Raw genomic sequence first — 70803 nt, 5'->3', positions numbered from 1 at the left:
AAAAACTCAGATGACAGCAGATGCTGGCGAGGATGCGGAGAAAGAGGAACACTCCTCCATTGTTGGTGGGATTGCAGATTGGTACAACCATTCTGGAAATTAGGCTGGGGGCTCCTCAGAAAATTGGACATTGAACTGCCTGAGGATCCAGCTATACCTCTCTTGGGCATATACCCAAAAGATGCCCCAACATATAAAAAAGACATGTGCTCCACTATGTTCATCGCAGCCTTATTTATAATAGCCAGAAGCTGGAAAGAACCCAGAGGCCCTTCAACAGAGGAATGGATACAGAAAATGTGGTACATCTACACAATGGAATATTACTCAGCTATCAAAAACAATGACTTTATGAAATTCCTAGGCAAATGGACGGAACTGGAAAATATCATCCTGAGTGAGGTAACCCAATCACAGAAAAACACACATGGTATGCACTCATTGATAAGTGGCTATTAGCCCAAATGCTTGAATTACCCTAGATGCCTAGAACAAATGAAACTCAAGACGGATGATCAAAATGTGAATGCTTCACTCCTTCTTTAAAAGGGGAACAAGAATACCCTTGGCAGGGAATAGAGAGGCAAAGATTAAAACAGACACAGAAGGAACACCCATTCAGAACCTGCCCCACATGTGGCCCATACATATACAGCCATCCAATTAGACAAGACGGATGAAGCAAAGAAGTGCAGGCCGACAGGAGCCGGATGTAGATTGCTCCTGGGAGACAGCCAGAATACAGCAAATACAGAGGCAAATGCCAGCAGCAAACCACTGAACTGAGAATAGGACCCCCGTTGAAGGAATCAGAGAAAGAACTGGAAGAGCTTGAAGGGGCTCGAGACCCCATATGTACAACAATGCCAAGCAACCAGAGCTTCCAGGGACTAAGCCACTACCTAAGGACTATACATGGACTGACCCTGGGCTCCGACCTCATAGGTAGCAATGAATATCCTAGTAAGAGCACCAGTGGAAGGGGAAGCCCTGGGTCCTGCTAAGACTGAACCCCCAGTGAACGTGATTGTTGAGGGGAGGGCGGTAATGGGGGGAGGATGGGGAGGGGAACACCCATAAGGAAGGGGAGGGGGAGGGGGATGTTTGCCCGGAAACCGGGAAAGGGAATAACACTCGAAATGTAAATAAGAAATACTCAAGTTAATAAAAAAAAAAAAAAGATTCCCATTCCTTTCAGACAGAAGGCTTCCAAAATTTCCAAACTTTTAAGAGCTATCTCACTGTTAGAATTTCCCCTTCCTTCCACATTTTCCTCTCTTATGGGTTTTCTTTCATTTGGACTGTAAATCCAGACGAAAACTTCAGGAAGCAGTTTGCCATTTGTTTTCCAGCTCTATGTTCTTATGAGAAGGCTGGGAGGCTAGAGAAACCTGGAAGTTTGAAACTGAAGAATGTGTGACACAGTTGGGTTCTACGGATTTCTATCAACCGTGTATAAAACTCGCAAAGCAAAACACAAAAAACAAAACAAAAAAACTCAAAACAAACAGCCAAAACAAAGAAGGAAAGAAGAAACAAAGAAAGAAAGAAAAGAAAAGAAAACAGTTTTCTGGTGGTTGTGTGGAGCCATTCTCTGAATTCTCAAGACCTAAGCCCCCTACACACTTGTAGCAGATGTGTAGGGGTCCCCTAACAACTGGAGTGGGACAGTCTCTGACTGTTGCCTGTCACTGGATTCCCTTCCTCTTGCTGGACTGACTGCTCAGTGGGAGGGATGTACTTATTTCTTTTTTGACTTGATGTCCCAGGGTGGGCAGACACCCAAGTGGGGAGGGGGATTCCCCTTCTTCTCAGAGAAGGGAGGAGTAATTTGGCGAAGGATGTGCAAGGTTGGGACATGGAGGAGAGGAAGTGGGGAGGGTGCAGCTAGGATGTAACGTGAATATAAAAATAGATGAATGGGAAAAAAAGAGGGAAAAGAAAACCATCAGATCTCTTTGGTGTTAGGGTGATGATGAGCAGAAGTGTCTTAGCCAGTGTTCTAATTGCTGTGAAGAAACACCATGACCAAGACAACTTTAATAAAAGAGAGCATTTAATTGGGAGCTGGCTTACAGTTCAGAGGTTTAGTTTATTATCATCATCATTGGCGGGGAGCACTGTGGTGCATAAGCAGACATGGTACTGAAGAAGTAGCTAAGAATTCTACATCCCGATCCACAGACATCAGGGATAGAAGAGAGCCTGAGCCCGATTGGCCACAGACATCAGGAAGAGAAGAGAGCCTGGGCCTGATTGGACTTTGAAACCTCAAGCCCACCCACAGTGATACAACTTCCAGTAGGGCCACACCTCTCAATCCTTCTAATCCTTTCAAATAGCTCCCCTCCCTTGTAACTAAACATTCAAATATGTGAGTCTATGGGGGCCATCCTAATTCAAACTATCACAGGAAGGAAGGGGACTAGAGACAGCTTCTTGTAAGAAATAAGTAAAATAGTTTTGGAGTGATTTCATTTAGAAATGAAAAAAAGCAAGGTATAACATGAAGTCATAGTCTCCAAACACCATGGCTGCTATTGAATACCCTACCCTTATTTGCATACTTCCTACCCATCCAGAAGGAGGTATGATTTCCTTTGAATATATGTTTGCTCTCATAATTTGCCTGACCAAAAAGAGTGGAAATGATTTTTAGGGACTTTGAAGGATAAGTATTAGTAGTTTTGTGACTTTTTGAAAGCCTCCCAACCAAGACTCAGCCTTGTATGTGTGTGTGTGTGTGTGTGTGTGAAGAGAGAGAGAGAGAGAGAGAGAGAGAGAGAGAGAGAGAGAGAGAGAGAGATTGATTTGGTTGACAGTAGACAACTTGTTTGTTGTCACTATGCCTTGTGAATGAACCTTCCTAGTTGGCCAGTGTGGCCCAAGCTTCTGCCTCTACCTACTTACTTATAATCCACAAGAGATTATAACAGAACAGAATGGGAGCAGACATGTAAGAGTTGATAACTCATTGGGTTTTGGTGTTGTTATTGTTGTTGTTGTTGTTGTTGTTGTTTTTTGTTTTGTGGTTGTTTTTGTTTTGTGTTTTTATTTTTTGTTTTGTTTTGTTTTTCGTTTGGAGACAGGGGTTTTCTTTTTGTGTAGTCTTGGGTGACCTGGAACTCATTCTGTAGACCAGGTTCATTTTGAAACCAGAGCTCTGCCTGCATCTGCCTACCAAGTGCTGGGATTAAAGGCGTGTGCCACTGTTACCAGGCACACGCTGCTGTTGTAAACTACCAGGTTCTAGCTGGGCTTCTTATACAACAATAGCCAATTAGGATAATGAGGATGATGGCTCCAAAATTCAGAAGAAAGAAGACTTTGTCAGGAGAGGGAGGAGAAACCGAGGCACAACAGTAGACTCAGCAAAAGACTAAAACAGCACCTGTTTCCCAGAAGGCAGGCCAAGTTGCTCAGCAGCCCAAATTGGAGTTGCAGCCTGGCTCTACACGCCTTGGAGTACTGGGGGAACATTGCCATCTTTGTGTCCTCTTTCCCAGAAGGATGACACCCCTCCTCAGGAGACCTGAAGGACCCAGCGTGCCCTCCTTTACAGAGGGAATGAGCAGACGTCAAATGGGAGCGAGCGGTTGGAAAGTCAACATGAAAGAAGTTCATCTCTGGAATCAGAAATCTCAGTGCCCCGTTGCTTGTGTGTCCCTGGGCTTTTAAGGCACCGGATAGGACACAGAGGTGATTGTAGAAGCAAGTCAGAAAAACGAAAGCCTGTTACCACGAAATGTCACCGTCTCGTCTCTGCTATTCTCTTGCATGGCACGCAATCCTATTTGTCATTTAATGTCCCCTTTGGGGGCCGTTGATTTCAGTCGTGTCCTTTTTCCTTTTTGAACCTCTTCTTTGGAACTCAGCTCCTGTTGGGATTTGCAGGTGAGAGGCTGGACTTTCCTGATCCCTGCCTGAGGAAGGAGGCTGAGAACAGCCTGCCTAATGCTCTCCCTTCTGAAGGAAGACTGAGAAGGGATGAACTTTCCTTGGGAGAGCCCAGCGTCACAGGATGGTCTTTAAAAGTCTAACAGTATCTTTAAATAGACTCTGACTTAAACAAATAACTAATGTAGCATTTCTGCAGTACTCACCTGGAAAGTCCTCACTTGGAAAGCCAGGGCTATTCACTCATCTTAGAAAGTACTGGGCAGAATGTGGCCTGTTCTCCTTGAGTGAGAATGAGTCCCGTTTTTTTCTTCCCGAGAAGGAGAAACAAATAGCAGAGGTGAACAAATCTGGGCCAACGTTTACATTGTTTAACATTCTTGGGGCTCATCCAGATCGAATCCAAATTCCCGAACAAAACACAAGTCGTCGACCACAAAAGCAAGAAAGCAGAGAAGGGGAAAACTATAGCGGAACAACGCCACGCTTAGAGCAGAGGAGCACACAATTTGGCTTTTGATTCAGCTCAAGTCTACTCAAGTCCATTCAATTCGGCGCGTAGTCATTCATTGAGGGTGTCTTAGGCGGTGTTAGAGGCCGAGCATGTGGAACTGAGTGAAATGGGGCCCCTGCTCCTCGGCGGCTACGTTCGTAGTATCTGCACAGGGTCAGCCATGCATGCACGCACAGGCAGAGAAAGGCTGAGCCAAGCACAGGACTTCCTGGCTTTCTGGGAATGCTTTGCCCTTTATGACCTGCCCCTGTGTGGCCAGGCTCTGAATTGTGCCCTCTCTGGTCTGCAGGAGGAGGTGCTCTGTGTGTGGGGGATGGGTAGAATGGGGGGGGGGGCTGGGCGGGTGGAACCATCTTGCCTTGACATCTTCAGGGGCTTGATTTTGATTATGGTCTTTTTACTCTTCCCACTGTCAGTCCAGCACAAATAATTATTAAAGCCCGTTCCCACTATGGAAATAAAAATACAGCCAGAGAGCTAGCTAAAGTACAGCTAGTCCATTGAGAGGCGGCCGAAAGTGGGTAAGACCAATAATTCGAAACAGATGAACAGCGTGGCAAATACTATGGGCTTACTATCCCAGGCTGACCCGACCTTTGAAACTTGCTGAAAGTCATCCTTGAAATTCACCAGAGCTCCTGGAATCACTCTTGTAAAAGGCTTATTTATCACAAAGTCATAAATAATATTTGCTAGCTCTTTGCTCCATCTATCTAGAAAACGAATTAGGCTGGACAACGTGAGCTCAGTGGCTGAGCTAGGGTGGGGGTGGGGCAGCCAGGGCTATGGGGAGGCTGCTTGTAGAGCCAGTAGTGAGGGGGATAGGCCTGCTTGGAGACTTTGGCGCAGTGCAACAGATTTTCATTCTGTTGTTCCACAAAGAGATGGCTGTAGGCTGCAGAGAAAGGTTCTTCCACCGGCCTAGCACGTGATGTGGGTTAGGTGGGCGGGACAGGAACCACCCACCAATCTCTGCCTCCCAGTGCTGGGATCTCAAGTGTGCTCCAACCAGCTGTTTTGTTTTGTTTTGTTGTTTTGTTTTTTGTATCTTATGTTTTGATCAATACCCTCCCCTACGATCACTCCCACTCCACCCTGCCCACGCCACCATTCTTGCCCCATTTCATGCACTTTTTTTTAAACCCACTGAGTGCAGTCAGTGCCTGAGACAAGGTAGAGCCCACTACTAGAAGGTGGGTCCTGGAAGAAGCTGACTCACTCTCAGCAGCCTTCGATCTCCAAGTGCTCCTCAGCTCTGGGTGGGGCTTGATGTGTTCTTGCCACCCCCACGCGGGACTTCCGTCTGCCTTGATCTCGGGCAAGTTTTGTGCGTGGCAGCACATAGCTGGAGTGAGTCTGGAAAACACTGTCTGGTTGTAGTCATTTACTGCCTCAGGCTCCTCCATCTTCCTACCCCATCTTCCATGGTGACCCCTGAGCCTTGAGAGGGTCATCATGGTGTGTGTGACGTATTGTAGGTGTCCCATTTAGGGCCAAGGGCGCTAAGCTTTCAGTTTGCGTGTTGATCAGTTGTGAGTATCTGTGTTAATCAAAAATTAATTATTCATTACTTTATTACTTTTATTTATTACTTTATTCATTACTTTATTGTTTTATGTATGTATTTAGTACTTTATTTATTACTTTATTCATTACTTTATTGTTTTATTACTTTATTTATTATTTATTTATTTATGTATTTATTTATTATGTGTGAGTTCCTGTGCATGTGTCATGGCATATGTGTGTAACCTGTGAGAGCTGGCTCTATCCTTCTCCATGTGGTTTCCGGGGTGTCAGGCTTGGCAGCAAATGCCTTCATCCTCTGGGCCTTCCTGGCCATTCATTTGCCTTCTTTTTCTCCTGTGGGTTCTGGAAATTGAACTTTGACCTCCTTGTGCTCTTGGAACAAGTACTTCACTGACTGATCTGTCTCCTCAGCCCGATTTTGTATCGGAAAAGCTTGTCTTTCTCGTATGTTTCAAATTCCCATAGTTCACAGGCTACTGAATATTAACATGTAGACTTACTCATTTACCCTTTCACCCCCATCTATCCATCAGATCAGCTATCCATCTGTCCATCTGTCCCTCCACCCCTGCGGGCTTCCTGGTCTTTTGCTCAGCGTTTACTTATTCATCTAGGGCATCCACTGAAACATTTGTGGAGCGTCTATTGTAAGTTGGGTAAAATAGGGACGAGTTGCTCTTGATTCTGCTAAGGGGAGTGTGCTAGATGTGAAGACCTGCGTGATGGTCAGCTAACAGCTGCTGTGGTTGCAAGGAAAGTCACAATTCATCCCCTCCTTGGGTTTCTGTCCTCCTCTGTGACGGGGCTCTGCCAGGTCCCTTGTTTTGGTGTTGTGACACAAATAGATTGACCACCACTTGTCCACTTTGTCTTTAGAATCCTTTAACTGTCACCAGATGAAATAGTCTGGGCTGCTTCTAGCAGTTAGAGATGTGAGGTACCATCCCGGTCACAGCCTGACGAGTGAGTGACGTCATTAAGTCTTGGAGTTTGTTGTTTGTTTTCACTTGTTTGTTTATTTATTTAGCGGTGTGGCCTATGGCATGTGTGTGGAAGTTAAAGGACAACCCAGAAGAACTGGTTCTTTGTTTGTAGCATGTGGATCCCGGGGTATTGAACTCAGCTCATCAGGCTTGGAGGCAGTCACCTTTATCCTCTGAGCCATTTCTCTGGCCCGAGCTGTTTATGTCAATGACTACCGACTGAGAGTTTCTCGCTATGCTGGATGGTCTATCTCATACCTGCCCAGCCAAGGGTCTTTCTAGCTCCAAGATGGTCCAAACTTAAAGTGTAGGTGTGAATCACCACAGCCACAATTTCCTGGGAGTCCTGCTCTCCTACAGTCTCTGACGTCAGATGAACCATGACCATATCCTGGATTCAGTCTCGTCAGATAAGAGAGGACTCCAGGATTCAGGTAATCATCACCGGATTGTGAGGATGAAGGGAATGGACCAGGTCACTTTACTAGAGGAATGAGAGGGTCACCTGAGGCTTACTTATGAGGCTCCTGTTGGGAACCCAGTGGAGAGTGATTCTGGCCAGGTGATTCGCTCACCTCCTTAATCCAGGAGAATCATGTAGTCTCGAAGGACCAAGGGTAACTATGCAGTGCGACAGCCAAAGAGCAACAGCTCTTCACCCATGCAGTCTCCTTCTAGAACGACAAGATCTCCATCTCCCACGGTTCTAAGGTTTCACCTCTGGACGAGGAGCTCTGTTCAGAGAGCGGGGCTGACTGCCAGGATGATCTACAGTCTCCATTGGAGCTCTCCGTGACTCAGTGTCCCTGAGGCACTGAAAGAGAATGGAGTTGGGATAGGGAGGAGTCAACCTGTGCTTTATACTGTGGGGAGACGGGATGAAAGAGGAATGCCACAGAGAAAGACTCCCTGGTAAGTTGGGCTTTTTTGACAATGGCCGCAGTCATGTGACAGAGGCTGCAGCTCTGGTTACTAGATGGTAGCTGCTTTGCAGTCACTAAAAGCCTTGCAGATATTTCGACCTCCCAGTTCTTACGTTCTTAACATAGTCTTGCTAGTGCCCAGCATGTGGGGCAGCTCTAAGCGCCACCTTGGAGTCAGCATTAGTAGCTCTCCAGGTGGAGAGGTGGAGCTCAGACTTCAGATCCAACCTCCAGCCCTCTAATTCCTGGGCTTCCTCTCCATCCTGCAGGGTTTTTCTACCCCACTGCTGACAGCCTCTCAATATCTCCTGCCCTAAATCATCGTCCTCAGCCTCTATGTAATCCTTGCAACCCCTGTTCTTTCCCAACAGACAGTTGAGCCTAGATAAAGGCAGCTCCACTTATCTGCCTGCCAGCTCATGTGGTGCTGTCGGAGAGAACACAGCACGGCTGAGCTCTACACGGACAGGGGAAGGTCATGTCGAGGTCCTTGAGTAGACGAGGTCTTAACGGAAGGTGGCAGATTTGACTACCCATGTGTGTCTGAGGCTGGTCTCGGGATGATAGTCATTCCCAGAGGGGGCTGCAGATGCAGAATTTTAGAATTCGTTGAGTCTGAATTTAACTCTAAGAAGCTTGATGAACTGATAGCATTACATAGTTTTCATCTGTAAAACAAAATGCATGAAAATGATCTTATGCACTGTATGGTATACCTACAGGCTTGCTGTTAGAAACAATATTACCACTGTAGACTCCTATATACTGTATAGTGTACATACAGGCTTGCTGTTAGAAACAATATTACCACTCTAGACTCCTATATACTGTATAGTATATGTAAAGGTTTGCTGTTAGCAACGGTCTTACCACTATAGTTTCCCTGCATCTCAGTGCCCAACAGGATGCTTCTCCTGCCTGCACTCTTGAGGGACACCAGTTCAGGAAAGGACCAGGCCTTGGTTTCAAAGCCCCTGGGCATAGGCAGTTCCTCCACTTCCTGAATGCATGACCTTGAGAACATTACTCTCCCAGGCTCCCGTCCCTTATCGTTAGGAAATAGTAATAGCCCCTGTAACACAGACTGGCTGTGAGGATTAAATAAGAAATTTCAGGCATGTGACAGAGCTGGCAGCATACCAGGGTAAACGGGTGATTAGAGGGGCCAGGCGTGTGGGATGGAGCGACGACCCCGTGCAGGCAGCTCTACCCATCCTGAGTACTTCTGAGGTGGCTGATCTCAACCAGAGGGCAAAGGAACATGTATGAATGTGCTGTAGGCCCAGAGTACAATGGCCGGACACACAGCTCACTGTAGTGGGGCAATATGGCTGCAGGAGGCCTGGGGGAGCTTGGGAGAGAAGCATTCAGGAGTATCGACCAAAGCCTGGGATAAGTAAGATGGTCTGGAAGACCGAAGGAAGGAAGGAAGGAAGACGCCTTCTTGTCCCACGTTTGTTTAGCCACACCGGTCTTCAGAGGATATGCTGTGTCAAAGACCCTCTGATATAGTTCCTATAGAAACCTGACCCTGGGTTACTATTATCCCCACTTTACGGATGCGCAGCCTGAGGGTCAAGCTATTCTGTGACTTGTCGAGGTCACAGAATGCCAAGGGGCTGGTACTGTGTTCAGGGTAGCACCAACTTGGGAGGCCTTAGTTGCTATGCCACCCACAGACTCTTTGACAAGGGAGGGTGACTTCGATCACTCGGATCCTTTGGTGTGGAGTTTTGCAAGTCTTGTAAACCAATGAGCAAGCACGGGAGATTTCCGGCTTGCAAGCCTAGGCTCAGAGCTGCTGTGAGGCGGGTAGTGTAGTGTCTGTTAACTTGGGGCACAAAGAGTGACTTGTGTTAAATTTTCTAAAATTGTCACCCAAATGCCAGGTGCTAGCTGCTCCTGCTCCTAATGTCAGTTTCTTGGTTCGTTTGTTGCTTCTCTTTTTAGTTCAGAGAGCTGTGAGATTAACAGAAGCAGTGAGACAAACAAACAAACAACAAGCGAACAAAACATAAATCCAGTAACTGCCCTTCAAGGGCCTGCTCCTGTAAGTTGGTTCTGTTCAGCCGAGTGGCTTTTCTTGCCTGGCCAAGCTTCAGTGACTCTCTGTGGCTTAGAGGATTTGTCACTGATGGTGACAACCACTGGTGCCCCGACTGAGGGGACTGTGTGTGGTCGCATCCAGCTTCCGGGGTGTTATGAAGGAAGGGGTGCAGTAGGTTGATTTTGCCCCTGACTCATTGCTGTAGGCCAGTGGCTCTCAAACAAGAGGATTTCTCTAGGCAACCTCAGTTGGCCTTTGCATATTGTTTCCTCAATAAGCCTGTGTGTTGAATACTCTGAAGGAGGCCAGGGTGGGAAGGAGGAGCAGGGGAAGCTACTCTTTTACCATCTTTAGGGGCCCAGCCCTCCCTAGTTACTAACTGGGACACTGGCAGAATCTCATGTTAGCCCTGCGCTTATCCCTTCCTTGATTACTCTCTAAGTCTTCCCATTTCCTCCTTCATGCACCTATGCCTCCACACGGTCCCGTGGGAGACTGTGGACAAATACTCTTTTCTTATTCTTTATGCATTTCAAGTCTAGGAAGGGGCTTACATTAAATGCTTGTATATACGCCAAAGCTGTAAGGCCACAAGACCACACAGCAGAGGCCATATGGTCATGTGGCAGTGGAGAAGTGATCCTTTCTAGGGGTCAGGAAGAGGGGGGCAGAGGATTTGAACCTGGAGATGTAGGTGTGGGGATTTCCATGGATGAATGACAGTGATCAGCTTTGTGGGTAGAAGCAATGGAGGGAGGGGCGTGAACCATACCACAGGGGACTCGGAGGTCAGGAGCAGCTACAGTAGTCAGGCCGGACCCACTTGAGTCTGGGCGGGTATGGAACGTGTAGGGTTAAGCTTGGAACTGCTATGCAAGCAGAGGTGGCAACTCCAGGTTGACACCTCAAGCTTTTCTTACATGTCCGTGGGTACACCCACACCATTCTCACCCCTTGACCCCGAGAAGCTGACAAGATGACACATAGTTGGGTGCTGCCCTTCCTGGTCAAGCACTTCGGACGGTGGCCACCCAGAATCACACACATTAAGGTTGGAGTGGACAGAAAAGCAACAGCAAAAACAGCTGGATGACTTGAAGGAAGGAAAGCATTGGCCAGAAGAACTTTATAAGCCCTCTCGAATTAAGATTCTGAGGTGATGAAAACTTTTTTTAAAAAATTCATTTACATAAACATCTATTCCTTCATTTTATTTACTCACGAGTACATTTATTCAAGGACATGCAATGTTGCTGTGTTACCCAGACTACTCTTGAACTCCTGGGCCTTCTTCCTCAGTCTTCCGGGTAGCAGAGACTATAGGTGTTTGCTACTGTGTCTGCCTTGAACCAATTAATTCTGTCAATGACACAAAGAGGCCACTGGTTGGTGAATGTGAATGTCCCAGTCATCTTGTGGTACCTTCATACATTTAAAGGGATTTTCCATGATTATAGCTCTCCCCATCCCAGTCATTGCCTGGCCATCTTAGTGGGTGTTTTTGTTGTTGTTTATGGGTCACAAGGCTGCCAATGTGCAAATGGTGACAACACTGAGATCTGCTGAACCTTTAGTATCTCTTTTTTCCCCCGCGTGGAAAGGTTTAATGAGAGGAGTAGAGGCCGGCCGTGAGCACGTGGAGGGAAGGGGAGAGGGGAATGGGGAGAGAAGGGACAAAGGAGAAGAGGGGAAAAGGGAAAGAACAAGGTGCAAGAGAGTCTTTAGTATCTCTTTACAAGCTAATTCCTGGGTTTACCAGAGCTTCCAACTCCTTAGAGATCAATACCTAGAACCGAATAGCCTTTGAGGAAGTTCAATAAACATTTAATCAACAGATATCTACTATGCGCTGGTGCCTGTGCTGATGCTAAACTGGGGCAGGATACCAAAGATGGACGCCCCTGAGTTGAGCTGCAGAAACTCCAAGGGCCCTTCCAACCAGCCTTGCGAGTAGGCAATCTGAACACAGCTGGGTGGAGAGTCCTGCGTGGCATACCACTTTTAGACTATCATCTCATTTAAATCTGTTAATAGCACCCCTTATAAAAGAGCTCCAAGAATTTCCGTCTACAGAAATGTGATTGGGAGCACGTATAAATGTTTTAGGGATCTGATGAGAGGCTGGGTGGGGACTGAGTGTAGACAAAGGTAGCTTCTACCTCTTCTGTAGCTTTGGGGGTAAGAAGGAAAAGTCCCTATAAAAAACCACCCGAGTAGGGAGGAAAGCTAGTCAGGGTGGGAAAGCAAAGTCTTGGGAGGCCAGACAAGCCCCAAGTAGGTGTGGAAGCCTGGCTGGCTGCAGGAGGGTCAAGTCTCAAGCACCTTGGCATTCTTACGGGGTGCATGTGCTGCCCTTAGCAGATGCCTACCAAATTCATTTTGCTTTGTCACCAGTAAATTTCAAAATAAGTACCAAGAGGAGCAGTTGTGCAGAGGCTCACTAAATTTGTGGGAATAACTCTATTAGACTGAACTTAGGTCTCTCCCTACCGCTGGCAGCCCCCCAACATAGCAGCCGATAAAACTGATTCTTTCACTTAGATCCTAGGATAAGTTTTAATGCAGTTATAAAACTGGGTTGAGAATAGAAGCCTCCCTTTGGCGGGTTCTGGGAAGTGTGTGTATGTGAGAGTGTGTGTGTGTGTGTGTGTGTGTGTGTGTGTGTGTGTGTGTACACACTTCTCCTCCACCCGGCTCTCTTGCTCCCATGCAAGCAAACATGAAACATTTTCCTTAGGTCAGTGGTAGCCCAGCCTCCCATTCACAGACTGGAAAAAAAACATTAATCTTCTTGACAGGGCAATGGTGGGGGAGGGAAATTTGGGCTGGAATCCCTTAAACTGGGGCAGAAGGAGTCTTGTCTGATTTGGCTGTGCCTTGGTTTATAAGTCCAGGGCATTAAAAAAAGAAAAGTAATTTGGGATTAAAGAAAACCAAGTAGCATAACAGCAAACAAATTTCATATTTTATTCCTCTGGGGGGCAGGGGCAGGTTGAAGGAATTCTGTGCCCACAAAGAAGCCCTGAAGTATTTTTTTTTTTGAGGACATCCATTTTCTTAGTAGGAGGCAGAGAGCAAGGGTGAGTGGGATGAAGGCAGCCAGCGCTACTGAGAAGGCAGGGCAGTCCTGGTGAAGCCCCGTCTGAGAGCAGGAGCACAGATGTAATACATCCAAAGGCATTTACAAACTGTAGGCTCACTCCTCCCTCCTTCCCTCCCTTCTTCCTTTTCTCTCTCCCTCTCTCCCTCTCTCCCTCTTCTCCCCAACCCCAACACAGAGACACATGCAGACACACAGATACACAGATAGAGATAGTGAAAGTGACATAGATGGACAGGCAGGCAGGCATGCACGTGCACACACACACACACACACACACACACACACACACACACACATTTTACAACTACAAACAGGCTGGCAGAGCTGCTGGTGGCCTTATGGCTACTTTTTTTTGGGTGCTCCCAGCTATGCTACTCTTCTCCCTTGGGGTTTGCAGCACCAGGGTTAATCCAGAAGCCAGAGAGCCCCATGGTCCCTTGCCCCAGGATGGGGGTGGGGTATATCCTTTCTCGACATCCTTGCCCCTGGTTTGATAACATCAGGATTGAAAGTGAAGAGCACCAAGGGGCAGCAGGTACACATTCAGCACAGAGGCGAACTGTTGTCACACACACAGTGCTGGGACCCACACAGCCCTATGAGTTGCCCTGTGCCCCAACTGGTCTCACTGGAAACACCAGCAGCCTCTCACTCCACTCCCCCCAAGATATCTCTTGTCAATTCCCCTGAGTGTCAGTCTCACAAACATAATACCTGTTTGTGCCTGGTTGTTCAAGGGCAGGGTATCCAGACCCTTGGAACTTAGACCGTCCCTGGGGAACTGATAGGTCCTCACTGGCCACTCAGATCTCAAGCTAAGTGTCACCATTTTGGGAAGCCCTTTTCCTCTGAAAGACTACCGGATGTAACCTAACCATCCTATAGCACTTCCTACTTTCTTATACATGCCTATATGTCTGGGCTCTCTTGATTTGCTCTGCCAGAGACGGAATGATCAAGAGAGGCAGCAAATCTGTCTGCCTTGCTCACTGTGGATGATGGGTGAAGCAGTGAAGTGGACACTTGCCCTGTGTCCTGACAGCGGGGGATGGAGAACTGGGCATCTTGTCCTCCAGCAGCAACCCCAGTACGTGGTTGCTAAATGGTCCGCCAAGTAGCGAGAGCTACTTGGAAGAAGCTGGAGGCAGTGTGTAGAGGGCAAGCCTGGGCCAGCACAGAGGGAGACAGCAGACCTTGGGCGACGGTTTGGGCTTGTTCCTTGTCTGGTACTCCAGTCCCTTTCTGTTTACATGATGCACTCTTTTGGTCACGCTTAGCCTTTCCCAGTGTGATAGCGTGATGCCCAGAACTAGAGGTGAGAAGGGAGAAGATCCTCAGGGTAGGGACTCTAGCTCAAGGGAGGCTGCTTTGGCAGGAGAGGGCCTTGGTAGCTGGATACTGTGAGGCTGTATATGGAGCCCCTCAGAGCGGCATGGCTAATGAAGAGCCAAAGAGGGAACAAAGAGAAACTTTCCCAATTATTAATAAGGCCATAGTCCCATCCATCTTAATGAGACGGGGTGAAAAAACCCAGTGACCAGGCCAACAGTGCACAATAGGATACAATGGAGACCTTGCTTTCCTTTTAAAAGCCAGGAATGAAAGACAGACAGAAGGGGAAAAAACCATGCAGATTGGGAAACAGTTCCAAGAGTCCACCTCCGATGCCCCCTATAAAGAGTCACCCTGCTGTGCAGCCACAGCTGTATACAAAGGGCAGAGGGCACTGTGGTCCTCTGCTGGCGAGGACAGGAGGAGGGTCAGATGTGTAACGGCCCCCACAAGTAGCGAGGACTTTGGCATCCAGGCAAAGCCTGTTTCCTGGGTATAACACAGCTCAGCATGCGTGAGGGATCTGGTCGGTGACATAGTACCTGACACGCTAAGTGGTTCTAAAAAAGATTTTCGTCCATTTTTGGACCTTTGAGCTCCTTGCCCGTGCAGCCATTACTGCCACGACTAGCAATGATTTTTCTGATAAAACTGGGCATGGTGGCTTATGATTATAATCTCCAACACTTGAGAGGTCTAGGCCTGCTTTGGCTGCATGGTAAGACAGGGAAGGAGGGAGGGAGGGAGAGAGGGAGGGAGGGAGGGAGAGGAAGCAAAGGAAAGGAGAATAAGTTTTCTGGGCTGGGGTCTCAGATCCTCTGTTACATATAGAGCTTTGATGTGTACGTCCTACAGTTTCTTCTAACTCACCCAGCTCCTTGACTTGCTAAGACGTCACACTGGGCTTACAAAACCAATCATGGAGTTATGTCCCACAAGGCAGGCTCCAGGGAATCTCAAGGCAGAATCTGAAGCTCACTGGGGTTGAGAGTAGACTACCTTGGAGAATGGACCTTTCTGGTGGACCCTGATTTATGGGTTCTGCACACTGTGGCTGAATCAACATCCGGTGATTGGACTTTTCTTCTTCTCAGAGAACATTTGCTGACACTGAAGCCCCAGCTAGGGTTTCCTGGGCCCCCTGCTTGCTCTTCTGCTTTGGGGATTTTCTCATCCTATAGGAGAGCTGGGGGTGGAGGAAGGAGGTACTATTTGTGGTCTGAGGTGTTGTAGCGAGCTTCAAGGAAGGTTACACAGCCATCGAGTCGGAGTCGCAGCACACAGGTAGTCTGTATGGAAAGAAACGATCTCTTTTCAGACCTCCAGGTTTCCTGAAGATGTTCTTGGTGGGACATGTTGACAGCATTTGATAGTGGTGGGGTGTAGAGGCAGAAGGGACAGATGTGCCTGGGGTGGCTGGGATGGGGCAAGTCTGCTTGGATAGAGAACAAGGCTAGATGCTCACATGGATTCCCTCTAGAGAAGCCAAGTTGGATCCCACGGACTAATGTGCTTCCTTCTGTTCGGGCTTTGGTAGCTTTGTGACAAATCCTCATAAACCTTCCTGGCTCCTGGCTCCTACCTAGACGTGCTTCAGATATTTGAGTCACCGAACTCTGTTCCCTCCTCTGTTCAAGGGACACATAGATCCCACAGTCTTTCCCCAGAGGGAGTGAATGCCTTTTGACTCTGCAGAAAACCCAGATATTCTTTGCAACACCCAAGGCAGGCTTTCCCCATCCTGCCCTCCCGGCACAGGATCCAGTCCAAACGGGAAAGGTGTTTGGTATGGCAAGTACTTACAAGAAGAATTCCTGTAGTCTGGAGAAACACATATTCCAGTATACTCTGGGGTATGGCAGGTATATGACCCTCAGGGTCTCCCTCTTAACATGGCCTCCCTACAGCAGGTTACCTCTGGTAGCACTTGTACCATGCAGAAGAGGGACAGGAGGGTGGAGGGGCCTGAGGTAAGCATGCCAGGAAGTAGATCAGAGGCCTGGTTACCTCAACAGCTTACTCTGTGACCTCAAGCAGGCTATATACATCTGTGAGCCAGCCTCTGCACTTTGGTGCTTCCCTGTCCCGATGTGGAGCAGGTGGAAGACATTTGGAGGCTTCTTCTCCTTCTCCTTCTCCTTCTCCTTCTCCTTCTCCTTCTCCTTCTCCTTCTCCTTCTCCTTCTTCCTCTTCCTCTTCCTCTTCCTCTTCTTCCTCTTCCTCTTCTTCTCCTTCTTCCTTCTCCTCCTTCTCCTCCTCCTCTCCTTCCTCCTCCCTTTTCTCCTGCTCCTCCTCCTCCTCTTCCTCCTTCTGCTCCTCCTCATCCTTCTTTGAGAGGGCATTAATAGTTCAATGACTTGATGCCCAAGAGGAGTGCAGGAAGTCCAAGAGAGCAGACTGTTGCGGGGAGGGGCAAAAGGCAAGAGGGAGGAAGAGTAGGCACAGGAGCAGGAAGTCGAGCCAGAGACCGTGAGGGAACATGCAAACTTGTACCAACCTTGCACATAGTAGGAGCTCATTAACTACCTGTTGATTGATTGTTGGCCTGAGAGTTTCCCCGTCTCTTCCTTGCTTCTGTGTGGTCTGGAAGGAAGATGGAGTACACGATTCCATCATGGAGCGGACAATGGGGGCACTTATCCAGAAAATGAGAAGCCTAGATCTTTTGCAATAACCACCCAATGCTTAAAATGAAGTAGGATTTTTAAGGAGCTGTGTAATCGAGACTAAGAGCCTCACATTGTTCTCTGTGCCCCGGGTTGATTCTGTGCCGTCAATCTGTCTCCTTTTCTCAAAAAAAAAAATAAATAAATAAAAATAAATAAATAAATAAAAATTTAAAAAATTAGGATTTCCTCTTTTCCTTTATTTACGAAAGTAGCCTAGACAGTCATTGCAGAGACTGTAGAACATGAAGAAGATTAAAGATGACCCCAGTGTCCAGTGTAGTAAACACTTTAGGGGACCCCTCCCCAAAACCTTAGGTGACTGTTTTTCTTCTTTTCGTGTTCTCTTCTCGGCTTTATTTCTGAAAACGTCTACATCACACGACACGGATGTCTACAGCACACTTTCTCCGAACAACATTTGTGAAACTATCTACTTCTTCCTTTGTTCTTTCCCGCCTGTTACTTACCAAGTGCCCTATTGGCCAGAGCACTGGTTTATGGGATAGAGAAATAGCTAACCGCTCTCTGGCTTTGGGAAGCATTTGTTTGGTGTTGACAGTGTCGGAAGGTGGACTGTGGCTAAAAGGGCAAACCCATGGTACCTAAGGGAATCAGAAAATGTGAGAAGGGAAATAAGAAAAATGGCGGGGGCGTGGTGGAGCTGGGAAAGGCCTCGCTGAGTGGGGATGTCTGAGGCAAGGCTGGGAGAGTTTCTTTTCAAAGATTCCTTGCTTTCCATGTCAGATCTTTAAGGGCTTGGGATGAATTTCTCAGGGTCACAGCAAACAAACAAACAAACAAACAAACAACAAAAACAAAAACAAAAACAAAAAACCCCAAAAAAACCCACAAAACAAAACAAAGCAACAACAAAAAAAGAAAACAAACCAGGGAGAAACTTTTAAAAGTAACGATGCTGATTAATGTCTGAGGACAAAAAAAAAATTGCAGGGCTGGAAGCAATGTGGTACTTCCTTAGCATATGTGCATGTGTGTGTGTGCATGTGTGTGTGTGTGTGTGTGTGTGTGTGTGTGTACCCTGTTTTCCCCAGTGTTGGGAGGTAGAAAAGAAGAGGAATAGAGAAGACTGAAAGGAGAAAGAGGGGAGAAAGGGAGGGAGGGAGAGGGAAAGGGAAGGAAGGTAGGTGCTAAAAGCCTAGAACTGTGAGTCCTGGTTTTGTTTATAAGGTGCTAATTGCATCCATGGCAGAAGAGAAAGTCAAGGGGCAGTGGGTTCTGTATGGGAAGACAGCAGCACAGCCTCTCCTCACAGCCTTGCCTACCTGGTAACACGCCTGTCTTCAGTTTTAACCTGTGAGCTATGGGCATTAATTTTTTTTTTCAAGTTCCGCCAGGATAACTGTCTCTGGCGTCGGTTCTCCTCCGTTCACAGCCATCCTTGCCAATGGCTATAGCAATCACTAAGATTTCGCTTTGCTTGGGGGCTTTCCGTTTTCAAACGGGTTCTTAGTTAGGACGGTAAAGGGAACGTAGAGCAAACGTTCTTTTAGTATCAGATGTCAAGGTGTGAAGGGTCGGAGCCTACCTAGCCAACTTTCCTCCCACGCAAAAAGGAACCCGGGACTAGAAAAGGGTGAAGAGATTGCCAGAGGGCATGCGCGTCCTCAAGGCTAGAAGCTGAACTCTTTACCCAGAACAGTGTTCTTCCGTGAGGCCTGACATGTGACAGCATGTTTCCTCTTAGCAGCCACATGGATTCTTTTTTTTTCCCCGTAAGTCCACTGGAGCCCACCACTGGTGCCAGATAGCTTGTGTTAAATATATGGCAGCTCCTTCCCACCTCTTCCCTGTCTCTGCCACGGGAAGCCTAATGGCTAGTGTCCACTTCAAGCGCAACGGCCCAGGAAGGAGCCTGTGCCCTGGTCCCCAGCAGCCAAGCACTGAGGATGGACTTTGTCTGGCCAGCCCCACTCTACTCGGAATGGGGGAAAGTCAGTCATTTGGCAAAAATCAGCTCAGTTGTCGCCATTGTTCTTAAAGAGGCAGAGCTGAATAGTGGGGCCTAATGTATTCTATTATGCATACAGCCCTCACTGGGTGCCGGGGTGGAGGCTGCATTCCTCCAGCTCCCTCCCCCAACTCCTGCTCCCGCCCCGCACAGACCCCCTCCAGCGCTAGAGAGGAGCCCTGAAAATGGCTATGGGGCATCGATGCTGGTAGGACCTTGGAGTGGGGACAAAATAGGGGAGTGACCAAAGGCCTGGCAAGAGAGACAGGGATGCCTGTGGGATGGAGACAAGTGGGTGTTGGAGTTAGCTGGTGGCTTCATTGCAATGGGACATATGACTCCTGCCTGTGCCCTGGCCTTTTTTATACCCCATTTTTCAGAGTGCAGTCACCAGATATACAGCTGGGCCACGAACCCCTTTTCTTCAGTCCCTACCCCCCAGACACACTGCTCTGTCAGGAGGCACGGGGGCATTGCGCATCTTTCTTCTAAGGCCAGTCATGCCCAGACCAGGAGAAACATGAAGGGTAGAAGACAAGGGTGAGAGGCTTCAGGGTGGGTGCCTGGCTGGTCACCTAGGGCCTTGAGGGTAATGGACAAGGCTGTGAGAGCCTTTGCCTCCACTGTCTGCTTTGCAAACCTAGGCCCTCATGCATAACCTTCCTTGGTGGGAAACTACGTTAAGGAGGAAAGGAAGCTGGAGGGCGAGGCTGGCTCCAGTGTCTTTGGTAACAGGACCCTGGGGTGGAAATGTGGCTTTCCAGGCTCCCCTGAGCTGGATGAGCTCATTCCTTAGAGCGCTCTCTCTTTTTATGGACATCAGCACTACCTAGTTACTTCTTGTCGCTCCTTCATAACCAGTGAACTTGCCCTTAGAGCTAACTGACTGGTCTTATAAAGAACCAATATGAAAAGATACTTTTTAGTATACTTTTTAAAGCAGTTTGGTGAGGAACGGACAAACAATGCAAGTGTGTGCATGTGGATTTGTGTGTGTGTGTGTGTGTGTGTGTGTATGTGTGTGCGTGCATGTACATGTGTGTATGTGCCTATGTGTGGATATGTGTGCACATGCATGTTCATGTGCGAGTGTGTATATCCATGTGCATATGTGTGCATGTACATGTGTGTGTATGTGCATGCGTGTATGTGCACGAATGTTTGTGTGTGTGTACACATGTGCATGTATGTTTGTGCCTATGTGTGTGGATATGTGTGTGTGTGTGTGTGTGCATATGCGTGTGTGCCTGGAGGCTTTCTGGGGTTAGGGATCAGGCAGTACATCTCCAGGTTTTCTCTTCTCTACAGGATCCAGCTCAAGCCCTGGGGCACTGTGTGTAGATGGTCCACAGGTGCTTGCCGACCACTGACTTCTGGAATCTGGGGAGCAGAGCTTAGAGAGTCTCCGCCACAAACTGAGCCGGAGAGACAGGGAAATTAGACTCCCATGTGAGATCCCCATCAATTGTGAGGAGACAATTTCCATGGGAGGAGGCTGGAAATGAAACCCCAAACTGGGTATTCCACTGAGTTGAGGCCATGCAGAAGGTGGAACATTTCATCCTCCACAGAGAACAGATTCTTCTTTCAGAGGACAAGACAATAGCAGTAAAAGCAGCCCTGCAGGATGAAGCACATGGAGACTTCACAGAAAGGAATAGCTGGTTATATATATTTGGAAGGACCCAAACTGTTGTAAACCCCTTCACACCAGAGGACTTAATGCAGAACTTGGAAAGCATTCACTAAGACCAAGGGACTCTATTGGGAAATGGTTATTTGTGTAGCTTTAGACTGTGCGTTAAACAATTCAGTGGTCTGACTACAATTACCATTAAAGAGCAAAGGGACTTGATGGACAAATTCTAGTTTTCTGCTGGGACACAGTGGCTTTTCCTGTAACATTGTAGCCATTAGAAGGATCTGATAAAAGGCTGTTCTGGTGTAGAGACAGATCCTGAATGTTCTAAGGTGAGAAAGTGCTAGGCGATCCCAGAAGTCTACAATCCCAGGTTCCCCTTCCCACCCAAGAGTGTAATTTCTTTTCTCTTCTTTTCTTTCTTTTCTTTTCTTTTCTTTCTTTTTTTTTTTTTTTTTTTTTTTTGGAGCCAGGGACCGAACCCAGGGCCTTGCGCTTGCTAGGCAAGTGCTAAGAGAGTAATTTCATACCATCCTCTGAATTCTCTGCAGAGGCTGATGGATCCCTCTGTGCTCAATCTCACCTTGGGAAAAGTGGCCTTCAAGGACTCCCTGGAGGGCTGCAAGATAGAGGGATACAGTGCAATGTGTGCTCACAGGCTGACGCGTCCAGCTCCACCAAATAGACTCACAGCATGTGGCGGAAGCAGGGGCCCATCACTGGGTGCAGGGGAGAGGCTCCCAAGGCAGAGCATCTCTGTCTTAAATACACATGGAATTTCCTTAGCTCACCACACTGCACATTCTGGTGGAGTGGTGCTGGTCTGGGGATGGTGTTTTGAGTAGAGCATTGCTAGGAAGTAGTGATAAATTGATTACGTTGTCCTAACTGCCCTGAAAATCCTTGCGTTAATGACCTGTGACATTTAGTTTGCTTTTAGTTGCCTAAAATAGTAAAGCCATCAAGTCTGGATGAAGTGCGATTGGGATAACCCAAATCTCACCTGGAAGCATTCGGGGTGGGCAGCTCTAGGTTCCTTCTGCCTTTCTGTTCCAGTACCCTGGTGTGTTGGAGTTCATAGTCAGGCTTTACCTCCTGGTATTGTGTCTGAATTTTAGACAGGAGAAAAAGGGAAGAGCCAAGGTACGTGGCCTCTAAGGCTGTCTGATTTACAGCACTTTTCCACATACCAACATCTATGTACTGGTCCACTGGTCAGAGTTGGGTCAGAAGACTGATTTCAAGAAGGTAGTCATCAAGATAGCTCACTGGGTACAGGCACTTGCCACCAAGTCTGATGACCCAGGACCAAATATGGTGGAAGGGGAGAGCCTATTCCTGAAAAGCGTCTTGTAACCTCCCAAGGAGTATTTTGACACACATGCAAGCAAGCAAGCATGCACATACATATACAAACACACACAAGCATGAATGCACACATGCCCACATACACATACATGCAAATACAGACATATACACACACATGCATATTCACAGGCATGCACACACATGCACGTACACAGCATATAATACAAATATAAGGTAAGTGAGTTTGGTTAAATACTGTGGGAACTGTGATCCTGGGGAGGTGCCAGTTTCTTGGTCCTGGTGGGGACCATAGCCCTGCTTATGGGGCAGCCTGAGCTCAGGCACGAGCATGAGTCCTGAATGTTTGCCTCTGACCTCTGTGGAGCTGCCCCAAGCACTGCTTTCTCTGTGTGCAGCCTTCTTGGCTAGCACCTCTTCAGGCTTAGATTCCCTTCACCATTGGCCTCAGAAGATTCAGGCAACTCCAGCAGACACCCGCCTCACACCATTCTTCTCCTCGTGGGCGTATCCTGAGCCTCCTCAGCCTTTTTATCCAGGAGATTTTCAGGGCCACCTCATGTCAGCACATTGTCTACGCTGTCTTCTTGGCAGCAGCCTGCTCACTAAGACGATGCTGGCTTAGCTCTTTCCTGTGACCACCGATTATCCACTCCGTGTTCTGTGGTGTTCACGGTTAATCCTACCCTCCTCCCATTCCAGACCTGGTGGCAAGGCCCCTCACAGGCTTGCTTCACCTAGGACCTCCCTTTTTCTTTCCCCTCCCAGACTCTTGAATAAGTTTGGTATATGAATTTACAGTAACAGGTCACTAAGTGCCCAAAGTGCTCAGGTCCCTTTCTCTCCAGGAATTAGCAAAAACAGTCAGACTTAGCACAAAGCCCAAAGGCTTGCGTTCCTGTCCTACTTTACAGTACTTTGGGGAGTGGGCTACTGGCAAGTGGGCCACCACTCCGAATCTGTGTATTTGCTTCTGTTAGATAGAAACACTGAATCCTCAGCCACTCAGAAGGTTTTATGGAGGCCTGCATAGGATAAAATACATCAAAGGAAGCTGGGGATACATATAAAAAGTCAGCCTGCTAGAAAAAAAAGGAGGGTTTTCTTACCCCAGGTTAGACCTGCCTCTCAGTCGTGGAGGACTGAGGCACCCATCAGCCAGGCGAGCTGGGGGTTACGAACAGTAGAGACAAGTGCTCTCACAGCGGACCGCAGAGGACTTTCCTGAGGGGAGAGGGTGCTCTTCTTCTCTCATACCTCATCTATATCCCAGGGGCCTCTGTGCAGGCCCTTCATGAGGGTGGCAGACATCGGCCAGCCTGTGAGGAAGGGTTATGTAAATTAGCACATGGCCCTGAGGCATAGGCTCTGGAGTTGGGCTGTCCCTGTGGTTTGCAGTGTGAGGAGATTTATAGGCCTCTGGGCCTCTTTACTTTCACTCCCTGCCAAGAGCAGGATGGTCAGCCCGGGTTCCTTAAGGCTAGTTTCTCCTGCTCTGTGACATCCCTTAGCCCTGAAGCTATGACCTGGAGCTAGGTGTCACACCAGGAAAACCCTTCTATTGGCTCCTTTTCCTGCTGCTAGAAGCTCCCAGGACACCCATCCCCCTTCCCCTCGGGCCCTCTGCGTACTAGCTCCTGTTGCTTGTGATGCTGCTTTGGGGGGCCTGTGTGCCAAGGGCTCGGGCAAGATTTCTGTCCTGGAAGTGCTTTCCTTTGCATAGAACCAGCTGCTCCATTCACGATCACCCCACCTCCCATCTTCTACCGAGCAACCTCTCTCTTGGGTCAGAAAGTGGTAATGGACACAGGGAGACTCTGGGGAGGGAAGACATCTGCACAGAAGGCTTCTATTCTATTCGCACGGTACCAACAGCCAGTCACTGTAGGATTCAGACCTGGGGGATATTTTGCTCTCCTGAAAACAGAGGGAGCCACGTGAGCTACTTACTCATTCTCACTTCCTCGGTTCTTAGAAACCAGTGCAAAGCCAGTGCTCAGGGGCTGTGCTCCACTGTGCCTTCTGCCACCTTTGACTGCTCTTACCAGGATGCAGGGCTGGGGACTCTCAGTGGATGTACCTGATACAGTGTTAAGGACTGGGATGCAGTGATTGCTGGCGAGACGTACCAAGGTCCTGCCCTCCATAAACTCAGAGACATGCAGCAAATCCTCAGAGGCTGGCAGCCATGCCATGTAGACATGAGAGCTGCTGTGAGATGAGTGGGTGCCTCGGGTATCTAGAAGAGAGGAGGGGGGAAGGAGGAGAGAAGGAGAGGGGGAGAGAAAGGGGGAGAGGGATGGGGGGAAACAGGGGGAGGGGGAGAGAGGGGGAGGGCTCGGAGAAGGGGAGGGAGAAAGAAAGAAAGGGATTAATCTGATTGGATTAGGATGCCCTGGAGGAGGGACTTGATCGAGAAAGGGTCAGGCAGAGCAGCCTATAGGAAGCACCACTGGGAAGAGGGATGGGCGGGGCTGTGAAGCAAGAGACAGGACACGCAGTAAAATCCAGATTTTAGATAAAGAAGAAGTGCATTTTTTTTTTAAAAAAAGTAATAAGAGTATGCCCCAAATATTATACGGGTCACACTTATACTGCAGATGACTTAGGGCCTACCTAACCTTCAAATCTGACTGGGCATCCTGTTTTTACTTGTTAAGTCTGTGGGCCATAGGGAAAAATGCAGATCTGAACAACAACCCGGAGAGGTGGGGAGGGGCAGAGGGTGGCAGGAAGTGAAGCCAGGGAAGCCCTTTGAAGGGCGTACACTGATGTCCTAATACAGCTGGACTCCATCCTGCAGAATTTGGACGAAGAGTCTCTGAGGATTTAAATCATAGAGATAGTTGACTATTTTTATTGCTATTCTTTTTTTTTTAAAACAAATTTGTGTCTAAATTGTGCTACTTAACTCTGGTTTCTTCCTTTCTTATTATTATACTTACATCTTTTTTTTTAAAGTCCAGCTGCTACCTGCCTCCCTGTCCACCCCAGGACCGCTTCCATCCCATACCTCCTCCCCTGTCTCCATGAGGATGTCCCCACCTCCCCACCCTCACCCCACCAGACCTCCCTAGTCTCTGGGGCCTCAAGTCTTTTGAGGATTAGGTACCGCTTCTCTCTCGTTGAGGCCAGACCCAGCAGTCCCCTGCTGTATATGTGTTGGGGGGGGCACATATCAGCTGGTGTATGCTGCCTGGTTGGTGTCTTAGTGTCTGACCAGAGGGGTCCCGGGCTTCTGTCCATTGGTTGGGTGTAAGTATCTGCATCTGACCCTTGTAACTGTTTGTTGGGCCGTTTGGAGGACAGCCATGCTAGGCCCCTGTCTGTAAGCACACCGTAGCATCGGTAATATCGTCAGGCCTTGGAGCCTCCTCTTGAGATGGATCCCAATTTGGGCCTGTCATTGGACTTCATTTCTCTCATGTTCTTCTCCACTTTTGTGCCTGCAGTTTTTTCAGACAGGAATAATTCTGGGTCAACCTCCTCTTGATGCCCCGTCTTTCTTCTGGAGGTGGGCTCTACAAGTTCCTTTTCCCTACTGTAGGGCATTTCATCTAAGGTGAGATGACTCCCTTGGGGTCCTAAGAGTCTCTCACCTTCCAGGTCCCTGGTACATTCTAGAGTACCCCCAGCCGCCCTTCCCAAGGTCGCCTGTTTCCATTCTTTCTGCTGTCCCTCAGGAAACTCTGATTCTTTCTGAAAGATAGTACTTTAGTTCACAGTTCATATACTTGTGAACAAATCATAATATTCAGGAATGAATAAAGGTGTTTGGGTTCAGTCAGACAAAGACCCTTCTGGAGAGTGGGGAGGTTTATCTTTGCTCAGAGAGACAGGGATAGTGACCATAGCCCTCTAACCACAGATGAATGGCTAATGTTGTCTTCCCAAGACCACTACTGGGGTGAAGGTAGGAGAAGTAATTGCTGGGAGTGAATGTTCCCCTACAGGGAAGGAAGAACAATCTAGAGGACTGCATTGACAGGGTGGCTGTGTCCCAATGATGCATGACGGTCTGATAGCAGCAGTGAGATTTGCGGCTTCTCCAGCTAAGAACGTTGCTGTGCCAAGGATGTATATGTTGGGATGGCTTTTGGTCCGGACTCCTTCCTCTCTCTAATCACCCACCCACTGAAACCCTTCTGTGCAATAAGTCCCCTTCCTACCTTCTTGCCTTTGTTTGTGTGTGACCCCCAGAATTCCATCAGAATTGCTCGCTTGCACATCCATGGGAAGTTATTTACCTGAGCACTTACACATGGCTACACCACCTCTACTTTAGCAAACTTTAGCTGCCCATAGAGCCTCTGGGAGGAGACAGACATCACAGGCCTCTCCTCCATCGTGATGAAATGTTGATGGGCCCAGTCTTGGGCAGTTAAGCACAGCTGCAGTGGGTGAGCTCACCAGTGCAGTGGATATGCCATGTCCAAAGGATGCTGGTGTTCGTTTGTTTGATGTGTGTCTGTCTCCCTCGTCCTAGCTGCTTGGAAGCCAGTCTTCTAGCTGCCTTCGGAATAAGAGGTGGAACTCTCAGTTCCTCTGGCCAACATGTTTGCCTGGGTGCTGCCATGTTCCTGTCCTCACGATAATGGACTGAACCCCAAAACCTGTAAGCCAGCTCCAATTAAATGTCCTTAGAAGAGTTGCCCTGGTCATGGTGCCTGTTCACAGCAGGGAAACCCTAACTAATATATGACTATGGGGCAGGAGCTATGGCTCAGTGGTTAAGAGCACTGACTGCTCTTCCAGAGGTGCTGAGTTCTATTCCCAGCACCCACATGGTGTCTCACAACCACCTGTAATGGGATCCACTGCCCTCTCCTGGTGTCTGAAGAGAGTGACAGTGTATTCACATATATAAAACAAACAAAGATAACATCATAAAAAAAAAAAAAAAGACAAGACCATTTAGCAAAATAACAGTAGTAGGTTCCCTTTTAGGACCTTTGAGCTCTCCATCATGGCCCTTTCATAGGTTCACAGAACCAGGCCGGACTCTAAGGTTTTAAGATTATTTCCAGACTTTCTTATACCCAATGAGGGACAAGTCAATTGGTAAAGGAGTCAGGAGATTCAAAGTTACTCATTTGAAAGTGGACTAGAGAAGTCTGTCTCAGGACACAGTCCCATGTTTCATGATGTCTCACGCTAAGTACTATGTTGAGGCATTCCTACGTGACTGGAAGTGTACCTGGACCCCGACAATTCAATAAGGTTTTTTTTCTTCTTCTTCTTTTTTTTTTTTTTTTTTTTTTTTTTTTTTTTGTGGTGGGCAGGGTTTCACTGTATCGTCCTGGCTGGCCTCAGCTTACAGAGATCTGTCTGTCTTTGCCTTCTGAGTGCTGGCACCACTAGGCCAGGCCGAGTGTTCACATAGATGCTCTATAAACAGCAGAGCAGGTCACAAGCAGCAGAAGAAGCACGTGTAGCTCTGCATGGCAAACAGGCTCTATCCAGAAATGCAGAGTGTACTTCCAGGGATCTGGAAGCATGTTGCGGGCATGACTGAGGCCAGACAGGGGGCTTCCCAACTCTGAGGCTCATACCACCCTTTCTGTCTCATGTTAGAGCCACCACTACCTGGCTGTGGGCAGGAGCCCTCTGTCTTCAGCAGCTCTGCCAACCAGTGATCTGATCTCACTCCTGGAGAGAACGAAAGTTACTGGTGAAGCCGTAAGGGAACAGAAGAGGAGCCACGGCCTAGGGAGCTTCCTCCTCTCTCAGTTTTAAGTTCTCTGTGTGGAAAGAGGCTACCAGCAAGGCACTGGGAGGCTTCTCTGTGACCTCGATCTCCTGTCAACTTGGAGACTAGTGGATGTCCCCATAAGCTGATGTGAAGCAACAGAAAAGCTCTTTCCAATTTTCATGTACAGGCACCTCGCCGTGCGAGAAACCCAGAGCTTTCCCAAGGTGAGAAAGGAAAGGCAGGGGACAGAGCTCCATTTTATCCCTGCTCGCTTAAACTAGTAGGACAGCGAGAGGCCATGGCCTTCTTCTGGTTCTCAGTTCTCAAACTCAGAAACCAAGGTTCTGGGAGCGGTGCTAGGACAATAGCATTTTAAGCGTCCTTTGTTCTCGAATCTTCTCTTGTGTATGCACTATCAGAGGAAGGGAGATTAGATTTTCAAGTGTGAGATGGGCTGATGTGAAAACTGGGGAGTAGTCGCCGACTGCCTTGGCTGACGCTGTCCTGGAGTGTGTCCTATAGGGACGTTTTTCAACTCAGGGACATCTATTAGTGGGATCAACGCTCAGAGGTTTCCCTTCCCTGCTTATCCATCCTTCGAAGGATTCAGAAATATCCAACTACTGACACTGCCTATCCAACTAGATAGCTGTGCCCGTGGCTTAGCCCCAGAGGGCAAAGCAGAGTGGTGAACACAAGTGGGACATCTAAGTTAACAAGATGTAGTCTAGTTCTTCTTGTGAATGGCTGTATGACAACCTCTAAAGTCACCAGAGGTGGGGGGGTCACCTGCACCTGTCCCCAGCATTGTAGCAGAGGGTAGACCCAAATCCTTCTGCTCTTTGGGAGAATTGTACACAGGTGGGTGAGGGGCGGGTGGGTTAAACCTTGAGGCTGGGTTAAAGCAGAGGGCAAAGGTTGTTTGTCTACCAACACTCACCTTTCCGATGAATAAGCCAGACAGACATTTGAGCCCGGAAAGAGGATCTGGTCTGGGGAGAGAACAAGGACCCTCTGGCAGGCAAGCAGTTTCAGCCCTGACTTGAGACCCAGTTGCCTGGTCTCCTGCCCTCTATGCTCCCTGAAGAATGTGGTTCCTTAGCTTCCCAGGGAGGAGAGCACTGCAGACTGTTTTCTGGATTAACCCCTGGCCATCCACAGCCTTGCTCTGCATGACTTTATCCAAACCTGCTTGTTTGGCTCTGGGCGTCTTTCATTGGGCTAGGAAGTCCATGTTGGCCACCTGCTGCAGCTGCTTTCCTGCAGTGGAGTCCCAACATCAGTGTGTACGATCCTTTAAGAAGACATCCCTACCTCTTTGCACTCTCTGGAGCTTTAACTTGGAACGGAGAAATTGCATCTACAGAGTTGAAAGCAAGGGTCCCCAGGGCTTTAAAAACAAGCTGTCTGGGCCAGCAGCATCGTCCCACTGGGTTGGGCCTTGCAACTCGGAGTGGCAGCCCATTTGCCACCCAGTATGGCAGCACAGTGCATCCTCCGTTACCCCTCCACCCACCCTGAAGGACACAGAATGTATGAAGATCCAGAGAACTTCACGGACTGCTTGTGCGGTCTCTATTCTTGATCCCACCCCTAGCTCTCTGATTTTAAGGGGAGTATTTGGAACAGTCAAGCAATTCCCAGGAAGTGAGTAGTGTGTGTGTGTGTGTGTGTGTGTGTGTGTGTGTGTGTGTGTGTGTGTGGCGGGGAGCTAGAGGAAGACTCAGCTATTCTTGCTTGCCTTGCTTCTGCCTCATGGGGGGGGGGGCGGCGACACACCTTTGGTTTTGACCTCTGAATTAGCATGTGTATCTGACTGATAGAGTTGGTGTCCACCCAGTCATGCTGGTATTTTTAGTGCTTTGGCTTTCTAATCCACAAACATGTCGGGCTGTGTGTATGTTTGCGAACAGAGGTGTTGTCTGCAGAGCTGGGACTCGGATAGGGTCTTTAAAACATCGTTTAAAAATATAAAGTGTCCTCGGGAGCTAACACCTACGTGACCAGTGTTTTCCTCCGCAGCGAGCCCCTTTCCCGTTCTGCCTTCGGTCACCTGGAAAGATGTTGCATTTTTGAACCCAGCCAGAAACACCACCTTCTCTTAGTCTTTGCAAAAGCCCAGACTCGTGGGGGAATTTAAAAAGAGCTTCCGAAGTTCAGTTCGCCCATCCGAGCAGCTGGGAAGCAGCCTGCCTCTGACTTAAGATTAAAACCGTGGAGCGAAGGGCTGCTGGTCTGTTGCGTTGTTCCTTGGAACTAGGAAAGCGAGTAGAAAAGTCTTCACAACTGCATCGATTTGCAAGTCTTATGAAGAGTCTTTTTTTTTTTCTTCTTTAAACAAACCGACTCGCTTTAATTACAGCGTCCAACACCGTCTCCACCCACCCCACACTTCTAACTACTCTCTTCCCTTTGTATTTGCCTCCTTCGAAGTACTTGCTTAGTTTTGGGTTTTGCTTTTTTAAGGGGTGTTGACCTGGGTCTAGTTCTAGTAAACCGATCCCTCTGGCCGGCGCGGCGATTGGTTAACTGAGCGGCTGACTGACGCGGTGTGGAGAGCGGCTCCCGGCAGCGCGGAGCTGATTGGCTGCGCGCGGGAGATCCAGGGCTCGGCCACCCGCACACCGCGCACTCGAGCTGCAGCGCCGCAAGTAGGTGCAGCAGCCCGCAGCTCGCCGCGCCTCTGCGAGCCGGGACGGCACTCGGCCCCGCGCGCTCCCCGCCTCGCGCCAGCCCCGCCGCCGGGACCTGCGGCAGCCGAAGACCCCATCGATCAGAGACTCGGGGAGCAGCGCGCGGCCCCGAGCCGGACGGGGCCGGGCACTGCGCCTTTGTCCCCGGAGGCTCCGGGAAGTTTGCAGCGGGACGCGCGCGTGAAAGCAGCGTGGGCAGCCCCGACGTCGCCGAGCAGCATGGGCGTCGGGCGCAACGCGCGGGGTCGCGGCGGGGCCGCCTCCGGCGTGCTGCTGGCGTTGGCCGCCGCGCTGCTGGCCGCGGGTTCGGCCAGCGAGTACGACTACGTGAGCTTCCAGTCGGATATCGGCTCCTATCAGAGCGGGCGCTTCTACACCAAGCCCCCGCAGTGCGTGGACATCCCGGTGGACCTGCGGCTGTGCCACAACGTGGGCTACAAGAAGATGGTGCTGCCCAACCTGCTGGAGCACGAGACCATGGCAGAGGTGAAGCAGCAGGCCAGCAGCTGGGTGCCGCTGCTCAACAAGAACTGCCACATGGGCACCCAGGTCTTCCTCTGCTCGCTCTTCGCGCCCGTCTGTCTGGACCGGCCTATCTACCCGTGTCGCTGGCTCTGCGAGGCTGTTCGCGACTCGTGCGAGCCGGTCATGCAGTTCTTCGGCTTCTACTGGCCCGAGATGCTCAAATGTGACAAGTTCCCCGAGGGCGACGTCTGCATCGCCATGACCCCGCCCAATGCCACCGAAGCCTCGAAGCCCCAAGGTAAGGGTATGCCTTCCCACGCCCGTGAATCCCCGCGCCTAACCGCACTGGCCCCGGGCTGTAGAGGGGAAAGACCGGGCGCCGCGCACCGCAATCCGCAAGGTGTGCAGACCGGATCCCGAAAGCTTCTGGGAGGCCCAGACGCCGCTTGGCGCTTCTCCCGCCCCAGGTACTCCGTGATTCCTGGGGAGCCCCGGCCCGGGAAAGACGTGGAGCTGCCCTTCTTAAGCTCCAGTCTGGCGTTTTCCGTACCTGAAACAAAGCAAAGCCTAGGTTTTGAATAAAAGGAGGACGTCCATCTCTTCAGGGAGAGCGCGGCGTCCTCATCCAAAGCTGTTAACATCCGAGACAGACACAGTTCCCTTGGAAAACTACTCACTCAAACTACAAAAAACAAACAAACAAAAACAAAACAATCCCCAAACCTCAGACCGAGGGATTTATTTTCATGAGTTGGTAAACTTTTTTTTCCCTAAAAACAAAACAATCAACAAGAAGTCTCTCTGCTTAGCTTATCTTCCAGTCGTGTTGCAGAACTGGCTGAGGAAAGTCGTTTTAGAAAGCGCAACTTCTGTTTCTTCGCCTCCAAATTCAGGCAGCAACCTTGAGTTTAGCAAACCTCGGGGGGTTGCAAAAACCTCTCGTGCACCAGCCTTGCATACCCCCTGCCTCTCTCCTTCACACAAATCCTTAGGTAATTAGAAAGATAAAAATGTAATTAGCTCATTGTTTATCTCTTCCTGGGGGGGGGGGCGGTGAGGACCTGTAAATCGGGCGCTGCAAATACTGAACCCCGGGGGACCAGAATTTCTCTTGGGAAGCCCGTATTTAAAGGGAAATTTTTGCGTGAAAAGGAAAAAGAAAATCTGAAGACTCAAAACAAAACCAGAAACACACACAGAACCCATAGCTGCACACAGTATCCTGGTGGTATGAACCCTTACTGGGTTCATTCCTGTGGGGCGAGCCTCAGGAGTATGTAGCAGATGTTCTCGTACAGTGGTCCTTGTCTCAGAAGCTGGCACTGCCCCCCGCCCCCCGGCCGTTTCTGCAGAGGAGACTTGAGCTTATTTTGAAGTGTTGAGTGTCTTGGCTTTCTGAAGCAGGGTGTACAGCCCAGGCTGGTCTTGAACACAAATTCCTCCTGTTTTACTCTCCTCAGTTCTAGAATTACAGGCATGCACTCACTGCCAAGTGCCTCTTGTTGGTGCCTCATTTAGCTGCCTCAGAGTGAGGACTTGGGGTAGACATGAGGAAAGTTTGAAGGCTCCTATTCATTCTAGGGAGGAAGGTAGGTCCAAAGTGATTGCCCTTGTCTGGCGTGGGCCCCAGTCTGTAAGGTAAATGGTAGCCCTGGGCACCCCTGTCCTCAGGGCTGGTATGTGTAGCCATTTGAGGTGGCTCACTGGGGGTCGAGCATTTCCCTAGACCAGAGCCCTGTTCCTTCTATCCCCATAGAGCTCCCCCACACCCCAGCACCCTACAGACCACAGTTTCCTTTCTAGCGCCTGCCTGCCAGGAGAGCCTGAGGTCAACTTTGCTTGAATTCTGTCCATTCCCCATGGCCACTGATTGATTGCCCTTGCTGGGGCTGCTGGTGGGTTTAAAGTGGAAGCCTGTGAGAAACAGCTTTCTGTAAAGGGTCTGATGTGTAAAGGGCAAGAAGAGAGGACCAGACGGGGGTGGTGCTGTTTCTGAGTCCAGTCAAACATGTACCCCTCCAAGAGACAGGCAGGGCAAGGGCACACTCGCCCTTACCCACTTATGGATGGGTAACTCTCATGGTTCCATGTCTCTGGTTCCTCCTTGCAGATGGAGGAATTCTTCGCTGAATCAAGGTGTGTGTGTGCGCGCGTGTGCTCGTGTGTGTGTACATGTGTGTGTGCACATGTGTGTGTGTGTGCATGTGTGTGCGCGTGTGTGTTGTCTGGTAGGAGTGTGGCTGGGCTGACTTTCTCTTAACTGAGTTTTGATTTTTGTGAAAGGCACCAGCATCTCTGGAGAGACAGCATTAGGAGGGTGTCCCACACGATGGACACCCACTTTGTCCGTCCGTCCGTCTGTCCGTCTGTCTGCCTGAGTGTTAAGCTGGCTAGGGGAAAGGTTAAGACAGATTACACTACTGGTCCTCAGAACCTTAGGCTGGTGGCTGTGGAACAAGCCCTGGGACTTAGGGTGCCTTGCTCTGTTTGCCTACCCTGTATTCCTAACACGGAAACCTAACATTTCAACACAGCACTTCACCTCTGAAGATGATTGCACACAGGGTTTGGGAGTGTTGGGAAGCCCCTTGGTATTCAAGGTAAGCCTGATCGTGAGACATGAGCCAAAGGGCCCAAGACTTTGTTTTTTTCCCTGTTTCAAACAGTGGTTGCTCATGGTACCTTAGCTTCTGTCAGGAAAAGCAATTATGTTGTCTATCCCAGGAAACTGACTTCTAAGACCTGGGCGTACATTACACTAATTTAATAAATTGTCATTCTCCCTCCCTGCCAGGTTTCACTGAGTTGTGAGACTGAGCTTGTCTTGTGAAGTCGGGATGTTTAGGGCAATGTTGTGCATTAAATCAGCCAGGTTCAGTCACAGACTGGAGAGGCCCGGGCAGCCCTCACTTCTCCCTGACTCCTGTTATGGTACTTCCTCCTGTCTCCTTAGTGAGCTAACAGCCCAGGGAAAATCAATCTTCCTGCCTCTGCCTCTCCCTTCCCCCACCTCTCTTCCAGCTCTCTCCTGCCACTCTCTCTTCTCCATGTACGCATTGATTTCACAAAGTAATCTTGGTCCTGACTCCAGTGTTGGCCCTTCCCCTCCGCTTCCTCATAACCGTTAAGGAAGGTACAAAGCCTTTTAGTCTTTCATTCATTTACTGCACACTTGACTGCCATGATTCGGTTTACCTGCCTCAGGGCAGTCTGTTGCTCCTGTGAGGCAGCCTTGCAGGGCCCCAAAGGCACACGAGGGACAGAGATTAATATTGCGTTACACCTCTCTCTCTCTCTCTCTCTCTCTCTCTCTCTCTCTCTCTCTCTCTCTCTCTCGATCTGCTCAAACTCTTCACTGGAAGTACTGAGAGGAGGGAAACCATGTAGAGAACGCACAATGATCCGCCCCTCCCCCTGCATACACTCCCCCACGCCCCCAAGAAGCCACGGAGAACGCTTGCAGGCTGGGCTCAATCCACAGACTGAAACTCTTGTCCTGTTGGAATGCAGAGGCTGGAAATGCCAGTAGAGTTTTGGGGTGTATGAAGGAGACCTATGATGCCTTGTTCAACATTTTATACCCTGAACTTTGCAATGTGAATAACTTCTACTTTGGAAAAAAAAAAAAAAAGGCAGCCACAAAAACAGAGAGGAAACCCAAACACACAGTTCATTTTCCTGTTGTGGGTCACATGGTTCTGTCTACAACTTCCTTTCCTTTTTCTTTCTTTACATGGAAGGCAGACACCATGATGGAGATTTCTGGGGAAGAGGTTTTTTGTTTGTTGTGTTGTGTTTTGTTTTGTTTGTTTGTGTTTGTTCAGAAACGTTACTTCCAGAACCCAATCACAAGCTCTGGGAGAGAAGCAGGCATATTCCCAACATCTGTCCCAAAGAGGCTTCCTTAGCTTTTGCTTGCACTGTGCTTCCTCTGCTCCTAAAATTTGAAAGGCAGCTGCCAGAGTGTGTGGTACATGTGGGAGAGAAACTGGTGTATACAGACTGAAGACTTGTTCTCAGCCATCAGTAAGCTGTAGGTTGTTTGATAGACAATGATCAATGAAGAGGAGTCCAACCCTTGGAGGAGTCTCCTATAAACACAGCATCTCTGCCCTTCCAAAGAAGCCTCTGAAGCCCCTTCCTACTGGGGTCTAACAGCCCCCCAGAGGCTTGCCTCACTCACTCGCACGCACGCACACATGCACGCACACACACTCTCTTCAAAGCACTTCTTGAAAGATCATCCAAAGGGTTTCCTCCCTGGCCCTCTCTGTCCTCCATTTGGTGGCTCTTGGTGGCTCTTGCTAGCTCTTCCCCTCCCCTCCCCCACCCCACAGTCTGCTGTTTTTGGAGTCCCGATGGCACTTCAGGACCCTGGGCTTGAGTAATTGAGTATTACTGTTCTCTTGGTCCTAGAGACCTGGTCAAATTGATGGGGTGTCATGTTCAGAGTCTGCAGATAGGGAGGAGCTGGAATCAGAGGGGGCTAGATAAAGGGGAAGAAGAACTAGGAATAATTCATGAGATCTGTTTTGACTTATAAGCCAGCTTTTCTTTTCTTCCCCCTCTCCCTCCCTCCCTCCCTCCTTTCCTTCCTTCCTTCCTTCCTTCCTTCCTTCCTTCCTCTTCTTCCTCCTCTTCCTCTTCTCCCTCTTTCGATGAAAATGTTCATCTGCTTATGTGTTTGGTTCTGAGCTCAGGAGCCCTTCACTGTCACTTACAGGAAGCCTTTCAGGGTCCCCAGAAGACCTCTAGCTCTTGTTAGCCTGGCTCCTGCCTGGTCTGTGGTCTAAGGGTCCCTATCGCCATGACTTACAGCATCTGTTTCTGCTTGTTTTCCCTTGCTAGGTACAACAGTGTGTCCTCCGTGTGACAACGAGTTGAAATCGGAGGCCATCATCGAACATCTCTGTGCAAGCGAGTTTGGTAAGACATGTGGGGCTTTGGAATCCCCACCTTTCCCTGTCCTGTGTCCCCTCCCCCCGAAACCCCCACCCCTGGGGACATGAGCTCATGGGAACATCGTTTGAGCTTTACATCTTCTGCCTCCGCCCTCTCATTTTCATCCCTAGGCAAAAGGAAGTCTGTCTAGGCAGAGTGAGCATGGATCATCTTTTGTCCATGGCTGTCCTGGAACTCACTCTGTAGACCAGGCTGACCTCACACTTAGAGATCCTCCTGCCTCTGCCTCCCAAGTGCTGGGATCAAAGGAGTGCGCCCCGGTGCCAAGGTTGGACCAACTTTTCTCAAAGTTAGACTGCTTGTGCCTCTATGTTTCAGATTTTGGGGAACCTCCTTTAATGGCAGAAGGATGCAGACTTAGGGACAGGGATGGAGCCAGGAGCTGAGGTGCTAGACTAAAGTTCTTTCTCTTCACCTGGTCCAGAACTTGGCTCTTTCTCTGCAGTTTGGTTTTTATATCCACCCCTAGGTGTCAGCACTACTCTACCCCGGACTGAAATGGCCCTGGTAGGTGGGGTGCCTCCCCAGGTTGGGGAGATTTCTGCCTTAGGATTCACCTGAGGCCCTAGTCAGAGTCTTCCAGGCCAAGAACACTGGTGATGTCACAGGCGTGTGATTTCTGTCCCTACTTCCCAAGTTTCTCTGAGAGAGAATTCTGAATCAGCACCCGCAGCTGCCAGAGCAGGGCTAGCCTGGGCTAGGGAGCAAATCCAGGACCCTTCTAGGATGGCCGCTCTGGCCAACAGGAAAACCCAGTGACTTCTGAACCTCTGAGAACAGACATATGAGTGGTGTCCTTTTGGATCCTGCTCTCTCCCTCTCTTGGGTCTCCTCTGCTGGACATAGAGCATCAGGCAGGGCCAGGACCATTTTGGTGAAGGACAGATTTGGGCTGATGCAGTTCTAGGGTGATGTCTCCCAACTTAGGAGAGAAGGCATAAGGTAGGTAACGAGAGTCTTCGGGTCTGTTCAGAGCCACTGTGTTTTCATGAAGGTGACATGGGCCCGTCTGGTATGGTAGAGCGCTGTGCTCCGGTGTGCCCCACATGTGTGTGTGAGCACTCACAAGCCCGGGGAGTTTGCACATCGGAGTGTGCACAGTCTCCGATCTGTTCCAGCCCTTTGCCACAGAGACCTTCGTAGAAGCTGATGTTTATTTAGTTTTTAACCGTGTGCGTTTGCTTGCACACAAGGAGGTCAGAGAACAGCTTGAAAGAGTTGACTCTCTCTCCCGCCATTCATGTGGGTGCAGGGGACGAATGAACTCGGGCTGTCAGGCTAGGTGACAGGCGCCATTTCCACGTGCTGAGCCCGTTGTCCGCACGTTCTTTTTTTTTTTTTTTTCTTTTTTCTTTTCTTCGGAGCTGGGGACCTGGGGACCGAACCCAGGGCCTTGCGCTTGCTAGGCAAGCGCTCTACCACTGAGCTAAATCCCCAACCCCTGCCCGCACGTTCTTAATAAGTTGTATTTACCTCTGACGGCTTTAAACTTTGCTATCGAGCCTTTGCGTCCGTCCCATTTGTGACAGAGAGGACAACAGTATGCGTCAGAAGAACGCACAGTTTCTGCTACATTCTGCTGCTTGTATGAGTCGCACCCCTTTTTTCTTATGGTCTCTTAAAAATTTTTAAGAGTTTTTTTTTTTTAAACAGTTCTGGATGTAGCGCAGGATGGCCTTTCACCGGTTATGTAGCACAGGCTAGTTTCTACTTCCCTGTGTTGAGATTATAGGTACAGGCTACCATACCATACACCACGAGTTTTATTTTGAGTTCATTAAAAAAATGTTAGCAAGAAACTGAGTATGGTGGTGCATACTTATAACCACAGCACTTGGGTGGGGGGAGGCGGGAGAGTCTTGAGTTCAAGACCAGTCTGTGCTACATAGTGAGGTCCTATATCATCAACAAGCAAGTTACAAATGGCACGTGCAGTGTGATACACACAATGTCAGATGACCCTTCTACTCCTGTCTTGTCGTTGTTAAGGTGCCCCAAACTGGGCTTGGACTGGTGGATCTCCCTCAAACAGTGTGTGGGTACACAGCCCCATATTGCTCCCAGCTTTTTAATCCACAAAGATAGTCCTTCCCAGAGATAAACCTGGAAGGAAGGGAACTGAGAGAGCGACTAGAATCTCAGAACAAGCCTGACAGGAAGCCTTTTGTTCCGTGGGGAGGGCTGGGAGAATCCCAAAGGCTCCCCAGGAGGCCTAAAGAAGAGGTTGTTCTTCCCAACTCATCCATCTTGGAGATGGCGAACCCTAGTGTTCATGTTTACCGGTCCCCCTGACATCGTAAGAGTCTGGGGGAACAATTTCAGATGGAGCCTAGAGAGTAATGCTCTGCCGGATGCTGCGTGTTTGTGGGATTTTATCAGGTTCAGGGATGTGTGTTGGAAAGCCCTAGAACTGAAGGAATGGAAGTGATTGGCCAGGACTGACTTCTTACTAAGGAAGCTCTCAAGCCAGGGTGAGTGTGTCCGAGTCTATCTGCTCTTATCACGTTTACTTAATATTTATTGAGCACAATGAATTATACTAGACATCGTTCCAAATATACCTACCTGGAATAAAATAAAATTTAACTTTAGATTTTAAAATCCCGACTGGACACCAATCGATGACTTTCTAGAGAGTAGTGACTTTCCTTTACAGAAGAGTTTATAGGAATTAAAAGGCCAAAGCCAGGGCAGCATTGTTAAGAAAGTGGCTGTAGGTCCAGAATCTTTGTCTGGAACTTATCAACCCCAAATTGTCATTAATTCTCCCCCAAATCTCTCACTCCTGTCCCCTAATTCTGTCCCCTGCGGGTTTCGTGGCAGCTAACGTAGATACATTTGGAGGTCAAGGACTAAAGAGGCAAGCCTTTGGGAGAACCTGCCATTCAAATGTTGGCGTTCTAACAAATGCAGAAGTCCAGAGGATATGCCTTAACTTACCTTTGCCTGTCACTCCCCCACCGCAGTAGGATCCTGCCAAGCCAATAGCCCCCAGGGCGGTGCTAACTTAAAGAAGTGCCTCTTATCAATAGCCAGTCGGGCTCAGTGGTCCAGAGTGATGGGCCCTTTAAGATCGCTGTCCTGTAACCCCTGGAACCCTAAAAGTATTCTCTTCTTAGGTTCATGATGTCCTCTGAGACCTTGCATACGGTTCATTTTATGACATCCTAGTGGTGATACAGAAGGAGCTAGCTGCCTTCCTCCCTTGGAGTATTCTGACTCACCGAGGGGCCTCCTCCTCTCCTGTAAGATTGAGAACAGTACTGTGACTGTGACACACAGGTGCCCGCGAGGTGTGGTGAAGACTGGGCATCTCAGGCTTCTCTGAGGGAGAGGAGAGCATTTCTTGGCTTTTTGTTTGTAAGGATCTTCAGGAAATGCTAAATAGGATATTCTCATTCATTCATATTCCCCCCCCCCCCTCTCTCTCTCTCTCTCTCTCTCTCAGTGGGGACCGAGCTTAGCCCTGCCCTTCTTAGCACCCTGCAGAATGCAGCCTTGTTGAGAAGCTTGTTACCTATCTCTGTTCGTTTCGAGGAAGAGAGGCAGTCAGCCACACTGATGGGATTCAGTTAGAAAACAAAAGCATTGGACAATGCAAGCTAACACAAGGCAAAGAATGTTTGACTCCCCACTCCAGGGATCGCGCTTTGGATTAAGTGGCTCTGGTGTCCCCAGTGGGAAGATATCAGTTGCTGGAGAGAGCATTTTGTTTGCAGTGTGCTCCTTAGGGGCGAGCACACAGGCTCACTTGCTGTCCTTTCGCCTCCTAGTCCCCTCACTACCAGCATGGAGCTGGAGCGGGCCTGTTGCCCTCTCCACTGAACGGTGCATTTTTAAACCTTGTGGCCTGCTTACCTTGCTGTATTCTCCGCTTTCTGCACTCTCCCCTCTTTGTGCACAGCACTTTTTTTCTTCCTCAACAGGCAGAAGACAACAGCAGAAAGTGTGTGTGCTGACGCTCAGGAATGCAGCCAGATCAGCCTGGATCAGGCAACAGATGTAGGGAGCCCATAGTTAGCTGATGCAAAGCCTTTGGTCTGAAAATGGTGGTCACCTTGCCTGGTGTACTACAGGCTGGGAACGGTGCTATGCTCAGTTCTTAAAGAGGCCAGTCAGTGTAGCATCTGCAAGCTTCCACACTGACGCCCTTAGTGTTAAAAGCGCATGAGCTCTCTCTCTCTCTCTCTCTCTCTCTCTCTCTCTCTCTTTCCCTGCCCCCCACCCCCCCTCTTGCTCTCTCTCTCTCACCCTCTCTCTCTCTCCATTCGTTTATCTCAGGGAGATGCTAATCTGATTCATACATAGCCACCATGGGATTTCTATTCACTTCCAACCACTTTGCTTCTTTTCTGTTTCCTGTGAGTGCCCCCCTAGGCCTTCCTGAAACACCGGTGGGAGGACCACAGTCCTTCCCCAAGGAAGTGGGGTGCCTTGTCACCGTCATCTTTACATTTGGGGCCTGACAGTTCTTGATCAGCTCCTTGTTTTCTTTTCACACACACACAAAAAAAAGGGTTTCTTTGCAAGTTTTTCTTGCCCTCTGAGACAGTATCTTCCCCTCGTTTGTTTATACATTCCCTCAAAGAGAAAAGTCTTTCCCTGGCAATAAGTAAAATTAGTGAAACAGGCAAGGAAAGGGAAATCTTCTCCGAGCTGGCACGGCACAGGGAATATTTCCTAGAAGTAGTTCCCGTGGTCCCTGCTCCTTGGTGGATCTGTTCTCACGCCGCCTCAGGACTCTCTCTGGCTGAGCCGCTGTTGGAGAGTCACTGGAAGGCAGTTCGCTCTCTTACAAAAAGTCAGCTCAGGCTTTCCAAACTAAACTTTAGGTTTCCTCTTGGATATGGGGGAGACCAGCTGCCAGCACGACAATTACAGCAGTGTGGCTGCTTGAGAGCAGGCTCTGTGTCTGGGGCCATATTTACCTTCTGCGAGATTAATAGATACTCTCTCTCTCTCTCTCTCTCTCTCTCTCTCTCTCTCTCTCTCTCTCCTGCACCACTGACAAAGAATGCATTAACTTCACTGCTAAAATGGGAAGAAAACCTGAGTCTGAGAACAAAATAAGGTTCATTTATGCTTTTAACCAGTCCCTGGACAATGTCTCTTACACAGTAGGCTCCCAGTAAAGGAGAGCATCCCTTCCAAGTGGATGTGTGCAACTTGTTGTCGTGTTTGGACATGTTTGGTTTGGAGTGACCTGGTCCAGTTCATTCAAAGTAAGAGGATAGACAGGAGGGGAGAGGTGTTAGCAGGGCAAACAACTCGGGGCACCTAGAACATGGGTCTCATCCACACTCTGTGAGCTCAGGACAGTTGTCAAGTGTCCCGAGCACAGGGAGTGGTGTTTGGCCTTTCGATCCAAGCACTATATCGTGTAATGTGGCTCACATCCTGCCTCTTCTCTCAACCCCAGGCATGGGTTGGGAATCTATGTTGAAACTGTGTTGAACGCAAAGCCTGGAATGGTTTGTGGGGTCGCACAGGTGACAGGACCACCTACTTGTCTGCGATCACAAATCGGAGAGCTCCTATCAGGGTTTGAGAGCCAAGGGGCTGATCCGAGGAGCCAGGGTCTAGGTGGCAGAGTAGCCTGACTGACCAGGAGGAAACGCTGTAAAGAACCAAGTTCTCATCCTGGGAGCAAGGCGCACCTTCCTCTCTCTCTGATCCTTGGCTGGCAGGAAGGCATTGAGGCAGATGTCATCGAGTGTCACATCGGTGCCCTAAAATAGTGAGCCCCGGGATGGGGCTGCTGTACCCTGTGAGGCAGAGCCACATCCTTTGAGCAGCTCTTTGCTGCTGTGCGTGGACCCTGCCATGCTGAGTAAGCCTCTCCGACTGTCCCTGCCTCAGTTTCCCCTAGCGAGATGGCAGCTGATACTCAGGTGCAGATTTGGTGAGAAGCAGAGGAGAGGAAATGTTAAGTAGCCTACAAGCTGGACTCAAGCTCATTTTGTTGCGTTCTCGCTCATTCATTCATTCATTCATTCATTCATTCATTCATTCATTCTAGATCTGTCTTGGGTGAGTGGGGCCTTCATGCTTTCACCCAACCTAATAAAAGGTGATTTTTTGGAAGCTCCAGCGTCTCTGCTGGTTCTTTTATTCTTTAAACCAAACCCAATTCTCTCTTGAACCTTTGACCCTCTTCGTGCTGGGTTGTATGGCTACATTTGCTTGCTTCACAGACGTGAGCATTACGTGCACGTTAGGACCGGCTAATGCCTCTTCTCTGGTTCAGTCTAGTTCTGACCAGCTTATTCCCTAGGGCCAGTCCTTCCCATGCAGTGCCAAGCGTTGGTCTTGTCAAACTGCCTCCTGTTGCTACGGTGGTGTACCATACAACAGACACCTTACCGTTTCAGGTGTTTCTCAGGGTTAGGTCAGCGGTGTTAAGTACACTGTGGAGGGAACATCACCAGGTCTGTCTCTGGGGTTTTTCGCTACCTGCCCTGAAACTTCGTGCCTGTTAAAACAATAACCTCTCCCCTTCCCCTTCAGCCCCTCCCAAACACCATTCATTCTCCGTGCTTTCTTGACGAAGGTGGCTACTCAGAGGACTTCAGAGGAACGGATCAGACAGTATTCATCCGTGTATTTGGCCTACCTTATGACGTCTGACGTCCTCTCTCCTTTTACTATAAGATGGCTATTATGTATAACGGTTATGGGTAAGGTGACCAAGGAGGGTGGCCCTCCGATGTCACCCTTTGGAAGCCTTTCTGGTGGGTGGTAGAGGGGGACAGATAGGGGACAAGCTGGGATTGGGGAAAACCTATGCTGCTATCTCTCTGATTGCTGGGTGGCTCACTGGTACCAATTTGTCACTGTAAAGGTAGTCTGAGGTGGGTGGGACCTCGAAGACCAACCAGTTCCATGCCCTCCCTTTGTAGACTGAGAAGGCTAGCTCAAGGCTGCCTGGCCTGGCCTGGATCCCTGACCGCTTTCCTTTGCTAGTACTTGCTGGGCCACAAGGTACAGGACGAGTTCGGGTCTCCCCTTGCATGCCAGACACCTCCTATTCTGCCAAGATGGTGGAGGAGAAGGAATGTTCCTTTCATCCCAGAATTCGGACTTTAAATGCTCCGTGCCTTACACGGAGAAGGTGCTCACGGAGAAGGTGGGATTTCTTCTTGGTGGGGAGGCCAAGCTGACTGAGCCAGACAGACTTGGGTTAAATCTAAACTCTTCAGGCTGGGTCACCACAGGGAGTCTCTCAACCTCCCTGGGCCTGCTTCTCAAATGGTAATCACAACATTATGTTGTTCGGAGTGCTCAATTAATCAAGTCGATTAATTAATTCCATTTCCCCGGACTATGGATGCCATAGTTATGTTCACTTAGTGCTGAGAACCATTTCTGGGTGGAGCTCAGCCTAGGGAGGAGAATTCTCACGAAGCCATCTTGTTGGGCAAAGAGAGAAAAACTTTAAAAGAAAAAAAAAGCGAAAGATTAGGAAATACAGTGGAATGTCTAGGTGATTCTCCGGTTAGCAGAGGTTTTTTATGAGTTGGTTTGGGAAACTTTGAGGGATTGTGTTGCCCCAAGATACTGCAGTTAACAAACCGAACACGAACGGGCAGCTGCCCCTCCCCCAAGCCTCAGACCCTCTCTATTCTAGAAGTGAAGGAGATCCGGACTTGCATTAGATGACATCTTTCAGTCATGCGTCTGGAAGCCGCCAGACAATTATAACCCAATCTACGGCAGGTCCAGGACACGCCCACCGAAGTTGTCTTTTGTGTCAGTGTTCTCCTGAGAAATCTTATCCGTAATATATTCCGCTCATAATTTATTGGGGTCTGTTTCAGAGAGATTTGAGAGCCCCTTTTGTGTTGGGGCACCTCCCTCTCCCTCCCCCTTTTTTTCTCAAGCAGTATTCCAGTCCGGGGGTTTCCTTTTCAAACCGGTTCCTTGTGCCACTCAGCCCCACAAATAGGCTACACTCAGAAGAAAGGGGCCTTGAGATATTGGTAGGTTTCATCCAGTTTTGCAGAAACGAGCCAAAAGCTTCAATCTGTATTTTTTTTCTCCCCTTAAAAAAAGGAGAACAAATGGCCAAAGAAATGTCAGACCCTTGCCCTGTCCCCAACCTGCTTAGAGCAGCCAATTAAACACGCATTAGCTTTGCAAGGTTTCTCAAAGGCTGTAGATTACGTTTGAGATCTTTGTTTAGTCTTTCAGGAACACTGTCACACGGGTGATTTATCAAAGAAAGTTGTTTCTCTGGCAGTAAAATAAACTCTGGGCCTGCTCAGACTAAGATTTCCCGTGAATTTCTACCAAGGTAAACAGTGGTAACTGGCAGGTTGCACATTCTGTGTGAAAGCCAGACACATACGATAAATATTTGAACTATGGCTTTGCCGTGTAAGGGGCCCTGCCTGTCACTAACGCTGTCATTCTGGCTTGCCTAAGAAGACCTGGCTCTGAAGCTGTCTCCATGTCTGAGGGAGCTGCCTCAGCCACATCGGTTTCCCTGGTCTGAGTGCCACTTAGTGCTGGCACTTGGGACTTCCTGGTTCTGGGAGGGGCAGGCCTCAGGATGGCCTCCTTTGAGGGAAGTGAACCAGAAGCAGCCAGCTTAAGTTTCTTTGAAAATAGGCATTTGTTGAGTCAAACGAATAGGGGGGCTGGTTGAATTGAATGCTTTGGAAGCTGGGGCCTGTGCTTGGGGGTACGCGTTGAAAAACACTTTCTGCATTCTGCCGAGTTTGAATTCTTGTGGGGGAAAAAAAAACCAAGGCAGATACTGAGGTTTCTTCCTTTGCTTCCTGGTGGTTTTAAGGGGTCCGATTGGGGACATAGAGGCACAGAAGCTGGTGCCCAAGATGTGTTGAAATGACGGAGTGAGTGAACAGGGGATTGGAAGGAAAGACTGAAAATCTTTTCCACGGAATATGTGGCCTTAGCTGTTTACACAGTGGTTGTATTAACTACTTTTTTGCTGTGACTGAAGGCCTGAGAGAAACAGTGTAAGGGAGGAAAAGGCAAGGTTTGTTTTGCTTGGTGGTCTCAGGGTTTAGTGCACCATTGCTTGGCTTCAGAGCATCCTGGCGGCGGGAATGTGGGGCCGAGGAAGATACTTTGTGGCAAACCAGAACCAAAGATGAAGAGAGGGAGGAACTGGGGTGGAAGGGCCTCCAAGGACCTGCACCCTTTTCACTCCAAGGTAGCACCATGAGTGAGGACCTTGCTTTCAGACAGGAGTCTGCAGGGGATGTGTGGTGTCTTTGGTAGCAGTAGCTTATCTCGGGAGCTGAGAGGGAAGCTGCTCATTCTGTGGCAGTCTAAGCAGCTGGAGCCATAGGATCACACTGGCTTTGAAAGCGGTTGCTAGTAAGAACCGGTTTGAGAAGTAGGGTGAGTCTGCCCTATCACTTAGGCTCCAACTGACTCCTTCCAGAGGCTGGAGGGAGAGCGATCATCTGTTTAATGAGGACTTTGGGGTAAGCGCTAGGCTCAGGTGCACAGCGTCGATGCTTACACTTGAGGCAGCACAGCCTTGGTCCCTCAAGGGCCTTTAGCCTGGGCTACCCACCCTGTGAGACAAGGCTGTTCCTTAGGTCTGATTCTCAGGTAAGAGACATTTACATTTAGGGGAATAAAGGCTCATTTTCTTCAGGGTAGGAATTAAGGGACATTATTTACAAGTTCTGAAAGGATGTTGTGAGCTGGGAAGAGGTGCCAAGAGAGTACTTTGGTCTCTCGAAGAATGAGGAATCAGTTTTCAGACAGAATTCTTTCTCACTCAGGCAGGATTAGGGGATTTCTCTTGCTATCCCTGTCTTTCCGTCAGCCGTCTCCACACAATATTTCCTCTTGGGACTGTCTCGGGGTGTCATTTTTTTTGCGTGCTTGTTTGGAATGAATTCGTACGGTGTTTTCCACTGGATATCCTCTCGGTTTTGGGAAGTGGTTTGGTGGAGGAAATCTCAATGTCTGGAGCCTCAGGGTGAGAGTGGGCCGGATTCATGCTCTTTTAACCCCTCATACACAGCCGTTTCCACACTGTGTGCTCCATCCCTCAAGGCATCCCTGTCCCGTGTGGCCCCCAGGCTCACAGACTACACCCGCCCTTCCCAAGCTTCCTTTGGTCCCAGCTCCACAACTGGGATCCATTTCTAGCCTTGGACACTTTGGAGAGAACCCTGGCAGGTGAGACGAGCCTGGCTGCCAGGGTCTCTGTGCACTAATCACTTCTGATAAGCAGTTTTATCTTTCAGACCTGACATTTTTTTTTCTACAGGGTTTAGAGAAACTCGGAGGATTTCTGTAGCTACTGATCACAGTTAAGAACGGGAAAGAGATCAAGAAGGGTATTCCTGGGTTCAGGGGTCAAGGACAAGGAGAGGGATGTAGGACCCCAACAAAACTAGTCCTGGAGTAGCAAAACCACATGAAGAATGTCAACCTTGGCCCAAGTGAAGATGCCACCCAGGTGAGGCTTGGAGGTAGGAGGGAAGGAGGGATACCAAGCAGGTACTTGTTAGCTCTGGACAAAGTCTTGAGGTGCAGGAGGACAAGACTGAAACTCTGTAGGTAGCCTCTAGCCTCTAAGTGACCCACTGAGGTTCCTTGAAGGAAGCGGCTTTGGATCCCCCTACCCCTGCTGGTACAGAGGTGCAAGGAAGCTCTTCCAAGTGTCAGGCATTGCTTTTCAGTGCCTTTCAGGTGGCAAGTTCTTCACTTCACAGATATCCATTTAAATACCGGCTCAGGGTGTGGGGGTTCTTATGCAAATCTAAGCCTCCATAGAAGGAGTCAGTCCCGATGCAGACTGCACTGAGTCGAGAATCTGCTTCACAGATCTTTCCAGATCTGCTGAGTTTGGAATCCTCGGAAGGTACTTGGCTGTGCAGATGGATGTGCTTGCATTGCTTCTCTGGATGGTGTGGGAAGAGGTGGGGTCGCTCCAATCACACAGGCAGCTAGGGAGCCAGCCCCACTGATTGAAAAAGTCCAGGTCTTTTCCTTTCTCCAGGGGCTCCGAAAGCAACCGCAGTCAGATTCTTGGTGAGGGAGGGGGAAATCTCTGTTGTCCAAAAGCCAGCCCTTACCTTCGTAAATGAGCATAGGTTGGAGAGGTTGCAGTGAAGCAATTCCTTCACATTGTGTGCTGTCCTTTAGTCTGCCTTAGGATTGAGAAGCCTTGGGGAGACCTGCCTTGACAATGAGGAGGGCACTGGGCGGATTGGCACTGGTGAGACTTGGAAGTGAGGTGGAATCCTGCAAGTGGAAGGCTCTCGCCAGGACTGGACACCTCTCTGTCTGCTCCTGGGGCCAGCTTGAGGCAAAGCTTTGACTCCTCTCCCGCTTCCCCCATCATGCCTCAGTTCTGCTTCCCGGGTCACAGTACCTGTACTCCATATGTTAGTTCTGCTTTGGAGGAAGTCTGTGCCTGAGGGAGAATTTATGAGGACTGTGGGATTGAATCGGTGTATTTTAAGACAGACTTCCTCTGGTCAGTCACATGGTTGTTCAATGTGACTCGGATGTAATTCCCGCTCCTTCTGCAGCCTCCTAATCCAGAGAGCAGAAGGTGTGCAGGATAATGCCTTTCTAAAGACTTGCATTCTAACCAAGAAGAGTTGGGGCCCTGTGGTGGAGGAGGGAGGAAGTGTTCTTCTGATGAAGGGAAAGAACCACAGAGATGGTTGGTCTGTAGGTCTGGGGTAGAGCGTGGCAGGTAGGAACTACCATGGACTCAGGAAGAATCACCTGCTAGAACTGGGTCCAGGAAAAGCTCTGTGGGTGTGGTGTGCCATGCAGGCCAGAGCCTGAGCCATCTCAAACACAAGACACCACCAAGCTGGGCCTTAGCAAGAGCGCTGTCATTAGAAGCTGTCACAGTGGCGTGTCTCCTCTCTCCTGAGCTTGTGAGAGTTTCTAGAGCTACCATGTAAAGGCCGACTGGTAATGACTGGTCATGGCTGAGGGACTGGGTCAGCTCGGGTGTCTTGGTTTTCTCTGGAGGAGGGTGAGAGAGGCCACGGCTGTAATACGGGATGAAGATGGGATGCAAGTAGGGTGCGTGCGGGTGTGTGAGCATGTGTGTGCACACAGTCTTTGGTGAGCTAGGCTCTGTACCTGTGGCTCTTGTGTGTTTGTGAGTGTGGACAGCACAGTTGCCCAACAGTGTGGCTGGCTGGGCTGCTCAACTGCTGGGAAGCTAATGGCAGCCTGCCTCCTGTAGCCTGCCTTGCTCCTCCCTGCGCATGGTGTCCACTCTTGTCCCCAGACCTTTCTCATTCTGCCACTGCTTTCAGAGAAGCAGCGGAGGGTGTGCTCTTGTCTTTTCTACTCTGGCTGAGATCGGGGGCAGGTGTGTATGTGTGTGTGTGTGTGTGTGTGTGTGTGTGTGTGTGTGTGTGTAGCTTCTGAGGGACCCCTCCGGTGTGGTGCCCCTGACAAGCCACCTTCCTAAATTCAGGGGACACTGATTACTCCAAGTCCCAGTAAGTCATGTGCAGGCTTTAGTGTTTGCTGATCCTGGGGGCAAGAACCCTTTGGGCAGGTTCCAGCAGCCACCAGGGATTTCATGCAAGGCATGTTGGGAAAAGTTTGCGTACGGTTCGAAGTCGACAAGCCCGCATCCAATGTTTGGCTCTCCCGAATACCAGGTTGACACAGACTGACTGCTCTTGCTCTGCCTGTGTCTCAGTTTACCAAATAAACAAACGTTTCAGTGTTAAGAGATAAAAGAAGATGTGACAGAAAAGAACAAATTTGGGGGCCGTCGGAGCTCATTCTACATTGGTATTGAGTGACTGTGACTTGAACTAGCCAGTTAAAAAAAATCTCTGCATTCATTTCCCTAAGCGAATTGAAGCGTCTCATAGGTGAGAGCTCCATCTTGGGAATGGCGGTCGTGCCCAGGAGTGTGCACCTCACCAATGGAAGCACCCAGACGCAGGGTGCCTCTGGTCTGTGACCCCTAGGATCCAACTTGGCAGAAATCAGAAGGTATTAACCACACAACTCCATTCTAACCCTTCATATCCCAGGGACAGTAATTCTTGGAGCACCTGCTGTGTGTCTCCCGGAAGGTGGAGGGCGCCGGGTGTCAGAGGACCCTGCCTCGTCTTTCATGGGAGGAAGATGACTTTCTTTTCCATTGCTGTGGTTAAAGCCAAAGCAACTCATAGAAGGAAGGGTTTATATTTGGGGATTATGGTTCCAGGGTTGAGTCCAGGGTGACAGAGAGGAGGGAGCAGGCAGGGTGGCTGAGCGTGCGCCTTTCAAGCCAGACACAGTAAACAGAGAAAGCAAATTCAAAATGCCTTTTGAAACTTCAAAGCCCTGCTCCCAGTAACGAACTTCCTCCAGCAAGGCCACGCCTCCTAAAATTCTCCAGACTGGCACTGACTGGGCACCCATCGACTTTCATTCATGCTAATTCTGTCTGAATGACAGGAAGCCCCTGATTTTTTTAGGGGTATCCCATTCAAACCACCGTGATGCTTTCATTGTAGGAGTTGAATAGATGCTACCAACAGTTGAGAATCCCACCCCGAACCCTGCTTCTCCCTACTTGCAGCCCTCAGAGATGGACCTAACATAATGAATGCTAGCTGAGCAAAGAGGAGGGTCTGTGAGCACCTGGAGTGCTGAGTCCTGCAGATGGAGACCAGACAGCTCAGGGTGTCCGTAGCCAGATCCTGAAACAGTTGTCCAGTTGCCAGCAAAGTGGTCCAGCAGACACGCAGCGAAGCTCAGGCCCTGGGGAACCTCTCCCCTCCTCCAGTCCACCTCCTCGCAAGCCAGAGTATCTGGTCCCGCTTCCCTCTCCCAAGGCCCCTCTTGGTATCAGTTTTCCTGGTAATTTTTTTAAAAAGCCTTTTTCCTTTCTTTACAATTGCACCGCTCACTGTGGATGTCGTAGGGAAATGGGAAGGAGGGCTGTGGGCGAGGCTGCCCTTCACTAAGCAAAGAGTAGAATCAATATATTGTTTTCCTTTTTGCCTTGACTGACAGCTCTTTGCCTAGAGCCTTCTTTTCTTACAGACTTAATGTATCTGCTGGCACATTTTCTTGTTTGCGATGGTGGTTCTGAAGCAAGAGTAGGCGAGCTGGAGTAAGCTTTCCCCTCCTTGGTCCATCAAGGTTCCCCTTTTCCTGTTCTTCCGTGGTCAGATGTGGAGACACTGCATGTGTTGCGTGAAATAATATAAAAAAAATGGCACCATCCCAGCTATGGCTACCCTCTGGCCCCGCATCGGGAGGTCTCTGTGGCCTCTAAGCAACTATGTATCAACTGCCCATCTCTCGGATCTCTTGCTGCAGATTCTGCTCACATTCCCAGACATCCGCCCTCTGTAGTTACAAATCCCCGTAATCCGGTAAAATCAAAAATCTAGAGGCTTGTGATTTATCAATCAGATTTGTATCAGTAAATCCTCACCCCACAAAAGCTTCCACACAATGACCTCAGGGCCGATTGATATTGATATAAACTGCCCACCTAGATAAGACAAATTGTCCCATAATTATCCATCCCTTATAAGATATTCATATTTAAAGCCACGTGGAGTTTGGACCATCTTTCTCTTCCTCCATATTCCTTCCTTCCTTCCTTCCTCTCCGTCTCTTTGTCCTGTCTCTAAAATTCTCAGCCCTCCTTCCTTTTCCACCGCCCAATCACAGGCTCTTGCCTTTTCTCGTGCCTGCCCTCACCTGCAGATAGACAGCAACCCACAGCCCTGGACTGACCTGTGCCACCTAGATTCCTTAACATGAGAAAGCTAGGCCGGGGCCCGCAAGGTCTTTCAGCCTGGAAGATCATGGCACCCACCTCCAGCCTTTGGTCTGGAGTTATTTCTGTCTGTTCTAGGTCTCTATACTTCTTGGAGTACGAGTCAAAAGACAGGGCTGGGACACACCTAGAAAAGCAACAAGGAGCTCAAGGAACTGTGGCCCGTGGCTTTGGTGTATCTGCTCAGTGGTCCAGGGGTGAGAGGAGGCAGCTCTCTCTCTCTCAGTCTTTCTTCACTTAGGGAGGGGAGAGCTAGCAGAGGGGCCACTGGCCTGGGGCAGCCCTCTCTGCTACAACCACACCACTTTCAGAAATGGATTTGATAGTCAATTTAGGTGCAGAGTGGCCCTTAGTCTCTGGGTTGGCATTTTATTTTGACTCTAGAATATGAATAGAGGGCTCGTTTGTGGGGGAGAAACTTGGGCTTAGGGGCCTAGAATCTGTGGAGCTTCCAAGCCTGGATATATAGAGGGGAAAATGAAGGATAGGTGGGAGTGGGGCGGTGGTAGCCACAGCAGCCGTGGACATCTAAGCAGTGCTGGCCCCGTGGGCTCTCCCGGTAGTTTCCTGATTTGTAAAATGAGGTCTGGTTACATGGCCTCTTAAATCTCCTTTTGCTCTAAGGATCTGTGTCCTGTCTTCCTTAGACACACGCAAGGGTTCGAGGTGCGGTGCAACTGTGGAGTACACGCCTAACGTGTATAAAACTCCTAGGTTCCACTCCCAGCACAGTAAGAAGGAGGAACATTTCCAAAACACACCCACCTGCCTTTGAAGCAGCATCTTTTCCTTCAAGGGAAATTGTGGCCAGACACCCTAATAGAAATCCAGTCAGCGCGTGCCACTAGGTAGGCAGAAGAGGATCCAGGGACAGTGGTTGAAGCCACAGTTACTTTGGGGGCATCTATGGGATTTGTGGAAGGAGAGTCCAGTGAGTGAGACACTTTGCTTTGTTCTTGGGGTTGGACCTTAGGGTTCGGGCCAGAGGTTCCTGCCTCGCAGACAGTGGGGACAAGACACTCCGTCACGTCGTGGACATGTTCCTCTGTGTTCATCCGAGCCCTCCAACTGCTCGCCCAGGGTCCTGCGGCCTCCAAGGTGGTGATTGATTCCTGTGTTCTCTTACCTGAACTGCCTCTGTACTCTGCAGATGGCCATGGCTCCCGGGTTTGGTTGCACGTTGGGCTGCCGCCCCGCCCATCTGCTTCCCTTAGCAGCTGAACTGCCTTTGACTGTAGCCACACTGACAGGCTGACGGTCCCCATTCATGTTTAGCTGTCACAGAGCGCAGGTGCCATGGCTGGAGCCTGGGTCTGGTTGCTATAGAAGGGGGGTGGCAGGTTGAGTGAGTTCTTCAGCTGTGTCACCACCTCTGGGAAGACAGCGCTTTCTCTTACAGTGTGGCCTGTCTACATTAGAGCTCATCTGAATGGGACCTGGAGCCTCGATTCCTTTTTCCCATAAAGCACTGCTTTCAAGGCTGGGCTAAGCTAGAATCATGCTTAGTCTCAGATTTTTCCCAGTGGGTTTTGTGTCTTTGTCTAGATGTGCTCGTTTCTGGGTCGGTCCCACGTCTTGATATCCTGAGCACGGTTTGCTTCAGTCCTCACCCACTCAGTTGCAAACAGGTAGTGAGGATGTGGTTAGAGGCGGTTGCCCAGTTGCTCATACCAACTGCACGCTGGCTCAGCTCAAACAGCTGTAGAACAGTGGTGAAGCTGTTAGTTCAGGCAAAGAGTTCTCTTTAGTTCCCTGGGTTGCTTGAAGTGCTGAAAAGGGACCGCAAAGTTGAGGGATTTTTATTTTTACTCTTACAAAAATGGTGGCCCTGTGGATAAAGCGGTTGCTGTGTATGCGTGAGGACTGCATTCAGATCCCTAAGAACTTCAAGCAAAAGCCGGGTGAACGCGGCAGGCTGCCTGGAATCTTAGCATGTAGGAGGCAGAGAAGAGAAACCTCAGGAGCAAACTGGCTAGTTACATCAGCCGAACCAGCAAGCTCTGGCTTTAGTGAGGGACCTCTCCTTAATGTATAAGGTCAGGAGTGATGGCCGAAGGCACTCCCCAATACACAGCTCGGACCTTTGCACACCCACATGCACTTGCACACGCAGCTACATAGACATGCATATACATGTGACTACAACATGTGAACAGTCCTAGGCATACCACGCACACATACATCTGAGAGTCTTGTATCAGTTCATGGCCTGTTTTTGTTGTGTCATGCTCAGAGAACTGGGCGTCTCTCGGTACAGTTTGGGGACAGCTACAAAACCAGTATGCCTGTCAGGTACTTTTTCCAAGTATAGTTTTACTGGGTGCCCCACAAAACCTCCAGGTCTATTTAATGTAGGGGACTTGCGGGTCCCAGGAAAGGGTCTGATACTATTTGCTCCCATTGCGTAGGGGTCTCTTCAGGCATAGAAGGAAGGACGGTGACATCTGTTCAACAGTCTCTCAGGGCAGCTTCTAGGGGAACTCACTTTTAATCATGGCCAAGGGAATGTGTCCTGAAACTCAGTAAATACAGTGTTGAACTTTCCGTGGCCAAAAAGGAGAGAGATTGTGGGTCGTGTGAAAGGCAAGAACCCGTGCTAAGCAGTGCTCTAGCCTACCTGCTTCCCCGGGTTCCTACAGCTTCTCCTCTGCTCTTTGTACCGATAAGAAGACGGACTAAGAGGACTGCAAGGCAGGAACCAGGATCCTCAGCTCCAGGCTGACATCTGTTGCTCCCCTGGGTGAAGGCCAGCTTAGAAACAGCTGGAGCATGATGATAAACTTTGGGGATGGAGATGAGGCCAGCCTTGAGATAGGCCAGGCACCAACTCTGATTAACATTTATACTCTTGGCTTCAACTTAACCCATATCAGGTCAGGACTAATGTCTCCTTGGAGAGAGAGAGACCAGCATTCCTATTGGGTGTTCACTGTCGTGTCCCTGGATCTGTATTCATACCCTGTGGGCCTCTAGATTGGGTTAAAGAGAGCCACGTGTGCTCTGTCCGCTTCTTACTAAGCTCCTCCCCACAGACTGTGTAGAGCTGTGGTCTCATGGATGGCAAGTTGTTTTTCGAAGGCCTGGGCTCAGATGGACCCTAGGCACTGGCAGAATTTCCCTGATGTAGGCACAAACCCTTAGAAGGGCTGAAAACAGTTCCAATGTACATGGACAGAGTATAGCATGGCGAGGTGGGTGTGGGTATGGGGACAGAATGAATGATGGCTTAAATGAAGGATTTGGGTATCATCTTTGTTCTTGGTCTTCTTAGTACAAGTTTGCATCGAGGAGTAAGAGGGACCGTATCCTCTAAATCCTTTGATGTATATGATGCCCTTGGAAGGAAGAGGGGCCAGTGAGACTTGAATGAGATCTGGCTTGGAGAGCAGCATTCTATATTGTAGACAAGAAAACTATCCAGGACACGGGAATCCTGGATATTACGTCTGTTTTGTGAGCTTGACTTCCTGGGTTCAGATTTGAGCTCCACTATTGTCTGGTTGGGACCGGGACATGTGAGTTGCCTATTCTGATGTGTGTTATCTAGAAACCTATCTGCAGCCGAGCGTCTCCTTCAGGAAGTTAGGGGCCGGAGGGAACGCATGTACAGAGATGAGCGAAAGAATGTGTCTGGGTAAAGAATCAGTCTCAGGAGTGAGGCTGGGAGCTTTGGGGCGATGGCTGTGCTTTTATTTAGTTTTGTGCCCAAGAAATGCTGAAGTGACCACTCTTGTGACCGAACCTGGGCAGTAGTTGCCAAGCAGAGTTTGTGTGAACTTGCAGAGGGCAGGAGGGTAGGTAAGACATTCTTAAGGGTCGTTATCATGCAAAGCTGTGTCTGTCCAAGGTTCAGGCGTTGAGGGCCATGGGGGATGGGAGGGAGGCCGGGACCTGGCTGCCTGAGAGTTTCCTAGAACCAAATGATTTTTCTTTTGGGAGGGGGGACTTAAATAGGAAAAGCATGTATGCTACCTCTACATGACTCAGTGTGCAAATAGAGGGTAGAAAGCCAGAGTGTGTCTGTGGCTACCAGTGCTCAGGGGCACTGGATTCATGGCTTCTTCAGAGAATAATATAATACCTGTCCTGAGCCATCTTTTAATGGGATGACATGAAGGCCTGCTAGTCACCGTGCTTGGAGTGTGCATTGGGGTCCTGCTCTGGGGTCGTGCTTGAGTTTGGACTGAGGTCATACTCTTAGCCTGTTGTTTGTCAGTCTTGGGGGTTGGGTTGGGGTGAACGCAGGCAACATCCTTGGGCAATGTGAGCAGTGAGGGCCCCCTGGGGTATCTGGAGTGTTTACATCTTGGGTGGCCTGGGATTCAGTACTGGGTTTCCAAGACAGCGAAGGGGAAAGTGGAAGATTTAGATTTAGACTGCGGGCCTGGAACACCCAACTGTCTCCCTCCCTCCTTCTGCAAGTGTTTACCGAGAGCCAGAGACGTGAAGTGCTGCACACGTGTTCGTAGGAGAAGCTGCTGGTGGGGTCCACTGAGGTCTGCTAACTCTGGGTGTGGGCCCGTTTTCTTCCAGAGTACACTGTCCGGTGCTGGAAAAATCTTTGTTTTCTGGCTTTTCGAGTGTCACTGCTTAGGGACAGAGGCCCTAAGGACTTCACTGACTATCGATGCTGCTAGACACCCAAGCAATCCTTACTGCAAACCCCTTGGGTGTTTCTCAAGCTAACGCAAGTCCAGCAGTGGCAGCAGTTTTCTGGAACTTACCGGGAGTGAGAGTTATTGGGTCCTAACCTATGGCTGCTGAATCAGAAACTGGGGGAGGAGGCATGGGACAGGGTGGAGAGAGGGTGTCTTAGAAGTCTCCACCTTGAGGTGCCTTCTGAGTGAATGTTCAGGGTTGAGACCTACGTTCACCATCCCTGCCGAGAGCTTGTGGCTTATCCAGCTCATGGGCTCCGAATCCCATTCTCTACCCTTCATCTTTTTCCTTCACCTTTTTCCTCCAAGAGCCTGTGAGACATTATGACCGCTGTCCCTGTGAGCTCGAAGGCTGGAGAGGGCTGGAGGTTCAGTGACCTCACGGTGGGAACAGCTATTTACTTTGGCATGTTTGCCTGGATTGGGGCCAAGATTCAGTCGATCCTAATGATTGACTCTAAGTGAAACTTCTCAGCCTCCTGAGCGGTAGGGAGAGGGGGGTGGGTATGCTGGTTCCGGGGGGAGAAAGCACCAGATATCTTGGTTCTACTTAGGGGTTCAAATTTTCTGGTGCCAGAGCCATGCTTCTGAGATAAAACATCATAGCATTCACGACTTTGTTCCAGATTGCTGCAGCAGCCTAAGTTAGTGAGGGAGCAGTGACGTCCGTGGAGTCTGACAGTTAGCAATGGGATTCCACATGGCGGACTCTGAAACTGCAGGTGTGCGTGCATGTGTACATGAGTGTATTCGTGCGTGTGTGCCCCCTATGTGTGTGTGTGTGTGTGTGTGTGTGTGTGTGAGTGTGTGTGAGTGTGTGTGTGTTTAGTGGGGCAAACTTCTTTTCTGTAGTCAGCTCCCTAAATTCTAGATTGTCTGAGGTCCCGAAAACAGGATAGCTTCAATTAAATAATTGATTCCAAACCAATCACCTGTTGTTCTTTGTCGGTAGGCAGGTCCTTCGATCTTTGTCTGTCCGTCCGTCTGTCCGTCTGTCTGTCCTGCAGTATTCCAAGAAATGCCTAGAAGTATGTAGTGTGTAGGTCTGTGGTCAGGGAATAGAGTCTGAGTTACTGCGACTGAGTAGTACCAGCTCTTTTCTTTGCTAACCAATCAACAAAGTTACATCCTGGCTCCTGGTGTGAACACTGAACTCTGTCCAGCTGCCATTGGGAGGTCTTTGTTAGTAGGACACATTTGGGACCCTGTGTCTCAAAACCTGCCTCCATGTTGTCCAGGCCCTCTGCTGCAATTGGGAAGGTACCTTCAGCTCTTACCACCAAAAACCCTCGCTCCGCCTGCTACCAGATCTCACTTGCATTGCTGTGTCCCGGGAAGGTGTTTCTTGCCTCAAGCCTCGGGAGATTTATGGACTGAGAAGAGGGGGCAGAAAGCTGACTCCAGTTTTCATAGCTGAGTGAAGCATTGCTATCAGAATGCAGTGTTTTACCAGGGAGATCCAGAGGAGCTGTGTAAGCTGTGGGTGTGGCTGCTGCATGGGGTTGCCCATCCGTAACCATTTTCCTAAACCGTTGGTTAGCCGTCTCCTCGGCGATAGCGGAGCGGGTTGTCAGCTTCCAGAACCAGCTCGTTCCTGCTCCCTAGGTCATCTGTTTGGAAACAACAAAGCTCTCCTAGTGCACTCATTTGTGCTCTTGGAGAGAGTGTGGCAGATGTTGAGTCAGTGGTCCCCATCCACCCATTCTTGCTCTGGAGCCACTGCAGCTCTGGGCAGGGGCGCTCCATAACTTACTCAGGAGAAGTTGAGCTCCAGTTCTAAGTAAACAGAACCCACTCTGACCTAGTGGATTTCTCATCTGGGAATGGTGAGGGATGATGAGACCCGTGGGTTGCCTCTCCTTCCCCGCTTAAAAGACAAGACAACGAATCGGTGGCCACAGAAAGAGAAAGAAAGAAAACAAACCGATTGAAAAGCCAAGTTTTTACTCAAGGAGCCCCGGTGAAAGCCGCTCCATTTAAATCAGAGACGTATAGTCAGTCTCCCGATTGATTCCTTTACCAGTTCGCATTGCGTGGCTCATTCCCGTTCTGCACGAGGCCATAGGCTCCCCAAAATGCATGCGTTTTTGTGCTTCAAAACACAGTTGAAGAATCAAAAGTGCTGCCCTCTCCCCCATGCCCTCCCACTCCAAGGTCACAAACCAGAAGTGACCGGTTTCCCTTGCAGCACTTTCTGGAGGCTGTCAGCCAACTGTGGCAAGTACGGGGCCTCTTTGTCTCCTGGTGCTGGGTATTTATTGACGTTTCTGCAATTAAAGTGGAAGACAGTCTCTTCAACTCGTCTTCCCTAATGCGGCCACACAGCGCTCTTGGCTTCATGTGTATGCAGTTTAATTTCTTGGCGCTCTGCAGGCATGATTTGCAACCTAGCAATAAAGTGTACCACCGCTGCTGGGTCTCCTTTCCTTTATTCCTCCATTGGATCCCCTTGGAGATGGGGATCGCCTCACTTTCCTTTCTTTGTTACTTCCTGTTAGTGGTACATCAGTCTGTCTCCAGAACTCTTCCTTGCCTCTCGCTTCAGTCTGGGTGGACTGAAACCATATGGCTGAGTCCGGTGTTACCGAGAAGCCCCTTTAAGCCTGCTTTTTGGCGTTTCTTGATATGGTAGCTCTTCATTTTCCTGAATCTTACACTTTTTTCATTAAGTTCTTCACACACACACACAAAAAGGTCCTCATGAAAGACTCGCATTACTATTTAACCCTTTATATCCCGTTGGCAAGGGCTGACTGGTGGTTTGGCTCAGGACCGTATTTGGGGATTTTAAAGGCTTTCCTTCACTGTCCTACAGCCTTTAGGGCTGGTGTTTCAGGATCCATTACCATCCCAATGCTGGATCCTTTGGCTTACATGGATATAGTCTTCTCTGTGTATTTAAAAATGTCGGTTTTCTTTTCTTTTTTTTTTTTCACTCCTTATGTTTCTAAATATCATAATTCTTTGAGCTGGGAACTGTGTGACCTGAGCGTTTATGTCCCTCCTCTGAAAAAAAACTGACTTGCATTATTTCCTTGATGTCCCCCACTTTGTTGTGTTTTCTGTAATCCCCTTTATGTGGATGTAGAGGCTCTTAGCTTGATAAGTCTATTTTTATCTTTTTTCCTTTCTCCCCCCTCTCTGTCACTTTGTTTATGATTTCAGGAAATGTCTCTAAGCCTGTCTTAAAACACATGTATTGCGCACAGTCCTGTTTTGTGAACTTTCCCTTTGACAGTGTTCTGTTCTTGTTATGTGACGTAGTAACATACATATTATTCTCACGCTTTGGAGATTACTCATGCTTTCCTACGTTCTCTGTCATCTCCGAAATCCTTTCTTCCGTTCGCTTTTTAACATTCGGTCTCTACCATTCACTTACCTCAAAATCCCGTCAATTCCTTGCACACTTGAGTTTTAGAAGTTTGGAGTTGAGAGCTCTTTGTATAGTAAGTCTGCAATTTGGTGGGCCTCATTGAGACTTTTCAGGAGGGAAGACGAAACAAAACATGGTCTGTTCTTTTGAGCTACTAGATTTTTCAAGGGGCAGGGGGCAGAGGCAGAGGCAGAGGCAGAGGCAGAGAGAGACTATTAACCCTTTGACTTGGAAATGGAAATCAGTGTTCTTTTAAATGTTTTTTTAAAATCACATTTCATGTATGCATGTATGCATGTATGTATGCATGTATGCATGTATGCATGTATGCATGTATGTATGTATATATATATATATATATATATATATATATATATATATATATATTTGAGTATATGTGGAGGTCAGAGGACAACTCGTGGGAGTTCTTCCTTTTCATGATTTGGAATCCAGGGAGTGAACTCAAGTTATTAGAGTTGGCAGTGAGCACCTTTGCCTGCTGAGCCATCTCACCAGTCTGGAAATTCCGTGTTCCAAGATCTGAGGGTCCCACTTATCACCACACAGTCTGTCACCTACTGCGGTGACATCTCCAGCACTCCACCCCTTTCCTCTGATGCAAGGCCGACATCTAGAATAAACCCCTTGGCTGCTGCTCTGGTAGGTGGCAAGGTTACCCACTTGAATTCATAGCTGTGTCCTGTGGCCCAGCCCCTTAGTATCTGTGTCCCTGGCTATGGGAACCAGCTTGCTCTCGCTAGCAGGAGCCATCTTTCTTTGTAAGCGGCTATTTTCAGCTTGTCTTCTCTGTCAAGCCAAATCTGACCTTCCTATGCTTTCTGTTGTCTAGAATGCTCTTGACGAATTCTTGTCTTTACCATTTCCTTGCATGGGTTTGGTTTGTCTTTAATTTTTTTAAAGTTTATTTTATTTTATGCATATGTATGCATGTATGTATGTATGCATGCATGTATGTGTGCATGCATGTATGTGTGCGTGCCTAGTACCCACAGAGGTCCCCAGGGGATGCTGGATCCCCTAGAATTGTAGTTATGGATCATTGGGAATCAAACCTAGGCCCTGTGCAGGAGCAGTGAGTGGTCTTAACCACTGAGCCACCCAATTTTCGGTTCACTTGGGGAGGAAGCAGAGCGCCGTGTGCTTCCTCTAGTGTGTTTGGCTAGTGGTCCTCAGTGGTTGTTACTCTTTTCAGACATTCCAGGAATTCAGAGCCTGTCTGCAGGGAATGCTTTGGTCTCCCTTGTCCTTTGGCCGTCAGCTCTCTGGAGTAACCTCCACTGGCTCAGATCCTGGCCCCGTACAGGCCATCAGTGACCTGCATCACCAGGAAGTCGGCAGTAGACACATTCTTCAGAGCATGGGATGGGAGGCGTCTCCTCCATTTGAAACAGCTGCCAGGGCTGTTTTGTTCATTTTTAATCTTTACCTCTGACACTTCTCTAATAACTCTTCTCTCGCCGCACCCCAGGAAAGGTGCTTCTTTGGGATTCTCCATTTTCTTTTGTTCTCTGTATTTTACCCTTCGCTGTACCCCTTACCTGTAATCAGTTGTGCTTCAAGCGTGTTTTCCCCTCAGCCCCACTCACCCCTACTTTCCTGGGTTCTTCTTTCCCCTCTTAGAATCCCACAGCAATACCAGATTATTGGCTGTTTACCGGCATGGTCCTTGACTGTTGGTTGGCTTTCGTCCAGTGGCTATAGCTGGCCATGGCTGGAAGAAGGACAGACACCTTTAGGAGACCAGGAGGTCAAGGGGAAGAGATGATTTGGAAGGAAGTGCAGGCTTGGGATGAGTGTTAGGACTTCTCTGATTCTCATTTTGGCCTCAGAACTATGGCTGAGCCTTGTGGGAGGCTGTCAAGAAAGTGTAATTTATGTGCAGAAAACATGGTTTGAGTGACTGAGAGTGGAATGAAGCTTTCATGGTCTACTGAAATGTGCTCAGATGTACACAGACCTAAGAGATGGTTTGTTTTAAAATTTCCGAGAAAGACTCAAACAGTACAAATTGCAACCTCAAGTTTGGAGTTTTTTCAGAGTTTCGGAGGGTCTGAATTGTTGGCTGGCAGTAATGCATAGATAAGAGTAAAACTTTACCCTGGGGGGGGGGTTGTTACATTGTTGCTAAGGAGGAAAAAAAGATTGCCCGGTTTTTTCCTTCTTTCGTTTTATGGTGGCGGAAATCTGGAGCCCAAAGGTTAGTTAGTTAAAATGTAGTGTTAACCTAACCCGGCAGGTGAGCCGAATGCTGGAAGTGACTTAAGCCATGCCAGCAACTACACTGTGCTGTGTAGTTTACGGGAGAGCCAAAGAGACCCAAGCAGCCAGGCTTTAAGCCCATACACTTTTGTGTCCTGTAGCTGCTGCCCCCTGCATCTTTAAAGCTACCACCATTTGCACTGCAAACTCATCCATGGTTGAGTTTCCCAGAGCCCTGGCAGGAAGCACCTTGGAACTGGAGGGCAATGGTGATCGAGACCTGGCTACTCTGGGCCCTTCCCCACTTCTGCCTTCGTGCCATGGGTATGGCATGGTGGTGGTGGAGTTTGCCCAGGTATTTAGGGATGAGAAGAAATTAACTTTGGGTGGATAATTGCCTATCAAACACTGCTGGTAATCTGCATGCCGAAAGCAAACTCTGGGAAGGTGGAAAGATGTTAGCAATTCTGGCCATATGTGCTCTCTTCTTTACTTTCTCCACCTTGAAAAAGAGTGAGCCAAATAGCCAAGAACTAGAGAGCCTAATGCGTACCACATTTCCATCAATCCCCCCTCCCTTCGCTGCTCCCCCACCTATGTAAACTAAATTCCTTTACATGGTCATGACAAAGGAGCTTTTTTTTTTTTTAAGTTGTGATTAAAAGCAGCACAATCAAGAAATAGTTTCCACTGAAGCAATAGCGTTTTAAACTTAATAATGGCTGGTGAGAGGGCACGGGGGTCTGTGGGCTTGGCTGCAGGTTCGAATCCTGATTGCTTCTCTTCCGACGATGAACTGCAGCCTTGTGCTGTTGTCGTGCAGCCCAGGTTCTTCTTGATTGTAATAAAACACTCAAAATGGCTGCTTAACTGTCATTGTGATTAGCAAGCAGGAGTTAGTGGAGCAGTGGTTCTCAACCTTCCTAACACTGCGACAGTCCTTCATGTTGTGGTGATCCCTGGCCATAACTGCAACCTTGCCACTGTTATGAACCGCGATGTAAATGTCTAATATATAGGATATCTGATATGTGATCCCTCCCCCCCTCCCCCTCCCCCCCATGGCTGTCACAACCTACAGGTTGATGACCTTTGTAGTAGATGGAGTGCCTGGTCTGTGCTTCCCTTGAGAGCTCAGTGCTTACTGGGTCTTTAGTAAGTGATGACACATTTCACTGCAGAAAAGAAGGTCCCCTGTCATTTGCTGGTTTGTGCACTAGTCTCTTGTGGTGATCTAAGTGGTACTTGGCCACTTCTAAAGTGTAGTTTAGTTCTACACACTGGGCTTGGGAATCATCTAACTACCTGGGCTAGCGATGCCCTGTGTAGGGCCGCCATTGTTCTTCCTGCCTGGCTGCTGTGTAATACTTTGCAACCTTTCTTTAATAAGTAATGAGGTTAGTTTCCTGATACAGCAAATACTCCAGAGAGCCAACTTATGTAGGAGAGGCTGGTGCATGATCGGTTGGTCTGTTGCCTTAGTAGAGGCAGTGCATTATGGGTAGAACACATGTTGGTCTAAAGCCACTTCCTTCATGGCCAGAAAAGTCCCAAAGATGGGAAGAAGGTATAGGGTCTTACTGTCCCTCTCAAAAGGTGCATATCAGTGACCTAAAGACTTCTCACCCACATTCTACTAACAGCTCCACTAAGGACTAAGCTTTCAACTCAGGTCTTGGAAGGGCACTAGGATGAAAACAATAGGAAATGTTGGGTGGTGTCTTTTTTTTTTTTCCATTCTCAATGGCTCCATTTGGCAGAAAGGGGCAGAGATGAGATTGGCTTGGCTTTGGCCCAGGCAGTGAGTCTGTTCTGGCTGTTCTCTTCACTCAACCCCTCCAAGAACGTCTCTCATTCAGCAAGTTTTTCACTGGAACAAGTGAAAAAAAATTTTTTTTCTCAAGTGAACTCCCAGGTTCAAGGTCTGTAAGCCAACAGTGGGAGTTGAAGTAGGTTGTGGGCCAGTTTGGGCCTGTCTGGGGTGAGGCAGGCCTTGGAGGGATAGTCTCTGCTGTGCGCTCATTGCATACCCGGCTGCTGGCTTCCAATTGTTCTGTTCATCATGGGTGTGAGACTCAAACAGATCTAAGGCAGTGGGCAATGACCCCCGGGGTGGGAGTGTTGGTACTTCGAATTCACCTAGAAGCTATGGCTCACCTTACTGAGTGCTGGGAACTCCAGAAGAGCTAGGAGGTCAACTGTGAACCTTCCTACCAGCCCTGGCATGAGACTCTTCTCAGGCCAGGAGTTATGTAGCCCTCAAATTCTGGATGTTCGTTTATCAGAGAAAGAAAGCAATGTAGACTTTAGTCATTGAAGATTGACCCTCAAGACTCTTTACCCTTCCTTTTTACTTGTAGGGCGGCCGAGGGTTGGCCTTATAACCAACAGAACGGTCAGTAGTAAATTCTCGAGACCCATGGTCTCTTTTAGCCAGAAAGCCTCTTGTGCCATTTAGGAGCCCATCTGAGTCCCTTATTTTCTTGATCCAATTAATGAGCACTCTTAAGTTTTGGGCTCATTATAAAAGGATCTCGAAGCCACAAAGGTGGCAGGCACAGCCCTATGATTGGAAGTGGGCAGTTAGTAATGGTGCTGTGGTTTGGTTATAGCCCCCTGAGGCCTATGTGCCTCTGTCCCCAGTCCGTGGCACTCTGGGAGCTGGTGGAACATTCAGAAGGTGGGGCCTAGTAGAAATGAGTTATTATTGGCATGTTGTCATCGTTTTGTTTTGCTTTCTAGCTGTCAAGGGATTAGTTGCTTTTTCCTGTCACGTGGTTTTGCTGTGATGCGCTGTCTTGCCACAGGCCCATGGGACAGTATCGATGGGTCGTTGAAAACTGTAGCTTCCCCAAAATGTACAAACCTTTCTTCTGTCTCAGCTGATTTAGCTCAGGTACTCGTTAGCACAATGGACAGTTGATTAATACACCCAGGTTGGGATTTAAAACTCACAAATGAGCAAGACAATCAACTGGGCAGATGTCAGTTTTCTCATCTCTTCTATGGGGAAAGTAATTGTCCTTTTTTTTTCGTGGAGTTACTAGAAACCATCCTTTAGAGAAATTAAAAAAACAAAAAACAAAAAACTACAGGTTGACCCCACACTTTCAGAATTATTAGTGACAGAATGTGGTTCAAAACAAAGGCTTTCTTCAAGGGATGCAGCGGAAGTCTTGAGCTATTAAAAAAATGGGGGTGAGGGGCTCGATAACTGTTAAAAGAATTCAGAGGATGTACAGATGTTTATCTGGTACCTTCCCGATTTCTAATATCTGGTGTTGGCTGGTTTTAAAGGAGTATGACAATGTGTGTTTAATGAACATCTTTAATCACTGGGCCCTGTACAGCCACCACGAAAGGAGCTGTGCATAGGCTCAAACTAATATTCAGGGCTGGGGGACGTCCAGTGGTAGAGTGCTTGCCTAGCATAGAGTGGCATCCTGTGTTCTGTCCCCTACACAGAATCCATGGACACAAAGCAAAGAGGAGGAGGGTTGATGGGTAGGTTTTTCCTCTCTCCTGTTCTGAGAACACAAATAACTCTTATTCCATATTAGATGAGGTGAGCATTCGTCCCCTGACTGTGTTTCCTAGAACTTTCTCTCAGCTTCCAGGGAGTCTGAGCAGAATTTAATTCTGCAAGGGTCCTTTCGGTAGACAAGACCTCAGTGGCAGCCGTCTGTGGGCAGTACCCTCTGTCAGACTTTCCTGAACATAGACTCAGAGGAATTCTGACTTTGCCCATCCTAAAGTTGGACCTGGATGTTGAGTGCACCCTAGCATACAGTTTGAACTGCTCTCTGGATCTCCCTTGCTGAATACGCACACTGATTCTGTCTGTTTTGTTTTGGGTGTTATAAAAACAAGCCACACCGAGTAATGGTGACACAGGCCTTTAATCCTAGCACTCAGGAGGCAGAGGGAGGAGGTCAGCCTGGTCTACAGAGCTAGTTCAGGACAGCCAAGGCTACTTAAAGAAACCATGTCTGGAAAAAGTAAAAAAAAAAAAAAAAAAAAAAAAAAAGAAATAAATAAAACCCAAACCATTAATTTCTTGTGAAAAAAATTTAGAATAATTTTTTTCTTTAAACAATTCTTTAAACAAGTCTCATAACGTTAGGCTCTGTAGATTAAGTTGAATCATGTGACCTCTCCTCTTTTTATATTGTTTTGGCATATAAAAGAATGGGCTTCATTAGGATATTTCCATGCATGTGTATCATACTTTTCTCCTATCTCTTCCTATTGTTCTCTCTTATTCTCCCCTTTCCCTCATCACAAGCTACCTTCCTCTTCCGCCCACCATGCACCCACAAACATGAATGCAGGCACACAGGCACGCACTCATCTGTATTCTGCACAGGACAGAAAGCATGACCATTTAGCTTTCCGATTCTGAACCATCCCACTCAACATTGCTGGAATCTAACATTGACTTGAGTCCGGTCCTGGTACCCTGCAGCAATCCCTGGGGATGCTTGCAGCTCAATAGCACCCTGGGTAACTGAAGACACTGGCTGTCACTGTTTCCCTTTTAGGTTGGACGGGGTGCGATGTCCTTGAATGTTAAGCACTTTATCCTAATGCCTTCTCTTCCTTGCCTTCTCCTCCCCTCTCTGCCTCCCTTCCTCATCCTAGCGCTGAGAATGAAAATCAAAGAAGTAAAAAAGGAAAACGGTGACAAGAAGATTGTCCCCAAGAAGAAGAAACCCTTGAAGCTGGGGCCCATCAAGAAGAAGGAGCTGAAGCGGCTCGTGCTTTTCCTAAAGAATGGCGCCGACTGTCCCTGCCACCAGCTGGACAACCTCAGCCACAACTTCCTCATCATGGGGCGCAAGGTGAAGAGCCAGTACTTGCTCACAGCCATTCACAAGTGGGACAAGAAAAACAAGGAGTTCAAAAACTTCATGAAGAAAATGAAAAACCACGAGTGTCCCACCTTCCAGTCTGTTTTTAAGTGACGCTGGGGTGGACTGGGGAGGGAGCGTGGCTTGGGGTGAGGGTGGGGGCGTGTGAATGACCCTGGCTCTTGGGGTTCACATGTTGCTCTCTCCCATTACAGTTGTGGCTTTTGCATCGCACCTGGCTCTGTTCCTACAGCGATCCCTCTCCCTTCCCTCCACAGCCAATCCAGCTAAGGCCCTTTAGATTAGGAAGGCTTTTTTTTTTTAAGGGCTGCAGCAGGGCCAGCAGGCACAAGGAGAGTCAGAATCCTTTCACTGAGCCTCAGGCACAAAACAGAAAATGTTTGCCAGTTTGGGGAAAAAAAAAAAAGGATTGTAAAGAAGTGCAGGAGGACAGTCATTCAGCTTGAAGTTGTTCTGAACAGCATTCCCAATTCCTTGTGGAGTCTAAAGCCTTTACAACCCCTCTCTTTCTGCCTTAGATAGAAACAAGACCATTGTCACCTTCAACACACACACACACACACACACACACACACACACACACACACACACACACACACACACAAGGGGCTGGAAACTGTAGGTCTCAAATGGACATTTCATCGGGATACCAGGATGGCAGGGATCTGCTTTTGTATGAGGAGGAACGTGAGCATGAAGAGAATGAGGCGTTTCAGACTGAGAAGCCAATGGTTACTAGTTTTCAAAAATAATAGTGAAAGAAAAGAACAAATGTAGACGGTCAAGCAGGTCACGAGTCAGGGTGACTGGGGAATCCTGTGTGGAAGGGCCTCACATTGTAATCCCGTCTGTCACATTTCGAAAGAACAGAGACATAAACAGTGATAAAACCCCACACATCTTCCGAGGCTTGGATAAAACTCCACACTGAGCATTTCAAAGATAACCAAGACTAACATCGCGGATTGCCCAAGGCGCCCTCTTAATAAGCACACTGCGCATATGCTGTGGAAGGCAAGTCTGTCTGCGCATGTGCTGTGGAGGAGATGGGCGTGGCATCATGGCTGTGCCTAGCTGCCATGTCAGTGGAAGGAGACAAGTGTCCACAATGCTGCCCGGACTCTGCTTTTCTGCAAGGAGAGCCCTTTTTCTTAAACACGATTGCCTATAATTCCAACAAAATTGGAATTGCTGCCTGCCTGAGCCCTCCACCTTTATTTTTGTATGCCTCCACTCACGTTCTTTTGAGGCTAAGCCCTACCCGAGGAGATGGTTTCAAAGGCACCATCGGCAGTTTCCCCAAGTGCCCAAAGGTATTTCTTAAAGTTGGTATGCTTAATAAGTGATGTAAATATTCCAGTTCTCTTTGGTAGCCTTACTCCTGTTGTCCGAGTAGTTCTTCTTCTTCTTTTTTTTTAAAGCTAATTTCTTCCACCAAAGTCTGATTATTCACTCCCCACCACATCTCAAGGGCCACAGTGGCTGTCCCTTTGGCTTACTCAATCCAGAGGCAGCATTGGTTGTGAAGAGTCATGTGATCTAGTGGCCTTGGATTGGCACAGAAGCAGAAAACTTCTGGTTACTTCTGAAAGACTCCGGCCTGAAAATTACCATGCCAACCTAGTTACCGATCTAAGTGGGGTAGTGAGCTAATTAACTTTATGTCTAGTAATTCTATTATCCTAACACTTTTAAGAATTCTACCAACCTTAATCATAACGGTATTAAGAATCTTAAATGATTTGCCGATAATTGTATATGATTTAATTAGTAATTTGAAATAGTCTACCTTTTCATTGTCCAACTGAAAGACAAATTTTCATGAGTGTAGATTTGGGCCTCCAGCCACTAGTCAGTGCCTAGTGAGGGTCTGTTCATTTTGGCAAAGTTCACCATGTGGCAGGGCCCTCTCCAAGTGGCAGAGGACCACCTATATTAATTTTTCTGAGGATGGTAGCAGTTTCACAGAACAAAAGTGACAGCCTGTGCTGGGCAGATTAGGAATCCTCAGGTAGGAGGCAACATTCTCAGAAAGGATTCACAATCAACTGATCACGTGAACTCCAGCGACTGTCCTCCCACTCCAGAATCCCCGGCTTTAGAGTTCCATTGTGGACCTGTGAGGATTTTAGACACGCACACAGACCAGTTTTGTCTCTACTACATCAGCAGTTCTAGACAAAAAGGGAGGCTAAGGGCCCAAAGCTGCGTGATCAGCAGCCTTTGTCCATTACAACAAAAGGTATAACAAACCAATGTGCAGACTCGTTGGCTTTGCCCCTGGTTTCCAATGGTGGAGGTCCATGTGTGCTCTGACCAGCGTTGCCAGTGAAAAGAAGAGCTTTAAAATAGCCATTCTGGAGAGTCAGGAAAAGCCAACCCCCCCCACCCCCCCAACCAAACTTTTGGAAACTACCAGTAGTTATCTTGGAAAATAGGCTCGGAGGCACGAATTGTAAAGATATTCTACTTTAAAAACATTCTGTAGCAATACTCAAAACTCGTGGTTGGTGGGTTAGCACTGTGTTCTCCCTGGGGCAGAGTCCAGGCTTCCTGTGAATGTGTAAATTACAGAACTCTCGGTTCCCAAAGCTAGAACCTGTTTTTCTTGTTAGCCTTCGTGTAACCAGATGCTCTGTTGTACCTTCATAGCTGGAAGTGTTTCAAGATGAGCTTCAGAAGCAAACCTGAAGCTTCATCTTCACAATGGCATGCTGACTGCTCTGACCTGGCACTGCGGGTCCTAAGCACATATGTGGAATCCCTGTTGGCCCTAGTCCCCGCGCCCCTGCCCCCCTTGCCCCGTGAGGACTCCACTTTATAGCCTAAACCTTTTATACAAAAGCTTTGGATACTGTGAAGATGTTTTACATTCCATTTCGTTCGTGTTGTTTTTTTTTTTTAACTACATTTGACCAGATGTTTTGATGTTATCACTTATGTTAATAGTAATTCCCAGATGTGTTTTGTTCTCATTGCTTTCCCTGCCGTGTATTCACTAAAATCACTCGATCAATAACAGTGTGAGTTGTGATTGGCCCAACTCCCTGTCATCCACTCCCTGCGCTCTCCCACTCAGCATGTTCCCTTGAGTTGTTTCAATGGTGTCTTCTGGTCGTAGTCCATGGCCTTTAAGTTGAGATGGGGTGGAAGAGACCTGGGAAGGACCATGAGCATTCCCTTGCCCTCCTTCCCATCTCTGTATTAGCCCAGTGTCTATCTGTCTGTCTGTCTGTGTGGGTTTCAGCTCTGCCAAACATTTCTGTTCCATGTTCCAGATGCCCTCTCCTGACTGGTACATTATAGTGTTCACGTTCATATTACCAGCCAGAACTTAAGAGATGGATGGCTTGAGTTTGGTGCTATGGTCCCCCTTTGGGGACTTTGCAGAGGAAGAATACGACGTGTCGTGGCTGAGATTTCCCATAAGACTTTGGGTCACTGGTGCAGCTGGAATTAGAAGCCACAGTCTCGGCATCCCGGCTGCATAGGCTGAGTTCTCTGCTGCTGGACCCGCCTTTGTACCCACAGAGACACATTTTGCTGACCCCAGGCTGTTTGTTTTGGCATTGGGCCTCTTCCATTGTAGTGTGAGCTCCACAGCAGAACAACTAGTAGTTTTTCTCCAAATGTGCCCACGGCATCAAAACTTCATCCAGGCACACCAACACCATTTTTAAAAGGCAAGAAACGAGGGTTTTCACACACTCTCCTATTCCGCTGAAGTGTATTGCCACCAATGTTAGGACCAATGTTGGGGTTTAAATCATGGCCCGAACCCGGACAAAGCACACCAAGCCAACATGGTTCCACGTGGAGAGGTTTAATGAGAGAAGAGGAGAGGAGAGGAGAGGAGAGGCCGGCCATGAGCACGTGGAGGGAAGGAGGAGGGGTAGAGAGAAGGGACAGGGAAGAGGGGAAGAGCGGGAAGAGTAGAGAACAAAGAGCAAGAGAGAGAGGAGGGGACAAGCAGCCCCCTTTTATAGTGTTAGGCACAGCTGGTTGTTGCCAGGCAACTGTGGGGCGGAGCGTACCGGCTGTTCCCAGGTAGCTGTGGGGGTGGAGCTTAGACAGAATACCAACAGGTATGATGGCCAAGGAGGATATTGGCGCTTCCTTTAAGTTCTGTGGTTTAAAGGGAGAATTTCCTTCAGGCTTGGTCCCACCCCTACAGAAGCCATACTGCCACGAGGCATACCATGTCATGATGCTTCAGATTATTCTCTTTCTAACAAATTAGCACAACCGTGAAGACAGGTGTGAAGAAATGTACTTCAGTTTCTCGGGGAGCAGGGAATTCGGGATCCCCGGCGCCATGAGTTCGTGGGCCTGCTTAGGCATGTTGGTAACCTAGCTTGCTTGACCTCACTCTGCATAGCACGTACCACTCTTCAAGGTGCTATCCAGAGCCCCTATCAAAGGGCAGCAAGAGATGGGTCCGAGTTAAGTTGGCTTCACCTTTTTTCCATACGGGAGCCAGAGATATCAACAAATCTACGTCTGCTTCTGAGGAATAAAAATGGATCAGTCATTTGGTGGAGCTCATAAGAGCGAAGGGGAACATTTTTTATTGTTGGCACGTCAAGTGGTCATGGGAAATAGCATGCCTTTGTCTAGTTTCTGGCTTCCCCCCAGAAATCTTGATTAGGAAGGAGAGTAATGGGGTCTCGTATATGTTAGCTTGCCTTCTCTTCACTGGGGCAGATGCCCATGACATACGGTAAACATATAAGAGTCATGATAAGAAGGGGCCAGGCTAAGAAAGATGCAGCCTCTGTGATGTATTTCCTCCCACCAGATCTCACCTTTTTGTAGTTCCCCTCCTAACAGTTCTTTTGAAACGTTAATTCATCGATGGATTGAGCTATGCACTGGGCGAGAGTCTTCCAGTTATTTTTCCTGGGCACATGAGAGTCGGTTCAAGTTTTAAGAGCCTGGCTTGTTGCATCTGTGCAAAAACATCCTAATAACACCAACATGGCTTAGGAATGAGGCACAGGTACTTATGTGCTGTAAGGACACATTGCTACAAGGCCTCCTGCAAGCACTGTGGGTGGTGTTAATATTAATAAAAGTGGCTCAGGGGAAGGGGATGAGACTTTGGTTTTTCCTTTACAGTGGGGGTACATCTGGCTCTTTACAGAACGCTTCTAAGATTTACTAAGCACAAGCC

The 70803-nt window shown here is 48.7% G+C and overlaps 1 protein-coding gene across 1 annotated transcript; it reads left to right on the top strand.

Annotated features, from left to right (window-relative positions):
• Positions 1–30261: 30261 nt before the first annotated feature.
• On the top strand, positions 30262–68673 carry Sfrp1 (secreted frizzled-related protein 1). The gene is made up of 3 exons (NM_001276712.2): positions 30262–31080; positions 35631–35708; positions 65401–68673. Exons 1-3 carry the CDS (start codon positions 30537–30539, stop codon positions 65721–65723), a joined length of 945 nt encoding a protein of 314 aa, NP_001263641.2. The 5' UTR covers positions 30262–30536; the 3' UTR covers positions 65724–68673.
• The last annotated feature ends 2130 nt before the right edge of the window (positions 68674–70803 follow it).

This window comes from Rattus norvegicus, chromosome 16 (assembly GCF_036323735.1).
Source record: "Rattus norvegicus strain BN/NHsdMcwi chromosome 16, GRCr8, whole genome shotgun sequence".
Lineage (NCBI taxonomy): Eukaryota > Metazoa > Chordata > Mammalia > Rodentia > Muridae > Rattus > Rattus norvegicus.
This window is presented reverse-complemented; position numbering and strand designations above follow the sequence as displayed.

Excerpts from the sequence above, each read along its gene's own strand:
- Sfrp1 (NM_001276712.2), top strand. The coding sequence starts at position 30,537 with ATGGGCGTCGGGCGCAACGCGCGGGGTCGCGGCGGGGCCGCCTCCGGC. Across the intron at positions 31,081-35,630 it reads CGAAGCCTCGAAGCCCCAAG|GTACAACAGTGTGTCCTCCG; the intron begins GTAAGGGTATGC and ends TTCCCTTGCTAG. Across the intron at positions 35,709-65,400 it reads TCTCTGTGCAAGCGAGTTTG|CGCTGAGAATGAAAATCAAA; the intron begins GTAAGACATGTG and ends TCCTCATCCTAG.